This window comes from Mesoplodon densirostris, chromosome 2 (genome assembly GCF_025265405.1).
Source record: "Mesoplodon densirostris isolate mMesDen1 chromosome 2, mMesDen1 primary haplotype, whole genome shotgun sequence".
Classification (NCBI taxonomy): Eukaryota; Metazoa; Chordata; class Mammalia; order Artiodactyla; family Ziphiidae; genus Mesoplodon; species Mesoplodon densirostris.
In genome coordinates, this window is record NC_082662.1 from 83,010,011 (window position 1) to 83,072,036 (window position 62,026).

The 62,026-nt window shown below is 35.9% G+C and overlaps 1 protein-coding gene and 1 non-coding gene across 2 annotated transcripts; both read left to right on the plus strand.

Moving 5' to 3' along the window:
- The first annotated feature begins 1,412 nt into the window (after nucleotides 1-1,412).
- On the plus strand, nucleotides 1,413-47,099 carry BRDT (bromodomain testis associated). Its single transcript, XM_060119717.1, has 18 exons — nucleotides 1,413-1,607; nucleotides 2,362-2,499; nucleotides 4,396-4,510; nucleotides 8,801-8,961; nucleotides 9,642-9,992; nucleotides 12,397-12,525; nucleotides 13,581-13,769; nucleotides 14,387-14,559; nucleotides 14,856-15,145; nucleotides 15,238-15,351; nucleotides 15,819-15,911; nucleotides 15,960-16,004; nucleotides 23,057-23,118; nucleotides 25,393-25,564; nucleotides 31,307-31,401; nucleotides 40,780-40,985; nucleotides 41,504-41,678; nucleotides 47,031-47,099. Exons 1-18 carry the CDS (start codon nucleotides 1,419-1,421, stop codon nucleotides 47,097-47,099), a joined length of 2,766 nt encoding a protein of 921 aa, XP_059975700.1. The 5' UTR covers nucleotides 1,413-1,418.
- On the plus strand, nucleotides 4,615-4,687 carry TRNAE-CUC (transfer RNA glutamic acid (anticodon CUC)). Its single transcript has one exon. It is a non-coding gene; the product is annotated as a tRNA-Glu (tRNA).
- Nucleotides 47,100-62,026: the final 14,927 nt, after the last annotated feature.

The window sequence follows — 62,026 nt, forward strand, 5'->3', positions numbered from 1 at the left end:
TATGCTACAATATGGATGAACCTTGAGGACATTATGCTAAAATAGATAAGCCAGTCACAAAAAGACAAATACAGTATGATTCTACTTATGTGAGATTCCTGGAGTGGTCACATTCATAGAAACAGAAAATGGAATGGTGGTTGCCAGGGGCTGGGGAGAGGGCAGAATGAGGAGTTGTTTAATAGGTATAGTATAGAGTTCTGGTTTTGTGTGATGAAAAAGTTCGGGAGGTTAGTTGCTCAAAAATATGAATATACTTAACACTGCTGAACTGTACACTTAAAATAGTTAAGATGGTCAATTTTATGCTGTATGTAGTTTGCCACAATTTTAAACGAAGGATCCACAAGTGATTAATATGCAGCAAGAGCTGAAAACTAACACTGCTTTAATGAAAAAAAAAAGGTAAATTGGCTAAATGTTAACACTGAAAAATGGACAATTTATTTAATAGTCATACTTTGCTGATTCACTTGGTAGTACCTTTGCTCTTTTATCCTTAAAGTAATAAGGTTGTCTAGGAATGTTAGATATCATCTTTCTGAAATACTCGTGAAGCTTTAAACTATTTTATTTTAGGTATAGAAATATTCACTAAAGAGTAGCATATTAACACTTGTCATTTTTCTTCCTAATATTTCGCTTTTAAAATAAATCACTTTATTTGAATTAGCCAGAAAAATTCCTTTGCCTTTCTCCCTTCACTGATTAATAATTGTAGAGGGCTTCCCTGGTGGCGCAGTGGTTGAGAGTCTGCCTGCCGATGCAGGGGACGCGGGTTCGAGCCCCGGTCCGGGAAGATCCCACATGCCGCGGAGCAGCTGGGCCCGTGAGCCATGGCCGCTGAGCCTGAGCGTCCGGAGCCTGTGCTCCGCAACGGGAGAGGCCACAACAGTGAGAGGCCCGCGTACCGCAAAAAAAAAAAAAAAAAAATGTAGAATAACTGTATACTCAGATAGTTATTCTTTAACCATCTCTTTAACATTCCCTGTTATTTCATTTTCACCAGGAATTTATAGACTTTTCCTGCTGAGACCTCAATTTGTGTCTAAGAAAGGCAGAAAGAAATTACTGTAAAAGATTGGAATAACTTAAATCATCCAAAATGGAGGCATACTAATGAAACAACTTTTAGTACTTACATAGAAAAAGGTTCGTATTTGTTTACAAATAAATTTATCATTTGGCTTTTCTTTTTTCTTTTTTTTTTTTTTCTGTCCTAGTCATGATATGCTTTAAAATATGAAATCTGCTACTCTTGAAGAAAACTTTTCTGTTCCTATAAAAACCATTTTAAAGGTGCTTTGAAAATAACTCAGTTTTTTTGTTTTTTGTTTTCTGGTTTCTTTTTTTTGTTTGTTTTTTAGGGCATGTACCTATAGACAACGTTAGAATATAAGGACTTGAAGCAGTTGAGAATGTCTCTGCCAAGTCGACAAACAGCTATTGTTAACCCTCCACCACCAGCATATATAAATACTAAGAAAAATGGGCAATTGACGAATCAACTGCAGTATCTACAAAAAGTTGTCCTGAAGGCTTTGTGGAAGCATAGTTTTTCCTGGCCTTTTCAGCAGCCTGTGGATGCTGTCAAACTAAAGTTGCCTGTGAGTGTGTCTTATAGTTATGGTAGTTTAAAACAAGTAAAACCCTGTAAATATCCTCTGATAGAAATATTATGAAATATATCTAACTTAATAAAAAAATTATTCAGCACCACTAAAGAATATCCCAACGAGTATTTTTTCCTAAAACAAAAAACTGGTTTTTCTGAGCATTGAAATTCTCATTTTAGCAAGTTGTGGTAAATTTTAAGTATCAACATATGCTTTCTTGTTTATAGCATATGTCCCTTGACCTTTTGGTGTCAGGTTGTCATAAGTGTTCCCTTCTCCAAGAAGTCACTCTTGACACGTCCTGACAGACTTAGGTGTTTCACATACAGAATTCAACTTTAGGTCTTATATTAAGAATTTTTAGCCATCTGATAACAGAATGGTAAAGTAATTTGTAATATAACTAGTAAACTGTAGAGCTGGGATCATACTTTGGATTTGTCAGACTCCATAAATTCTAGTTTCTTTTTCTTCATGCCCTTGTTATTTTCCAGGATGGTTCTACTCTTATATTATTTTGTTATTCTTTCTTTATTGGCTTTTTTTTTTCCTTCTCTCTGAAGAAAAATGCCATGGTAATCAACTTTGTTTCTCATCACAAAAGGTTTTGGTTTCTATATTATCACTTTTAATCAGTTGCTCTCTCTAGTTACAGGTGTATAGCTTCTTAAATTTCTTTGTGAACCAATTGTTGTAGTGAATTCATTCTTACTACTAACATTTAGAATTTCTTCTTACACCATAGGATTATTATACCATTATAAAAAACCCAATGGATTTAAATACAATCCGGAAGCGCTTGGAACATAAATACTATGTGAAAGCCTCGGAATGTATAGAAGACTTCAATACAATGTTTTCAAATTGTTATTTATACAACAAGGTCTGTAAGCCTTATGCTATACTTGCTAATTCTTTTCTCTTACATACAGAGCAAAGAGATATGTATAAACAAGTGTGCTGATTTCAAATTTCAAGTCTTGATTCGGGGTACATTCCATATTTTTAAAGATAGTGTTTTTTACTTTATTTCCTAATTTTCATGTATCAATATTTGTTCATTTTGTCATATTTTTTGCTATATTTTTGTCTGAATAGCTATAATGGCTTATTATGTTTAAAAAAATAAAATACTAATGATTGCTGGTTTCTGTGAATAAAGTGTTATCTCAAAATGTTCTCTACTACACTTCTGCCATTTTGCTTAAAATATGAATGATAAGTCTTATTATACACTAATCTTGGTTAAATTTTTACAGTATGGATCTCTAGTTATAATCTAAGAAGCCAAACAAATGACATACTTGTTTTTTCTTTCAATAAATTTATTTATTTATTTATTTTTGGTTGAGTTGGGTCTTTGTTGCTGGGCGCGGGCTTTCTCTAGTTGAGGTGAGTGGGGTGCGCGGGCTTCTCATTGCCGTGGCTTCTCTTGTTGCGGAGCACGGGCTCTAGAGCGCAGGCTCAGTAGTTGTGGCACACGGGCTTAGGTTGCTCTGCGGCATGAGAGATCTTCCCAGACCAGGATTCGAACCCATGTCCCCTGCATTGGCAGGCGGATTCGTAACCACTGCACCATCAGGGAAGGCCAAATTACATACTTATAAACTTCGTACAAGTTAACTTAAAGATCAGACACATTGTGTTATATCTCAGTAGTAGTTTTGCATTTGTGTTAATGTGTTAGCCTGTATGATAATATATGTGGACATTTTGAACTTAATCTTCACTTCTGTCTTCATCCATAAAATTGGATTTGTGTATTCAATTTTCCTCCATATAGGATTCCTGTTTCCCTAAGTACTGCATCCTTTTCAAGCTGTTCTATGCTGTCTAAAAATTTTAAAACTTATATTCCATTTATTCAAAATCACTAGTGACACTGAAATGTAATAGAAATATTGGTTTAGTTTCCAAGGTAATCATCAGTGCCACCTTATATATAATGGATTTAAGACTATTAGCTAATATGAATTTTTTAAAAATCAGAGCTAATGGTATTCTGAAAGTACCACTGGAAAATTCATTTTAATTTAATAATTGTAAAGAGTCCTCTTACATTTAATTTTTTAAAACAAAATTCAGTAATTTTCCTGAACTACCTAACTTAGAAATAGGTGTCTGCTTTAGGCTTTGCTTTGTAATTTAGTTTTTTCTCAGTAGTCAAGTAAAGCAAGATGAAGACTTCTAAGCAGATAGTTAAGATTTAAAAACAGGGCCTCCCTGGTGGCGCAGTGGTTGAGAGTCCGCCTGCCGATGCTAGGGGATACGGGCGCATCCGGGGCCTGCGCATCCGGGGCCTGCGCATCCGGAGCCTGCGCTCCGCAACGGGAGGGGCCACAGCAGTGAGAGGCCCGCATACCGCAAAAAAAAAAAAAAAAAAAAAAAACTTAGCTCTACAGTGTCACTTTATTGCTTAGTTAATTGAATCACATCAAGTCAAACCATGAGGTACTTTTCACAGCCATGAACAAGTTTTGCTTTAACCTATTTGTAAGGTAGAAATTCTAATTTCTAATACCTTTTTGTATTAGTAGGATTGGTTGGATTTTAACCCTTAGTGCTCAGAATGGCATCCTCAGTCCTTTTTAGAAGTTATAGGGGTAGGATGTTAGAATTTTAAATGTGAGCTGCTATACTTAATTTAGAAGCGATACTGTTTAGTAAATACTGTCTAAGAGTACTATGGCACTGCCTTCACTAAGGTAGCCTGAATTATAGAAATTTGATACAGTGACCATACTGTGTAAACTTATGTTACATTTTATATATTTTCTAGCCTGGAGATGACATTGTTCTTATGGCACAAACTCTAGAAGAGCTGTTCAGGCAGAAATTATCTCAGATGCCACAAGAAGAGCAAGTTGTGGGTGGTAAGGAAAGAATAAAGAAAGGTAAGCAAGAAAAGGTTTATGTTCTCTTTCTTTCTCTTTTTCATATATATTTGAATGTGTGTGTAAGTATAATGACTATAATTAAATAATAAGTCCCTGGGAATTCCCTGGTGGTCCAGTGGTTAAGACTTGGCACTCTCACTGCCAAGGGCCCGGGTTCGATCCCTGGTCAGGGAACTAAGATCCTGCAAGCCATGCAGCATGGCCAAAAAAATTAATAAATAAAAATAAATAAATAAATAAATAATACCTGAAAAGAGGTAGACATCTAGAAGTCCTTTTACATCTAAAATGTCCCTTTAAACAATCTGCTAAACCTTGAGCACAAGGATGGCTATCATACAAGACTGGGAGGACTGTATAGATTATGGCCTTGGAGCAAAGTTTCCTATAGAACAGTGCCATTCACTTAGTAGGCACCAAGTAATTATAGTTGCTATTACTATTTTAGTGGATCATGTATCTGTGCTATACTAATTAAGAGGGCCAAAATTGCCAGCATTTCTCTGTGTCAGAAGATCCCGTAGCTAAGAATGAAGTGTTGCTCTTGGGTCTGAAGATTCTCTTATTCTAGATCTTAACTCAGAACTTTAGGGGGAGATGTTTTATAGCTAATAATCCTAATATTTAAATATGAAGTTATAAAATTAATCTTAAGTATTCAGATGGGTTTATTGTAGAGGTTAATCAAGATTGTCATAGGTCAAATGTTGGTTTATTTTTGGGTCACTGAACCTGTAAACCTTGGTTAAGTTCCTTAATCATTCCATGTTAGTTTCCTCATCTATAATATCTGGAAAATATTTAGCTTTCATGGTTGTAAACTTTTGTAAAGTATATGTTAAGTGGCTGGGACATATGAGACTTGTACCAATTCAGGTGATGGTTGAGGTTGTTTTATTGATAGTATGATGTACTTTTTTGCTGGTTGTTAATAGATCTTTAGGATGGGTCATGACTTATAGCTTGCTTTCCATCCATCCTGTGAGATACTCACTATTTAATAAAGTTTTTATTTTATTATTTTTGGAGAAGATTGATCGTAAGTCTGACAATTTAAGCATAGGTTTCCACAACAGGTTTAAAATAAGCCCTTGTGAGGCAAAAAACACATAGATCAGTATGTTACTTAAATTGTTAAAACAAGGTGATAATTATTGCTGACTTAAAATATTATCTCTAGCAAGGTGAAAATTACTTACCTTTAGAATGTTTTCCTTTAAAACAACACTTTAACAGTTTCTTGATGGTTAAGTTGTAGCTGCTTATTTCAGGTGCTCAGGTTATTGCTAAAAGCATAGGTTTCCCTTAGACAAAAGTTCTTTTACTTTGTTTTTCTGTCAGTACCTACTTGGATGTTTGTCCCTATAAGGCACATACTTTGGGACTACAAAAAAGTATAACCACCCTAACTCTTAGTTTAAATTTACATTTAAGTTAGAAATAAAACTTTTTAAAATAATAAGGCAATGCATTACAATAAGCGTCAGGTGAAATTACTAAGTGGTGTGTGCTATGGTTCAAGAGTGAGAAATTGACTTGCACTGGAAAAGCTGGGAAAGGCTTTAGAGGTGATAGAACTTGAGTTTGGCCTTGACAGATAGGTAGGATTTGGCTTTGGTGTGAAGGTCTAGCTTTCCAAGTAACTTTTAGTAGGAGCTTTCTACTGCCTAAGTCATGTCATGTCTTTTTTTTTTTTCTTTTTTAGTCATGTCATTTTTTATGCACAGTGGTAGGGAAACTGCCATGTGACGGTAGCTAGTCTAAATAATGTGGTTACATGTTGATACTTTATGGCAAAGAAAAAAAAATTTTAATTAGTACTTTGAATTGAATTGGTGTTGATTTACTGATTGAACAAATATTTGGGTACCTCTTATGTACCAGAACACTGTTCTGTATTCTTGGGATATATCAATGAACAAAACAAAAATTTTTGCCATCTCGGAGTTTACATTCTAGTAGTGAAAGAGAGACATACGTGATAGGTTCAAAGTAGGCCTCATTGAGAAGTTAAGATTTGAACAAAGAACATTCCAGGCAGAGGGCTCAGCTAGGGCAAAGGCCTTTTCCCTTCCATCACTTTGGGCCATTGCCTTCATTTATGACCTGGATCTTGCTTCCCTCCTTACCTTCTTAAGGATTTTATTCCTTTGGTTATCCCCTTTGTTTCATGCGTCATTAACCTTTCATTCTCTATCAGGTTAGTTTTATTATACTATAAACATGCTCTAGTATCTCATCTTTAAAACTCACCTTTTCCCTATATCCTTCCAGCCACTGTCCTGTTTTTTGCTCTCCTCTTACAAACTCATGAACTCACTTCAGTATAGGTTCTAGCCTTACTACATCACTAGAAAGGTTCTTGTCAGTAGTCTTTATGTTGCTAAATTTAAGTAATATTTTTCTGTTGTCATTTTACTTGATCCTTATCAGTTGCTTTAGAAGGCTACTGTCTCTTGAAATGCCTTTATTTCTTGGTGCACACTAGTTGTGAGGGTTTACTTCCCATTCTGTAGTCTTCTTGGCCTTATCATCCTCTTCTACTCAATCTCTAAATATTGAGGTATTTTTCAGGGCTTGATATTAGATATTTTCGTAAAGTCCATCTGTGTTCTATTAACTCCCAGATTTATAGAATTTGGAGAGTCAGGGATACTATATGTTGTATGTCAAATACGATAATGACATGGAAAAAATAAGAAAACTAAAGAGTAGTGGAATAGAGAGGGTTGCTTTATATAGGGTGGCTTGAGAATGTGACATTTGAGTAGAGCCTGAAGGGAGTGTTGAAATGAGCCATGAGGCTGTCTCCTGCCAGGCAGAGCAAATAGTCTGCTTATGGCTACCAAACTTGAGGACAGCAGGCCAGTAGTCTGGAGTGAAATAAGTGAGGGGAAGGGTGATAGAAAGTGAGGTTGGAAGCAGCGCAGAGGTAGGGGGAAAAAGTAGAGAGGTCATATGGTTCCTTACAAGCCATTGTGAGGACTTTGGCTTTTACTTGGAGAGAAGATTAGAAACCACTGGACATTGAGCAGAAGTGTCATGATCGTATTTGAATTTTAAAAGATCCCTTTGCTTGCTGTTTTGAGAATAGACTATAGGATGTAAAAAGCAGAAGGGGGCTTCCATGGTGGCGCAGTGTTTGAGAGTCCGCCTGCTGATGCGGGGGACGCGGGTTCGTGCCCCGGTCCGGGAAGATCCCACATGCTGCGGACCAGCTGGGCCCGTGAGCCATGGCCACTGAGCCTGCGCGTCCGGAGCCTGTGCTCCGCAACGGGGGAGGCCACAACAGTGAGAGGCCTGCGTACCGCAGGAAAAAAAAAAAAAAGCAGAAGGAAAGAAGGCCTTGTAGGATGCTACTGCAGTAATTCAGGGTTATTACCACCTATAATAATAGCTGGATTCTGGATAAGAAGATAGAGCAAAAAAGTTTGCTAATGGATTGGAAGTTGGGTTTGAGAGAGAGTGAAGTCACAGATGACTCCAAAGTTTTTGGCCTGGGCAATTAGAAGAATAGAGTTGCCTAGATGGAAGGATGGGCTTTTGAAATACAGTCATCCCTCAGAATCCACAAGGGACTGGCTCCAGGACCCATCCGTGGATACCAAAATCTTCGGATGCTCAAGCTCTTTATATAAAATGGCATAGTACAGTGGTCCCCCGTATCCGTGGGTTGCCTCTGAGTGTTGTATCCAAGGTTGGTTGAATCTGCAGATGTGGAACCTATGGATACTGAGTGCTGACTGTAATAGATTTCAAGGTGATGTGATCCAAATGTCTCCAGTCCTAGCACTGTCTGGGAACATATAGGGCAAAAGAGCATGCACAAATGTTCCTTTGATAAGAGAATTATGTTCACATCTGTTGTTCTGTGTTAGCCAGTGATGGACTATCTGAAACAAATGTCCTAGGATATTTATGCAGAGCATTCTGAAGACCTCACGTAGTACCATATAGTTATCACCAGGGTGTCTGAAATTTTTGCTCGGGTTTACAGCAACCTGAAGCTAAAATCACAGAGCTCTGTTAGTCTGAGTTTAAGCCAGGCGCCTTTTTGAATAAAATTGATAAACCTACCATTAATATAACAGGTTTTGAAGTCTCCAATATTATATCTAAATCAGTCTAACTGTTAGCAAGTATGTGTGGGAGGGTTTCAAAAGGGAATGAGAGTGTAAACTGTGTTTATATTTTTAAAAGCTGAACTAAATGTATTACAATAGAATGCTAAAAGAAAAATAGTTTTATGGTTTACTCAGATACTGACTCTGATTCACACTTTACTAGATACTCAACAGAATGCAGCAGTTTCTGTTAAAGAAAAACAATCCCTCAAAGCACTGGAAAAAATGCTTAAGCAGCAAGCAGTTCCTTCTGTACTTCCCAAAACATCTCTTTCTCCTTCAAACATGGCACAAAGTGCTCCACTGAACACAAAGGGCTCCCAAGTAAGTTTACTGTAGCATTAAAATGTTTCAGTGTAAGTTTGTTGTGATGTCTGTTCCTTTTTTTTTAAAACATCTTTATTGGAGTATAATTGCTTTACAATGGTGTGTTAGTTTATACCTTTTTTTAAGTTGATAAGAAAATTGATCTTCAGCATACCGCAGTCAATCTTTTTGTCTGTGTACATTTTGTGAACAGAGACCTGGGAGGCAAACCAAAGTTTAGAGATTCCTTAGGTAAAATTTGAACTGATTTAGTATCTTTGTAGTATTAATATCAGTTGTCCAACTACTTTTTTTTTCTTTTTTGGGAGATATAACTTTTATTGGCTCACAACTTGGTGGGTTGATAATTTTCTTTTTTAAACTTGTATACCCTAGCTGGTTTCAGGTATTCAGAAACTTTTTTGATATAACCATGACTTTTCCCCCCCATCTTTCATTGGTCTCAAAGGTTTGTACCAGACAGTTCTCCGGGACGTGGGAAGGAAATATCTGAACTATTTATTTTACCTATGAAAGAAAAATTAACCTTTACTAATATTTAATACATGGAAGACTTGGTGCTAAATATCATTTCCTTTTTTTAACTGATAAGGGTCATGATCAAAGTGTGAAAACTGTTGCTCTGAATGTCACCTTATATATAGTTTTCTTTTTGTTTTTAAATTGTTTTGTTTTAGGTTAAAAAGAGTGTGAAGAGGAAACCAGATACAACTCCTACAGCTTCAGTAGTTAAAGCAAGTGGTGAATCTTCCCCAACACTTACAGAAAAAAAATCAAGGAAAATGCCACTTGTAAAAGAAAATGTGCTGACGAATGTTTCGACGGATTCTCAGCAACGATATAAAGTTGTAAAGAATGTTAAAGTAACCGAACAATTAAGGCACTGTAATGAGATTCTTAAAGAAATGCTTGCAAAGAAACACATGTCATATGCATGGCCCTTTTATAATCCTGTTGACATTAATGCTTTGGGACTCCATAACTACTATGATATTGTGAAAAATCCAATGGATCTTGGAACCATCAAGGTAAATGTTGTGTTAATAGGAGGAACTTTTTTTCTTGATTATAAAAGTAATCTTGTCATCATAAATTTAAAATTCAGAAAAGGATAAAAGAAAAAATCACCAGTAGTCATACGACCTGAAGTTAATCATGGGAACATTTTAAAGTGTATCTTTTTATTTTCTTCAGTTCAAACACATTCATGGTTATTTACCACAATGTTTGAGTTACAGTATGTAATACAACTCTGTACCCTGAATTTTCACTTTGTAGATATTTTCTTGTTATATATATTTTTAATTTGCATAATTATAATACAAAAAAGGTTTTTTTGGCAAGGCATTTATGTGGTTTCTACTCCTCTCTGCATTTTTTGGTCTTCTGCCAGATTGGTAAATTTTCTTTATTGCTGATTTGGAAGCTTTAAATTATTGGAAAATTTTAATTATTTATATTCATTTTAAAGGAAACTACTAAAAGAGTAGAACTGTAGCATTTTCAAAATGATGCATTATCTCAGTGTTCCTCCTGAATGACTACTCATTGTACTCCCTGTTCTTTATTATTGTCTAGAAGTTTGGTTCTTTTAAACACAGTTTTGTTTTGTTTATTATCATCAACATTGTTTATTAACATGTTACTAATTTTTGTGCTCACCCTCATTTCTTGCTTCTTACTCTTTCCCCTCTTAGTTTTTCTTTTTGCTGAAGTGCCAACTTCAGTGGTTCTTCCATGAGCATTTATAGGTAGTAAACTTGTAATAGTCTTATCTCTGAAAGTATCTGTATTTTGTCTTTATTCTTGAATGGTTCTTTAACTGACTATGGAATTCTAGAATGACCAGTTATTTTCCCTCAGCACTAGGACAATATCCTTTGGCATTTATTGTTGCTGCTAGGAAGTCTGCTGTCAGTCTACTTGTCATCCCTTTGTAGGCAGTCTGTCTTTCCTCTTGCTCGTTGTGCATTTAATTTTATTCATCTTGATTGGAAATTAGCACTTTCAATCTGAAGCTCATGTTTTAAGTTCTTAAAAATTTTTAAGCATTATCTCTTCAAAATATGCTTTTCTACTTTCCCCTAATACTTACATGAGAGGTCATGAAACAATACCTGAAATAGGTAAACCTGAGCTGAGTCTTAAAGGATAAGTAAGACTTAGTAAGTTATAGCATCGGTCCCCAACCTTTTTGGCACCAGGGACCGGTTTCGTGGAAGACAATTTTTCCACGGACGGGTCGGTGAGGGGATGGTTCAGGCGGTAATGCGAGCGACGAGGAGGAGCAGATGAAGCTTCGCTTGCTCACCCGCCATTCACCTCCTGCTGTGTGGCCCTATTCCTAACAGGACTGGGGGTTGGGGACCCCTGAGCTATAGGACATTCCAGGCAGGGAGAGCAACTTGGAAGGCCCTCAGATCATAAAAGCATCCAGAATACAATATTTAAGCCAACATGAGACACAATATGAAGCAATGAGTAGGGGAAAATGAGACTGGATGGAAACTGGGGCTTGAACATGAAAGACCCTCATTGTAGAGGCCTAGAGCTGGCATTAAACATGAGGATTAGGTCCTCATATTTGATTCCTACAGTAACTTCTGTAGCAGCAATGTGGAGACTGGGTTATTTAGGAGGCTATTATAGAATTCCAGGGATAAGAAGATAGTGACTTTATTTAATTTAGTTCTCTGAAATCGTTCCCAGTTGCCAGTGATCTGAGTGGTAGAAAATTATGTTTCTTGTTTTAGTTATGTGTTTCTTTAATTGCAAATGATGTCTGGCATACTGTATTTATTTATTGGCCTTTTGTATTTATTCATGGATTGTCTGTTAATATACACTTGTTTTGCCCAGCAGTCTATAGGATTTTCTTGACTGCTCATTTTTCTTTTTATAGTGGCTGCCTAACTGGCTACTCTGTATCCTCACTTCTATCCACTTTATATGCAGCTACCTAAAAATGTAACCCATCCTGATATTTCTCTTCTGTTCAATTTTTAATGTCTTTTCATTCCCAGGAGAATTTTAATACAGTATAAACCTTTCATTTAGATGTCCAAGGCTCATTTAAGGAGTTTATTTATTCATTGTTTTCCTACAATCAAACTGGTCTATCCAAGATTGTCTGGAAACACTGTTTTTTTTCCTGCTTTTGTGGTTTTGTTCCTGTACTCTTCTATACTTGAAACACCCTCCTTTGTCTCTACTTGTCAAAATTCACTGGATTTTTTCAAAGTCTAAAAATACAAAACAAGCGTAGCAGAATTTTAATGTTTGTCAAATCTGGATGGTGGGTATCTGGTTTTGGTATTATCTATTATTCCTCTGTATGTTTGAATTATTTCATAATATAAACACTTAACATAGGTGCTCAAATAATTTTTGAACTGTATTATTGATGAATTCTGTAATTTTTCCTTAATTTAGGCGAAAATGGATAACCAAGAATATAAACATGCATATGAATTTGCTGCAGATGTTAGATTAATGTTCATGAATTGCTACCAATACAGTCCTCCAGATCATGAAGTAGTTACAATGGCAAGAATGCTTCAGGTGAGTTTTTACTTGTGCTCTGAAAGTGAGTTTCCTCTGAACATAGTTTAAAAATTTTAGAACCATAACTCAAGAGACAAAGAATACGCCCCCACCCCCACCAAGTAGTAAAGCATAATTTATACTCTTAAAATTGTGGGGGTTGTTTGTTTTCTGAGGCATAGCATCCATTCGTAGTAAATCTGTTAATGAAGCTGCCCTACATATAGAAAGTACTGGGGAAATAGTAGTGAAGAGAGGACAGTAGGTATCTGAGAGAGGGTTGACTGGAGTCAGTGTCCCACTGAAGGGAAGGCTCAAGGACTTTTGAGGCTAAGCCATTGGGAGGTAGTAGAATGATGCACCAGCCACAGGGCAGGAGATCTTAAAAGGACTTCCCCTATATAATCTGAGAGGTCTGTCTTACCTGGAAAAAATGGAGAAAAGTTGCTAAGGTTGGTAGGCAGGGAAGCATGAGTCTTATTATATTTCTGGTAAATCTTTTTTTCCTCCAGTTTTATAGGGGTATAATTGACACTGTATTAGTTTAAGGTATACAACATTATGATATATGTATATATTGTGAAATAAGTACCACAAGGAAAAATAGAATTCTCATCAAAATATGACACTGAGGGGCTTCCCTGGTGGCGCAGTGGTTGAGAGTCTGCCTGCCAATGCAGGGGACACGGGTTCGTGCCCCAGTCTGGGAAGATCCCACATGCCGTGGAGCGGCTGGGCCCGTGAGCCATGGCTGCTGAGCCTGTGCGTCAGGAGCCTGTGCTCCACAATGGGAGAGGCCACAGCAGTGAGAGGCCCGCGTACCGCAAAAAAAAAAAAAAACAAAAAAATGACACTGAGGGAATTCCCTGGCGGTCCAGTGGTTAGGACTCTGTGCTTTCACTGCCGAGGGGCCGAGTTCAGTCCTGCTCGGGTAACTGGGATCCAGCAAGCTGCGAGGTACAGACAGAAAAATTTTTAAAAATGACACTGTAATGTACCTTTTCTTAAAAGGTGTTATTGCTGCATTAAATCAGAAATGCAGAAGACCTTAACAGTCTGATTTTCCATTGTAGGACGTTTTCGAAATGCATTTTGCAAAGATCCCAGATGAACCTGTTGAGAGTATGCCTGTATGTTACATCAAAACAGATACCACAGAAACCCTTGGTAGAGAAAGGAGTAGTGAAGCTTCCTCTGCAGATAACTCTTCTGGTGATTCTGAAGATGAACAAGCTCAGCGTCTTGAAAAGCTTCAGGAGCAGGTAGTTGTTTATATTGATACAAAGTTTTTATATTCTTTCTATGAGCTGCTGCGGCTGCTGATCTATTATAAAATCCTATTTGTAGATTAAAAGCTGTTATATTTAGATCACGTATTAACTGTGACTTTATTTACTTATTGGCACATTTTTAATGTTTAATAGTCTTTTCCTACTCAAAAATCTATACATCTTAAAATTCTGTTATTTATATTCCTAATCACAATGAGTTGATTCTCATTGTAACAATTTATATGACATTACCTGGATAGTTTATGGATGAGATCTTTATTTAACATTTGTTACCTTTTGTGATAAAATGTTAACCTGCTTTGAGCTCAATCCTGAAAAATCAATGATTTAAGACTTAAGACTGCCTGGAAAAATTAATGATTCTTGGTCTGTTTTTAGATGAATATTTAAGTTTATGGGTTGAGTACATGGTAGTCTTTGAAATTTAACATACACCTTTCAAAATAATGAATTTGTGAAATGAAATATCAACCTGAAGGAAATGAATTTCACAAAGGATAATGTTGACTTTTGAGTGCCTTCATTTTTTTTTTACTGTCTTTAATTATTTAGAGCCATGAATGTTTAAAGAATTTTTCCTTTATTAGCTTAAAGCTGTTAATCAACAGCTACAGGTTCTGTCCCAAGTACCTTTCAATAAGCTAAAGAGAAAGAATAAGAAGTCTAAATGGGAAGAGAAAAAAGAAAAGATTGATAACAGAGATGAAAATCCAAGGAAAAAGTTTAAGCAAATAAAATTAAAGGAAAAGTCCAAGTGCAAGTAAGTATCTTTTTTTTTTTTTTGCGGTATACGGGCCTCTCACTGCTGTGGCCTCTCCCGTTGCGGAGCACAGGCTCCGGACGCGCAGGCTCAGCGGCCATGGCTCACGGGCCTAACCGCTCCGCGGCATGTGGGATCTTCCCAGACCGGGGCACGAACCCGTGTCCCCTGCATCGGCAGGCGGACTCTCAACCACTGCGCCACCAGGGAAGCCCTGCAAGTAAGTATCTTTAATGATGCCTTATTAAAATAACATTATCTAAAATACATTTGATTAAATTAAACTTTTGTTACAGTCAGCCAGAGAAGGGGAAACAACAGGTCTTCGCTGGGAAATCTGAAAATAAAGATAATGCTAAACCCATGAACTATCATGAGAAAAGACAGTTAAGCTTGGATATAAACAAACTCCCTGGAGATAAACTTGGGCAAGTCGTTCATATAATACTGTCTGGAGAGCCTTCACTGAGAAAGTCCAACCCTGATGAAATAGATATAGACTTCGAAACACTGAAAGCATCAACACTGAGAGAACTGGAAAAATATGTTGCTGCATGTCTAAGAAAAAGACCACTAAAACCTCAGGGTATGTATTTCTTTTTATTAGTAGAAATCAGTCTGGTATTTGTGTTAGTTTTTGGTTGTACTCACTCTTTTTTTTTCTCCTAAATCACACAGGTAAGATAATAATGAAGTCCAAAGAAGAACTTTATTCACAGAAAAAGCAAGAATTGGAAAAGCGGTTACAGGACATCAATAATCAGTTAAATTCTAGAAAACATCAAACAAAACGTAGGTACCTGTTTTTAAAATGTTCCTGTAACTATTTAATATCTGGCATTTAAATATATATATACATTTATTTATTTATTTTTGGCTGCATTGGGTCTTTGTTGCTGCACACAGGCTTTCTCTAGTTGCGGAGAGCGGGGGCTACTCTTCATTGCGGTGCGTTCGCTTCTCATTGCGGTGGCTTCTCTTGTTGCGGAGCACGGGCTCTAGACGCGTGGGCTTCAGAAGTTGTGGCACACTGGCTCAGTAGTTGTGGCTCGCAGGCATCAGTAGTTGTGACTCGCCGGCTCTAGAGCACAGGCTCGGTAGTTGTGGCACATGGGCTTAGGTGCTTCACAGCATGTGGGATCTTCCTGGACCAGGGCTCAAACCCGTGTCCCCTGCACTGGCAGGTGGATTCCTAACCACTGCACCAGCAAGGAAGTGCATAATGTCTGCCATTTTTAATGTCTTTTCGTATTTTGTAGCTGAGAAAACTCAATCACCCAAGGCCATTGGAAGTGGTTCCCGACTGAGTGAAAGCAGCAGCAGTAGCAGCAGCAGTAGCAGTAGCAGCAGCAGTAGCTCATCAGAGTCTGAAAGTAGTAGCAGTGACTCAGGTTCTTCAGACAGCAGTGATTCCAGTTCTTCAGACAGCAGTGATTCCGAATCAGGTTAGCTGTCCCCTTAAGTATACCTCTGCTTGTGGGAAAATATTTTTCTTGTAATATTGAGACTTATCGTTTGAAGAAATGTTTGTTACTTACCCAGAGTCTATGGTTTGGATGCCACACTTATTATTTAATTGCATGTTGACAATCTGAACTATTTTCCTTAAAAGAGATACTGTGTAAAGTGAAACTTCATATTATACGTATGTGACTTACAGGCTTGTAATGTTGAAAATAATTTACTAGAGGTGGGATAGTCTGATATATAATATCAGATCCTAATACCAAAAAACAGCACAGAATAAAATGCTGATTTTCACTTTTTAATAAAAGATTATTTGAGGACATCTTTCACTTTATTCGCTGATATATCAAATCACTCTAATGTTGCAAAGTGTGCTCTGTTGTGACAATATATTCTGAATTGAATAATCATTTTGAATTAAGAAACCAGTCATCCCGGAAAACATGTAAAGCAGATTTTTTTCACTTCAGTGTTTTCTTCACTGTCGATTATCGTCCATTTATAGAAAAATGTACTTTAAATTCAGATTCTCAGTTATGCTAAAGTACCATGTTACCTTATATAGTTTATCATCAACTATATCAAGCTTAAGGCATTCGTGTTTCCTTTGTACTCTTTCTCTGATGGTTGTGTAGTTGACAGGTAATCCCTGCCCCAGGATGCAGACTTGGCAGGGGCATTCCATCATTGTTCACCAAAAGGCATATTCAAATACAGGGCACTTCCGGGCCTAAAATTTTGCTTTATTTTAAATGAGACATTTCTTGTTTGTCATGAAATTCAGCTCTCTTTAAAACATCCCACACAGAATATTATCACATTAGGAATTCTTACCATTTGTAAGAATATCCCTCTTATTTCAGTCCGGTAGTAAGGGTCTGCTGCATTGCAGTACATTGTTTCACTTTTGGTTCTTTTTAATTTGTGGTGCTGATGTCTGCATTTTCTTTTTACATTTCTGAAGTATATAGTGGTAAACATTTTTGTTAGAATAAACAGAATTTTTACTTTTGTTGAAATTTGTCACACTAGAAAATTTTAAAATTAATTTAGGACTCAGATTATACATTATTTACTTATAGTTGACTTTTTAAGCATAAAAAAGTCCTGAAAAAACTCTAACTTGCATTTAGTATTTTATTTATTTATTTATTTATTTATTTATTTTAAATTAATTTATTTATGGCTGTGTTGGGTCTTAGTTTCTGTGCGAGGGCTTTCTCTAGTTGTGGCAAGCGGGGGCCACTCCTCATCGCGGTGTGCGGGCCTCTCACTATCGCAGCCTCTCTTGTTGCGGAGCACAAGCTCCAGATGCACAGGCTCAGTAAATGTGGCTCACGGGCCTAGTTGCTCCGCGGCATGTGGGATCTTCCCAGACCAGGGCTCGAACCCGTGTCCCTTGCATTGGCAGGCAGATTCTCAACCACTACGCCACCAGGGAAGCCCCGCATTTAGTATTTTAAATTGTGACTAGCATTTGTAATTTCATCTAATAAAGAATGTATGGCCTAATAAGTTAGAGCACTTTGTCTTTTATTTGTAGAATAAAACTCTTATTAAATTATCTAATTATATATTGACTACTGATCAATAAATACCTTGAGTATTAGCAGAAAAGTACTTCAGAGTGCTTCAATGAAGTACCTTAATTTTAATATGAATTATCAGTTTCTGATAGAATCTTCCAATATGTTGCTTGAAGGAAAGAATGTTTTTCATCTATTGTGTTCTTAAAATAGTGTAATATATATTATGTTTTCTTAACTTTCTAGAAGAATAACTCAGCCTCAGAATTCTGATTTTAAAATACTATTTAATTTTTATTTTATGACTATTTTATTTTATTTTATTTTATTCTTGTTTGATGTCATCTTTTCCAAGTAACTGGGGATGTTTTTAAAAACACTGTTAAAATCAAGGTAGCAAATTTTTATATTTCAGTCTACTTTATGGATAATGTATAGGTTTGTGACACTAAGGTCAGTTTGTCTACTAATATGATAGGATAGTATGAGTTATCATTTATCTTTGAAATTTTCATTGTTTTATGAACCAACTACATACTTCATTGGAAAAACACTGTATATGTAGGTTATAAGTTGCAAATGCAATGCTTACCTTAACGGGGAAAGAACAATTATCTCTTTGCTTAATAAAATAAATTAGTAAATGAAGCAATAGGACCTTTTCTCCTGTTAACTTCAGTTGTACCCATTAAAATACTGTAAGGCTCTTGACTTCTAGTGTGTAAGCTAACAGCATTTTTTAACTTTCCTGAGAACAACAAAAACTATAAGTAAAAGGACTGCAAATTGTGAAAAATAATTAATTCAGACTATATCAATAGCTATACCTATTGTAAAAATAAGCAAAGCATCTACCATTCTTAATTATGCACATGAGGTTATCAAGAAGCAGATGACAAATCCCAAGTCTAAGTTTCAGGGTGAAGGGAAATGGGGCTGTGGAGAAAATATAATTTGTGAAAATTAGATATATTAGCAAAAACTTTATGTTACATAAGTAAAAATTAACTGAAAATGTAAATAAGATTTTGTAACTTTAAAATTTATTATGATTTGTCAAGAGCTGAAACTTAAAATAGGAATATCTTGATTATCAGAACTCTGGTTAAATAAGAGTTTTGATTATTCAAAATGGGACATTTCCCCAAAATTTTAATAGTGGAATCTTTTCTGAAAGCTTCTATGAGAAATTCTTTTCTGATAGAAGGATATTGATCTTTAGTAATTTTTTCTTAATCTATTTTTTAATACCTGTCTTCCTGGATTTTTACAGCAACTTGAGACTGTATGCAGTTTTCTTAACCAAGTCACAATCTTTTATAATTTCTGTTATCAAGGACAACTCTCTAAATTAACTTTTTGAAATTTTTTAATAGTATTGACTCTTAAGGTTCTTCTATAGTTTTCTTGTATTATGAGTTGCTCTCTTTACTGCAATATTATTCTGTTTAGGTATGCTGCAATGTTTTAAGGGTGACATCTGTGAAAAACATTTAAATGTTATAAATAGTGTAAGAGCTGTTTACACATTAATTATTATGTTCTATGTAATCTTAAACCTTATTTTATGAATGTTTGAAAAATATGGAGTAATTCTGCTTCATTAAATGGGATTAATTAAATGGCAGGGGAGTAAGTTCCAAGGAAAGATTTATTTTAAAATTTCTTTAGTTATAATTTCAAACAAGATACTAAATCAGTTCCAAGATAGACTTGTAATGAAATCCCAAATCTTTGAAAACTATAAGCAAGAAATCTGTGGGCTAGAAGCAGTACTTAATTGCAAATTTCAATGTGATCGATTTTGCCATTTAAATTATCTTCTTGAGTTACATTGGCATATAAAAATTGTCATGTGCCAAGAAGTCAAGAACAATGATTGGGAATTCCCTGGCAGTCCAGTGGTTAGGCCTCTGCGCTTTCCCTGCCAAGGGCCTGGGTTCGACCCCTGGTTGGGGAACTAAAATCCCACAAGCCATGAGGCGCAGCCGAATAAATAAATGAATAAATAGATAGATAAATAAATAAAATAAAATCCTATCTTAAAAAAAAGAACAATGATTAAACACTGGTATAAATATAAAACCTTTCTAAACTGTTTTTCATAACCCAAAATATCATTAAATGCCAGATCAAAGATATAAATGAGGCTTGACAATAAAATGAATTCCAGATACATATATCCTATGTTAACTAGGCTGTGCTAGAATGTACACACAAGCAATTGAGAGTTTTCTAATGCTCAACAAGGTTGGCTATCTTGAGTGATATAATAGGGAGGAATATTATTAACAGATTTAATAATATTACTGAGAAACCATCAAATGGAGCAGCTCATAGGTAATAGTGCTTTTTTGATTCTATCCTTGTAGGAAATAACTTCAGGAACTGTCTAAATGTTAGCTTAGATACTTGATTAGTGTGGAATAGAATATTTTTCAGGAATGATTATCATTTCAATTCTTACAACAGTTATACACAAAGAAATTGAATGGCTATGGCATCAATTCTTTACCTGGTTAAGACAAAGTGAATTTGTCACTTCATATTTTGGACTTTTTGCTTTTATTGGCTTCAGTGTAATGTTCTGAAAGTGAAATTTATGAAATTCTTTAAGTAACAATTGTTCCTTTTTTTTTTTTAAACTTTCTTAATTGTGGTGACTTAAAAGAAGGAGTAAAATAACCGTTTCTCTTTAGTACTACAACCCACATCTTCTGTAGAAGTGACAATGATGCATTTTTTTTTCATGCAAGGGAAAAAGGACAAACTTTGTTCAAGTTTAGATTTTATTTTACCTTTTAAGGGGGAGAATGGTTTAGTAAATGTAGGAAGTATGAAATGACAGTTTGGAGTACTTTTCATCATTCAAGCTAGAAAGTTTAAGAGAAATGATTAGTACTCATCATTTAAATATTTTAAACTTTCATTAGTTTCTCATCAATTAGAGTGTTTTTAAAGCCCCAGAAGGATAAATTCAAGAACTCAGGCTTGATTAAAAACTTGCATATATTGAGGTCTGTACTTGAGCCACAAGTCTTAGAAGTAGGGATAAACTTTGTCATGTGCATTTAAAATTTTTCTGTTCAAACTGGGTCTTACTGAATAAACAGGCTGTCTAGAATAATGTTTCTCAACCTTGGCAGTACATTAGAATCACCTGTAAAACTTTAAAAAATAGTGTCCAAATCTGAATTGAATGGAGAGTGGGGCCAGGTAAATGTAGTGTTCAAAGTATCCCATGTGTGGACTTACCTGGCAGTCCAGTGGTTAAGACTCCACGCTTCCAATGCCCGAGGCCCACATTCGATCCCTGGTCTGGGAACTATGATCCCATGTGGCATCGCCAAAAAAACCCAACAAAAACAAAACAATGTATCCCATGTGACTAATGTGCTGCAGTGTTTGAGAATCATCAGTCTAGGTGTTTTTTTGTTTGTTTCCACTTTCTAAACTCTAGTTAAAATTACTTTGGCAAAAGGAAGAGGCAGCTTATAATCGGTTTGTTCTTCTATATTATATAAGCACCACACACTTAAAATACCAAAACATTCTTTAAAGGGAGCAGATTGTTTTCATTCAAAGTACTTGATTTTTTTTTTTTTTTTTTTTTTTTGCGGTACGCGGGCCTCTCACCGCTGTGGCCTCTCCCGCTGCGGAGCACAGGCTCCGGACGCGCAGGCCCAGCGGCCATGGCCCACGGGCCCAGCCGCTCCGCGGCACGTGGGATCCTCCCGGACCGGGGCACGAACCCGCATCCCCTGCATCGGCAGGCGGACTCCCAACCACTGCGCCACCAGGGAAGCCCCAAAGTACTTGATTTTTATCAATAGAACATTAGGCGATAAGCTTGGGCAAATCATTCAACTTCTCTGGACATACTTTCTTTCCTATAAAATAAGGTAATAACTTCCAATCACTTTTCTGTACCCTGTCCTATATAACAGAAGTGTGATTTGTTTTTCTAATTTAAAAATCTTCAGTAATTATTTCTGCTGTAATGGCATTACATTCTGGTTTTACATTATGTATGGTATTATATTCATATTCAATTTATCAAATTTTTTAGTCAGTACTGGCTTGCTGATAATATTTGGTGTCTCTGGAGCATTGATCTCAGTGCTTTGATCAGTGATGGTTATTAGCAAACCTTTCAATCAAATATTTGATGCCAGATCTCTCTCTTTTTCTTGATTCTGTGATTAAAATTTTTGCTTAGTTTGAAATGAAAGCTTTCCAATCAAAGTTTTCTATTGAGGTTTTTGGGGAGCTGTGAAAATAAAACACATTATATAATGTGCAAAATATTCATTTGTTTAGTAGTTAACATATTTTATCCAATTGGATCCTCACAAGGTAGGTATACATATTATCACAAATCCCTGGTGAAGTTAGTTGACAAGCGTGTATGTTGTCACTATAGTGCTCAGTTTTATTAACGTTTGTAAGACCTGGTAGGGCTTCTTCATTTATTGAAATGTGGTCTTAAGCTTGATAGTGAAAATGTGTATGTTTGCCTTTTAATTCCAAAGGCCAGGAACTCATAAATAAACAGAAATATGCAGTTTTATTTTACTATGTTCCTGGAAAGTCAGCTACATAAGAGTAGAATGAGAAGCAAAATACTGAGTTTTAGACTACCATTATTCATCTATCTGTAGTCTGTAAGACTTTTTTGAGGCATATACTGTATTTGGTGTTTTTGATTCTTTTTTTTAATTAAAAATCTTTGATGCCTTTTGCTAGTGTTTTTTAGATTTTGAGGTGCTAGTTTTTATAATAGTCCTGAGCTTTAGTTTTATGTCAGAGAACTAAGATAATGCCCTTGAATTTTTCGTCAGAACACTAATGTGGTATGTTGTATTTTTACTGTAGTTAAGAGTTTATATCATTGAATAATTTGTTTAGGTGCATATTTGGATAATTAAGATAGATGTATAGATGTACATATATTATATGATCGTATTAATGAAGTGTGTTTTTTTTGCTGTTGATCAAAGCTGAAATCATAATTTCTCCCCTAAATGTGAGAGCTACCTGGATGTATACCCTCAATCTTTGCGGTGTGTCTTCTTCCATTCCCCTTTCCACCTAACCCCCAACACTTAAAATAATATAGATGATTTTAGTATAATTGGTACTGCTTGTTTAAACCCTTATCTCTGTTGTAACTTGTTTCTTTTTAAACTGTCGCTTATTCAAGCTCTTTACTCTGAAGTAACACATTGTTCTTTTTGCCTAATAATCCAAATTGAAATTTGTGAGGGGATATTTATTCCATTATGTGGAAAAGAAAATATCCCTTTTCAAAGTAAGTATCCCTTTAGAAATTTTGACTGATTCCAAGAGGGCAAAAAAATTTATAAATAAAAGAATTTATTGAGTTAAGAAGTTGACCATTTTCTTAAAACCATCACTTTCATTCTAATGTGAAAAAATTTGTAATTTAGATGATGATAATTTTTTAAGTTGGCAAATATTAAAATGTTTATATATGTTTGCAGAAATGTTTCCTAAATTTACTGGAGTAAAACAGAATGATTCTCCTTCTAAAGAGAAAGTAAAGGTAAGTTAATTCTTCATTTTTGCCTTAGAATTTTAAAATTATGTAGGTTATAGCTCACTGGTATAGTAGTAGCTTTCTTTAAAATTGTTCTTGATTTTATTTACATGAAGAGTTGTCACTCATTTTAATTTGTCACCTAAATGTTCAAAGATTTCTTTGTAAAGAAGATTGAATAGTGAAATGATTTGGTTACATTTTCCTAACAAGATGTGACTTTTTTATGATTTAGTCAAACAGGTAAGTAGAACAAATTATAGAAATTTCAGCTTAGTCTGGAGAGTCTAAATACAGAGAGAAGGTCTTGGTGTCCCCATGTGCGTACAGTAGGGTATGCACAGTAAGGTGGAATTTCTCCAAAAAAGGTAGTAGGGGAATGGTAGTGAGAGTTCTAAAGATAAAGCTTATAATTACCAACTATTCATTTTTAGCACATCTATGTTTGATTAGTAGTTGATGTGCTTTGAAAAGGATAAAAGTAATTTTATCTTTTACTACTAATTCAGTAATTTTATCTTTTACTACTAATCCTCATAAAACTTTGTACCCATCCCAAATATAGAATTACAGGTGTATACCTTTTATTAAATCATAAACTTATTTAACAACATCTAACTCTGGGTTAGGGGAAATACAACATAAATAATACTGTCTTGAAGGGTCTCTTAGTTGTGAGAAGAGATATAATCATACAGTTAAGAGATTGTATGATTAGTGCTATAATCATCTATATTCATAATTTATTGAGAAAATGAAGGAGGAATGTATATATACTACCTGAAGGAGGGAATGCTTAAAATGGGTTTTAAATTATAGGGAAAGGGAAGAAATGGTTAGTATATTGACATGCTGATTAGGGACTTACTTTTTTAAACAGAGCAATAAGAGAGCGAAAAAAAGCACAGGAGGTGTGTTCAGGGAAATATGGTAGTATGTAGGTAGTAGGTAGTATGTAGTAGGGTGTTTGTATGGGATTAGTTGGCTTTGGAGATATAATAGGGAGGGCTTTGCACACCTAGATAAAGTGTTAATATTTAATTTGTTAGGTAGGTATGAGCTCTCAAAGGTTTTTGAGTAGAAGGAAGATCCAGATGATCTGTCTGCCATAGGTATTAGTGGAATCAGAAAATTATGTCAAGTTATGAACAAACTTTGGAATAATTCTCAGTACATAGCACATAGAATGCTATCTTTATGATCTGTTTGTGACCAAGTTTTTTTCAGTGTCACTCACTGAAGAACAAAATGCTCATTTAAGACAACAGAGGAAATATATTTATAGGATCATGAATAAATGCACATATTTGTGTGTTTCAGAAAGTGTTGTTTTGCTGATTTAAACCTCAGCATTTGCCTTTAAGCTTTGGGCTTGGGTCTGTATTATTGTTGGGATAAACATTCCTATGCCCTTTGTTTTATTCAAACTAGCATAGGTATTCATACACTTGCCTTATCAAGACTCACTCACTCTAACCCCTTTATTAGATGGAGAAGGAAGATTGTCTTATTCATCTCTGTACTATCTATAACTCAGAGCTTAGTAGATAAGGTACCTGGGCTTTGGTACTGTAACTTACCTTGCCACTGAATAGATGTGAGATTTTAGGTTAAGTTACCTTCCTTATATCTAAGTCCTATTGTAAGCTGTAAATGGGGATAATAATTATACCAAACTCATAGGATTAGTGTGAGAAATTAAGAACTATATAAAAGGCTTACCCTGGTGCCTTGCACATCGTAAGTGTTAACTAAATATTAGCTATTATAATACACTTTTTCTTAATAAGTAGTTAACAGAGTTCGGAATCAGAATTTGTTGATAGTCTATGGCTCAACCATCATGTTATTCTTTTTTTAAACACCCCCTCCTTTTATATCTGTAATTCACTGAGGAAAAGGGGATAAAGAAAGTGGATTAGTCTCTAGATTTGGTATAAAAGCTCAGTTTTTATTTTCAGTAGATCACAGGGAAGCATTTGAAAATAAGCAACACTGTTTAATAACATATGTATAAGTCTATGTGTACTAGCAACTAAGATCATAGACTTTGACTCTGCTTATAAGCTATATGATGGCCAAGTTATTTAATCGTTCTAAACCTTAGTTTTCTCATTTGTAAGATAGTGATATTTATACCTTATAAATTTGTGTGACTTAATATCATATTCAAAGACAGTATTAAATTATATTCTATCCTCTTGTGTTTCTATTTTCTTAGTTATACTTCTTGTGTGGTTAAGCTCTGAAAGATAGTTTTGTTTAACTTTGTCTTAGCAGATACAATCTTCTGTGCAAGATACAACCTCTGGGAAAACTAGCCTGGTTCATCAGACTACATGTTCAGGTGGAACACCACCAAATCACCACCAGTTAGTATTTAATTATCAAGAATCAGAACGTTTACAGAGTGTGGAAAACATTTCACCTTTACAAATTCTGCCTCTTTCAGGTAAGAAATTAAGAAGTAAATGACTGTGATTGAACAACTGACTTCTAAATGAAAATGCCAAGATTATCTTAAATGTTATGTATCTGGAATACTGAAAATCATAACTAGTAAATTCCAGGTTAGAAATAATCCCTGAAGCATATTGCTTTATACCCCAAGGTACTCATTACATTTGAATGAAAGAAAATTGTATGTGCAGTTCACACACAACTTACTTTCATACAGATTATATACATTGGCATGTGAGCCATACATAAAAACCTGTCACTGCCATAGCTCATAGCAAGCTCTGAGCAGACTTGCGAAATGTTGCTCTAATTTCCATAATGTCTGTATGGGTTGGAAAGGTAGATTAGAATAGGGAAAAGATAGAGATTCTATAGGTAGAGAAATGAAGTTATAAACATTAAAAACAGTTTACAGTTAAGGAAACTTGAGCTAGAAATACTTGCCTAGTGGTGGTTCCTATTTACCAAAAACATCTTCTAAAACTGGAAATTTTTATATTGTTAGGTTCATTTGACTTTATAAATGTCTTATCTGTTAGTCTTATCAGAAGTGAACATATCACCTTTCTCAGCCTGGCCCTCCTGGGGATGTGTGGCACAGGAGCATACTTCTCTGACAGTGATGAGCCCAGCTTAATGGAGTGCCTGAGCTTTGAGACACAAATGTATTCAGGCCTAGACAGAAGCAGATGTGAATATTCCATATCCATGTCTCCTTCTGTCTAGACTGCTCCCTGGCCTTCCAATGGCAGGGGTTTCTCCAAAACAGAAGAAATTTCTAAGCTGTTTTACTGAAGCAGAGATAAGGAGGAACACAGAAGTTTTGATCCTCCTTTTATTGCTTCCAGTAAAAGCTCCCTACTATTCTGTGTTTGAGTATTCCATTTTGCATTTAACTCGAGTTATAGCTCTTGACTCTGGAGAAGGAGTGGAGATCAAGAAAAAAAATATCTGAGGCAACACTGGGGGGCATCCCAGGAAGAAGTATAAACAAAGATCCAAAGTATGAAATATTTATAGCCATTCTTTTCTGGAAAAAATATTTTCAAGGTACTCAGGAGAATAACTGAAGATGTAGTTGTTCTAGGCCATAAATTACCTTAAATACCAGTGCTACATTTGGATCTTTTATTTTGCACACAGAAAGTAGCTTCAAACAAGAGCATAACAAAATCAGATATTACATTAGTAAGAGATTGCTGCTTGCTGTATAAGGGATGGACTAAGATGAAGATGCTCTGATATAATTGGGACCAAGTAAGGAAGCTGAGTGCTATAGTCTAGGAAAGAAATTATGAGGACAAAAAATAAGGCAGTAAGTACACAAAGGATGTGGCTAAATTAGATATTTTTGTGGCAGAATTACTAAACTTTATTATAATAAGTGTCTTACCAGAGTATTATCCAACAGTTGGCTTGAAAATAAGAGACATTGTTCATTTTGGACATGTTTAAGGTGCTGCAGAATATCTAATTGGAAATATATAACTAGAAATAGGTTTCTGGAACTAATAGGGTGTAACAAGAACTACAGTTAGGAATTACCAATATGTAGAAGCTACTTGAAGCCATGAGAATGAAGGAAAATGTACAGAGCAGGAGGAGAAAGGTCAAGGACAAAATTCTGGGTAACCAAACTCCCTCAGTAAAAGTAGAAAAAATTAATTAAGTTAAAAGAAGAGGTAATCAAAGCTAAGAGGAAAAGGAAAAATGGTATAATAGAAGCCCAGGAGATACGTTTTTCGAAGGAAATCATCATCATGAGTATCATGTCCTACTATATACAAAGCCTTAAAGTACCATGAGGAATGAGGAGAGAAGATTAAAATTGGCAATGTGAGATTTTTTTGCTTTTACAAAAGCTTCTTTTATGGCTACTGTAATTGAGATGGAAGCAGATTCTTGTAAATTGAGAAGTAATGGAATCTGAATGTAAACCAGTCTTTCAAGAATTTTATTGAAGAGGATGGGAAGATAGCTGTGGCTTTAACAGGAAGATAGGTATTTTGTTTGTTTTTTTTTTAAGGCTAGGAGAGAAGTTGTTTTGTTTTGAATTTTGAAATCGGCGAGATTTGAACGTGTTTGGAGGTCAATCGGAAAGAACCAGAGTTGGGAAAAGTTGCTGTTTTCATTATAGTAAGTTCCTAGGAGAATGATAGGGATAGCTTTGAAGAAGAATAAAGACACTGAAAAATAATGGAAATAATGCAGTCAAGATGGTCTTTTGTTCCTATTTTAAGAAAACGTCCTATCTATGAAAAGTCAGGCTTTAAATATCTAAATCTTCTGTCGGGATCCGTTTCCTGTATTCCTTCAATTTCTGTTTATACATGATTGTGAGTAACAATATTGTGTAAAGGGAAAGTTTGGATGATGCCGAATGGCTGTTCTACTGCACTTAAGCAGATTTTTCAGAACCAAAGTGGTTTGCATTCGCCAACTGTAGGTGGCACTATGCCCAAGGGAAACTGCAAATATATATAAGCTATAAAATGTGTATAGAATTTTACTTTTCTGGAGTTTAATCTTGGTGGAAATAAATTTTTGGTTAAATCTTTAAACAAAAAAGTAAAAAAAATTTACTGAAGTTTTCTTGTAGTTTGGCAAAAATGTTAGAGTACATAAATATTTAAGAAGTTGAAGTTTTAAGTGTTATCAGTTTTCTTCAAAACCTCTGCCATCATCTCCACATGAACTGGAAGATGTCTAATTTTTTTTCCTTAAAATAAGTTGAAGTTTTTAGTCATGAAGGATTACTAAACTTATCTTTATAACTTATCCTTCCACAGCTCTTAAAAAATCTTCACTCAGTTGTATTAAGAATTTTTTTTTAAAAAAACTTATGCTGTCACATCAATGTGAATTAACATGGCAAATGAGAAGGTAAATCAAGGAGTTTGCCATCTAGTAGGAGAAGTAAACAACTGGTATATAAAGTAAAGATAGGGACTTCCCTGGTGGCGCAGTGGATAAGACTCTGCGCTCCCAATGCAGGGGGCCCAGGTTCGATCCCTGGTCAGGGAACTAGATCCCACATGCATGCCACAACTAAGAGTTCACATGCCACAACTAAGGAGCCCACCTGCCGCAACTAAGACCCGGTGCAACCAAATAAATAAATATGTCTGTGGATATGTGTGTGTGTGTGTGTGTGTATGTGTATATAAAATTTTTTAAAAATTAAAATAAAGTAAAAATAATGTGCCCTAAAAGAACCAAAAATGAAATTGAAGGAGATGAGGAAGACGGAATTACCTGATCTCTTTGAAAGATGTGTATTGATGTATAGTAGGATCAAAAGGCATTTTGGATGGAGGGAACAACACAAATGAGGGTATTTAGGTGACCAGTAATTCAATGTGATTAAAGCTTTGCTTGGATAAATAGGAATACAGGGAAATAAATTTGGGAAGGTAGATCAGGTTCAGATCATAAAGAACCTCGATACCTAGAGACTTTTGGACTTAATTGTAATAGGGTAGTCAGTGGGTAGCCAATGAAGATTTTTTGAACAGAGTGTGCTTCAGTGTAATTACTCTGCCAATATCGTGTAGGTCAGTTGGAGAGATGGGGAACAGAGACCAGAGAAGGAAAAGACCAACTGGGCTGTTGCAGTAGTACAAAAAAACTAAGTGATGGAAAGAAAGAAAAAGGTATAGTCGAAAGAAATCACAAGAGTGGAGTGAGCAGGTCTGCAAAAGATGAATATATGCTGGGTTTTAGTAACAAAGGGGTGTATAAGCTTTGGTGGCTCAGAGGATAGTGGCTGGATACTGGTCCAGGTTGACAGACCTGGAACACAGATGAAGAACAGATGTCTGAGGGAAGATGAGTTTTGTAGTGTTTTGAGGTGCCAGAGGGCATCCATATGAAAATGTTTTTCAGAGAGTCAGTCCCTTGACACACTTCCCTTGGCTTCTGTGACACTCTTCTCTTGATCATCCCATCTCTGAACGTTCTTTACAGACACCTACTTTATCTGCCTACCTTTAATGTTGATAATACTCTGAGTTACATCCTTAAGCCTCTTTTTACTTTACTCCAGGATTTTCTAGCCGTATTCCAAAGCATAGGCTTACTAAGCTAGGACCTCCCCCTCAGCTCTCATAGCAATAGACTTGGAGCAGACCTCCCATTTACCCAGGTATGCCATACATTGATCATTTTCTGCTTATTATGGCATGTAAAAGGTTGGAAGGCAGCAATCTATACATCCTTCCTGGATGATCTTGGAGTCTATGACTTCTAGTCTCATTTTTACAACTCAAGCATCCAAGCCCCAGGCGTGTTTATACAACTCTACTGAATACCTTAAACAGCACATAGGCATGTCAAATACAGCATGTCAAAACTGAATTTCCCCCTTTTAATTCCTACATTTAAATCTTTCCTCTTTAATTCTTGATAATGGTACTGTCACCACTTACTAACTTAGAGTCAACAAACTGAGTCGTTTAGAATATATTTCTCTTGATATATATACTCTTTCTACTTCTTAAATAATATCTGATCCCAAGCAGAGAGGGGATGTAGTTCTGTACTTAGACTTTTTCTCCCTATTTTTCCATTCCCTGTTGAACTGAGAAAACAGGTGCATTGGGCCACGTAGGAACACACAGATTTAAACTTTGTTCTTTGATTCATCCGTCCACTGACTGTTTTGTCTCACCCTCCTGTGCTCACTCCTATCCTTTAGTGTTCCTCCCTTCTTCAACTAGTGTGATTTAGCCAGAGAATCAAAGGAATTGATGGGTGATAGAACTTTAAATGTAAGTTCCTATAACTCTAAGTGGCCAGGATTTTATGAGCTTGAGCCAATTAACAAAAAGATAGCAACTCAAGTTTTCATTTTTCTCCTCTGTCCTTTTGCTACTAGTTAGGACCTACAGACAAGAGCTGGAGAGAACTGAAACAGAAATGACCTAATTAAATTTCATACACCAGGATGCTTTTGGTCACAAATGCAGAAAATTCAGCTCCAAACTGGCTTACACAAGGAATTTTGTTATCATACATATTGTAGTCCAGAAGTAGGTCAGTCATTTAAACATGTTTGACAAAGGCTCAAGCTCTATTTCTGAAATTATTTTCACCTGTAATAAATGAAATATTTGTATGAAAGCTTTACAGTCAACAGGATTGTGTGGTTTGTTCTCTTCACCTCAGAGTCAAACAACATTTTGCATTTCTTACTCCTAGCCACCCCCTGGGTAGTTTAGGTGTCTGGTATCTTCATTCTTCCATTCTTTGTATTTTCTTTGTTCTCAATTTGGCTACCAGGAAGCATCTTTCCTTGGAAGCCCTACAGTGGCTTAGGCCTCCTCTTTTCTAAATGATTCACTGGTGTGGGGATAGGATTACCATAATTAGCTTGGCCAATGAAGACCCATCTCTGGAGCTGAGGTCAGTTTACAAGCTGGAAGACTGCTTATACCATGGGGCAAGGTCTTGGTAGGTGAGCCACAATGTCAACTATACTTTATGCTGACAAGAAAAAAAAAAAAAAAAAGAAGAAGAAGAAGAAAAAGAAAAATAAAGGAGGTAAAATTTCAAGTGAAAATGTTTATTTTACAGTATTACAATTCTCCAACTAAGAATACTCCAAAATTAAGTGTAAAAAAACCAGTTATTTTATTTTCGTAGTTTCTGACCTGGGTGGGGGTGGAAATGTCAAATTCTGGAGAATCAAGATGAAATAACTTGACTATACTATTCTAAAAATGTGTGCATCCAGATAATCCTGAACAACGCTTGAATAGCCTAACTGTGATGCATCAGTCCGGTGATAATGACACAGAGGTGTTAGAATGTCAAGTTCCAGTACAAAAGGTAAGAGTAAAGTTATTTTTTCTCACAAATATTGAAGGGATTTAAAATTGAATATAGAAATGGCACAGAGGTATTTTAAGCCCTAATTTGAATGAATTTTGGATCTCTAAGCCTAATTTTTGCCTACTTATTAAAAAAAAAGTTAAACTGTGAGCAACCCTCTTCCCCACCCTCTACCTTCAGTTCCCATATTTGTGTTTAATTGTAAATTCTATAATGCTGGTATTTGCCAGCTATCCTGATTTTAAAACATGTTATAAAACTATCTTTTAGAATCTGTTGTAGGTGATTTCCTCATGGAGTCTTTGGTGCACTTAATCTCAAACCACACATTGATCAGTCTTTCAACACGTATTCTAGATGTTTGGGATACATTAGATACACCAGGTACTATGCTAGACTTTTGAATCTAGTAACTGTCAGAAATGGACTATGAATGAGATATTCACATATCCCCTCTTTTTTCTCTCCCTCCCTTCCTTCCATTCTTTCTTTTTTCCTTGTAAGTACTTCAGAGGACAAATCTTACTGCTTGGGCACACTTAGGAATATCTGACATTTCACCACGAGGAGCATATTGCTTTGGCCCTTGTTTTTTCTTATTCTTAGAATCTTTGACTTTCTTACATACTGCTCTGCTAATAATTATTATCATCAAAGTTTAATATGGGTGTTTTGTTATTGATAAGAACCATTTAAAAAGTACCTTTCCTGGGAATTCCCTGCTGGTCCAGTGGTTAGGACTCCTTGCTCTCATTGCCGAGGGCATGGGTTCAATCCCCAGTCAGGGAACTAAGATCCTGCAAGCAGTGTGGCCAAGGGGGAAAATAAAAAAACAATAAAAATTTTTTTAAAAAGTGCCTCTCCTGATATCCAGCATAAATTTTTTATTGTTGCTGTTTTTTGTTTAAGCATTGGAAGTGTCATCTGTCCCCTTTAGGATGCAAAGAATAATGCAGCAGAGTTTCTCAAATATTTGGTTTACTGTGTACTAAAATCTTTGTTTCTAATTTAACAAAACTGTAATTTTGACTGACCCAAAATAAAGTTTGAAAACAGTAAGAAAATTTTCAAAGGGGCAAAGAGATTACAGCAAAAATAAGCAGCAAAACATCAAGTATATGTCATACCATTGAAGTTTGTGCTAAAGGTAAAAGTGACATAAGTCTACTCTCTGTTGATTTCTAATGTCTAGCATATATTAGGAACTAAAATGTTGAAAGCTTGAGGAGGAATGGGATTGTGTGGCTTGTTCTCTTCACAACAAACCGTTTCCATTCTTTTTTTTTTCTTGATTTTAAACTGTTTCCATCCTTGACATTATTTCCTACTGTTGCTCACTCACTATCAGCAGTGTTATTACCACTTACTGAAAAAAAAAAAAAAAGGCTACAGAATTTTGGTGCTAGAACAGATCTTTGAGAATTAGTCTTTATGAACAAACTGTGGCCCATACAGTTCAAGCATCTTGCCCAAAGAAGAGCTGATACTAAAATAAAACATTTCAACAAGCTCCCAAACTCTGTTGTTTTACTCAGAGCTCTAGCTTTGCTGTTCATCTCTTACTTACCTCTGCCTCAAGAAAAGGTATCCCTTCTTGCCAAGACTTCTCTATCTCTGTTCTTCATTTTCTTTCATTTGACAGATTTTTGTGGAGCTCTCCTGCCATCTCTATAGTCTCTATTATTCCCTTTGTCTTATTTCTCCACTACCTGTTTACATTTCAAACCAGGCTTTCTCAACTATAGCACTGTTGACATTTTGGGCTGGATAAGTTTTTGTTGGGAGTAGGCCTGTACATTGTAGGCTGCTTAACAGGAACCCTAACCTCTATCTACTAGATGCTAGCAACACCCTTTCCCCTACCACTACGTGAAAACCAAAAACTTCGCTGACATTGCCATAGGTCTTCCCTGGGCAAAGGAAAATCACCCCAGTTGTGAAGCAGTGCCTTAATTTTACCTAGAATCCAGCTGTTCCCCTATTCCTGTAATTTGCCCTATCAGATGAACCAATGATGTCTAAAATTGCTGCATCCCTCCCAAAGTCTTGATAGTGTAAGGAGTCCAGGGTCTTCTACTACTTCTCTCTCTGGTTGAAGACCCACTGTGGTGATTTCAGTTACAGTCTCTCTGCAGATGACTCAAATATATAGTTCTAGACCTGACATCCTGTGAGTTTTAATCATTTTTGATTTCTCAGTCCCCTACAGCCAAGGAATTGCTAAATTCTTCGGGTTTTACTTTCAAGATGTTTCCTTTTCCACTTCTGCCTCAGAGATCAGACCTCATTGCTTTCAGTTTGAGCTCTTTGTAATATTTATATCTGGTCAGACTAACTTGAAACCTTCCTTGTTCTAATCCATTCTGCTTTTAACATTCTTATATTGTTCCTCCTGATGTATTGCTCTGATCATATTACTAATATGTATGAAACTTTCATTAGTTTCTAACTTTGACTCCAGAGTGAAGATTAAACACCTTTACCTTATGACTCCAACCTAGCCTTTCAGTCTTAACTATATGCCTTGTAATTCATTGAAATTGAACTCTTCATTTCTCCCCATATGTGTCTAGTAATATCTTTAATTATTATGTTCTTTCTTCAGTGAGGAATGCTTTCCATCCTCATCTCTGCCTGTCAAAAAAGTCTTCTGATTCTTCTCTGTGATGTCTGAAAAACTGTACTGTACTCCAAACCCAACTATGAACTTTCTTGTTTTAGGATCTGCCAAAATTTTATTGCAGTTAGATAGACATTTCCGGGATCAAGCCAGAGACCAGGGTTTCATCCTCCCTTTATTTCCTATTAAGTATACTACCAGGTATTACCTGTTCTGTTTCAAATCTCTATCTGAAGGCAAGATTCTTTAACTAACTCAGTAGAAAAATGAAGTGTGGAACTAGTATTTAGCCCATTCCATGGGTAAGAACGAAAACAGGTTTTTTTGGCAACATACAGGAAAGACTTCATAAACACAACTGGGTGACCAATGGTGAAGGTCTTTTGTGTACAGTAGGGGTGAGATTACTTCAGGATGGAAATTTAAAAGGCTTATGGAAAAGTCTTATCATAAATTTTCTTTTGCTTTACCTGGGACCCTGGACAAATTTCTCCCTAATATTTCATGGAAATAATATGAAAAGAGGAATCAAGCATAATTATTAAGGAGACAATTATCAAAAAAAATTTAAACAGAGGATGTTCAGGTATTGCACTGTCGTCTTTCCTTACCCCAGATAAGTAGGCTAACTCTTTTTTTTTAATTGAGGTATAACTGATATATAATATTATTAGTTTCAGGTATACAACTTAATATATTGAGAAATGATCACCACAGGAAGTCTATTCTCTCCATCTCCCAACATAGTTAAAATTTTTTTTCTTGTGATGAGAATTTTTAAGATCTACTCTAAGCACATTTCAAATGTACAATGGAGTATTATTTTTTTATTTTTATTTTTTTAAATTTTTAATTAATTTATTCATTTATGGTTGTGTTGGGTCTTCATTTCTGTGTGAGGGCTTTCTCTAGTTGTGGCAAGCGGGGGCCACTCTTCATCACGGTGTGTGCGCCTCTCACTATCGTGGCCTCTCTTGTTGTGGAGCACAGGCTCCAGACGCACAGGCTCAGTAGTTGTGGCTCACGGGCCCAGCTGCTCCGCGGCATGTGGGATCTTCCCAGACCGGGACTCGAACCCGTGTCCCCTGCATTGGCAGGCAGACTCCCAACCACTGCGCCACCAGGGAAGCCCTACAATGGAGTATTATTGACTATAGTCACCATGCTGTACACTGCATCCCCAGGACTTACTTATTTTACAGCTAGAAGGTTGTACCTTTTGACCTTCTTCACTCATTATGCCCACTCCCCACTCCCCCTCCTCTGGCAGCCACCACTTTGTTCTCTGTATCTATAAATTTAGGGGTCTTTGGGGGGAGTGGTGTTTCTTGGGGGTTTTTTAGATTCCACATATAAGTGAGATCATATGGTATTTGTCTTTCTCTGTCTACTTATTTCACTTAGCATAATAAATGCCCTCAAGTTCCATCCACAATTTCCTTGGTTTTTTTTGTGGCTGAATAATATTCCATCATGTATATATGCCACATTTTCTTTTTCTGTTTATCCATTGATGGACACGTGGTGTTACTTCCAAATCTTGGCTATTATGAATAATGCTGCAATGAACGTGGGAGTGCAGATATTCTTCAAGATCCTGATTTCATTTCCTTTGGCTATATACTCAGAAGTAGGATTGCTGCATAATATGGTAGTTCTACTTTTTTTTTTTTTTTTTGGGTATCTCTATGCTGTTTTCCATAATGGCCATACCAATTTAAATCCCCACCAACACTGTACAAGGATTTCCTTTTCTCCATGTCCTTGCCAACAGTTGATAATTGCCATTCTTATAGGTGTGAGGGTGATATCTCATTGTGGTTTTGATTTGCACTTCCCTTGTGATTAATATTCCCTTATGATTAGTGATGCTGAGTACCTTTTCATGGACCTGTTGCCCATCTGTTTGTTCTCTTTGGAAAAATGCCTATTCAGGTCCTCTGCCCATTTTTTTGAGCTTGTTTGTTTTCCTGCTGTTGAGTTTTCTAAGTTCTTTATATATATCTCTTATCAGACATATGATTTTCAAATATTTCCTGCCATTCAGTAGGTTGCCTTTTCATTTTGTTTTTGGTTGCCTTTGCTAAGCAGAAGGTTTTTTAGTTTGATGTAGTTCCGCTTGTTCATTTTTGCTTTTGTTGCCTTTGCTTTTGGTGTCAGATCCAAAAAATTATCACCAAGATGGATGTCGAGCAGCTTACCACCTATGTTTTCTTCTAGGAGTTACAATTATGGTTTCAGGTCTTATATTCAAGTCTTTAATCCATTTTGAGTTGATTTTTACATATGGTATGAGATAGTAGTCTAGTTTAATTGGCTGGTCAGTTTTCCCAATACCATTTGTTAAAGACACTGTCCATTACCCATTTTACATCCTTCACTCCTTTTTGTTTGTTTGTTTTTGTAGGTCATTTTCCTTTATTTTAAATGTAACAGAAAGTTAAATTTTCCAATGAAATAATAATGAGGCTACTGGCTCTCTCCCACAAGACTCTGAGGCCAAGCCACATTATATGAAGGCTAGCCTATCCACACTATTTTCCTTCACTGCTCTTTTAATTTCCTCCTTCCCCATCTTCTTCTGCAGCAGCACAGGGACTACTCACTCACCAGAACACATGCCCAAGTATGAAATGAGTCCTTCACTCCTTTATTGTAAATTAATTGACCATAAGTGCATTTGTTTATTTCTGGGCTCTCTATTCTCTTCCATTGTGCTGTGTGTCTGTTTTTATGCCAGTACCGTACTGTTTTGATTACTGTAAGTTTGTAATATAGCTTGAAATCAGAGAGCATGATACCTCCAGCTTTGTTGTTCTTTCTCAGAATTGCTTTGACTAGTTAGGGTCTTTTGTGGTTCCATACATATTCTAGGATTGTTTGTTCTATTTCTGTGAAAAATGTCATTAGAATTCTGATAGAGATTGCATTGAATCTGTAGATTGCTTTGGGTAATATGGATGTTTGAACAATAGTAATTCTTTCAGTCCATGAACGTGGAATATCTTTCCATTTCTCTGTATCTTCTTCCATTACTTTCATCACTGTTATAGTTTTCAGTGTACAGGTCTTTCACCTTGCTTAAGTTTATTCCTAGGTATTTTATTCTTTTTGATGCAACTGTAAATGTGATTTTTTTTCTTAATTTGTCTTTCTGATAGTTTGTTAGTGTATAGAAACACAGTGGATTTTTTCTTTTCTTTTCTTTTCTTTTTTTTTTTTTTGTGGTACGTGGGCCTCTTACTGTTGTGGCCTCTCCCATTGCGGAGCACAGGCTCCGGACGCGCAGGCTCAGTGGCCATGGCTCACGGGCCCAGCAGCTCCGCGGCATATGGGATCTTCCTGGACCGGGGCACGAACCCACGTCCCCTGCATTGGCAGGTGGACTCTCAACCACTGTGCCACCAGGGAAGCCCCCACACTGGATTTTTGTATATTGATTTTGTATCCCACAACTTTACTGAATTTCTATATTCTAATGTTTTTGATGGAGTCTTTAGGGTTTTCTATATATAATATCATGTCATCTGCAAATAGTGACAGTTTTACTTCTTTCTGATTTGAGTGCTTTTATTTCTTTATCTTGCGTGATTGCTCTGGCTGGGACTTCCAGTACTATGTTGACTAGAAATGGTGAGAGTGAGCATCCTTGTCTTATTCCTGATCTCAGAGGAAGAGCTTTCAGCCTTTCATCACTGAGTATGATATGAGATGTGGGCTTGTCATATATAGCCTTTATATGATAGGATATAGTCCCTCTATACCTACTTTGCTGAGAGTTTTTTTATCATAAATGGCTGTTGAATTCTGTCAAATGCTTTTTCTGCATCTATTAAGATCATATTTTTATCCTTCATTTTGTTAATGTGGTGTATCATGTTGTTTGACTTGCAGGTGTTAAACTATCCTTGCATCCCTGGAATAAATCCTACTTGACCATAGTGTATCATCCTTTTACTGTATTGTTGAATTTGGTTTGCTAATATGTTGTTGGGGATTCTTGCACCTGTGTTCATCAAGGATATTAGTGTGTAATTTTCTTTTCTTGTGATGTCCTTATCTCATTTTGGTATCAGGGTAATGCTGGCCTAGTTAAATAAGTTTGGAAATGTTCCCTCCTCTTCTATTTTTTGGAAGAGTTTGAGAAGGATCGGTATTAATTCTTCGTTAAATGTTTGGTAGAATTTACCACTGAAGCCATCTGGTCCTAGACTTTTTGGAAACTTTTTGATTACTGATTCAGTCTCCTTACTAGTAATTGATTTGTCCACATTTTCAATTTCTCCATGACTCACTTTCGGTAAGTTGTATGTTTTTAGTAATTTATCAGTTTCTTCTAGGTTGTCCAGTTTGTTGCCATGTAATTGTTCATAGTAGTCTCTTACAATCCTTTATATTTCTGTGGTATCAGTTGTAATATCTCCTCTTTCATTTCTTTTTTTTTTTTTTTTTGCTTTTTTTCTTAGATTGATTGATTGATTTTGGCTGAGTTGGGTCTTCATTGCACTCAGGCTTTCTTAGTTGCGGTGAGTGGGGGCTACTCTTCGTTGCAGTGTGTGGGCTTCTTATTGTGGTGGCTTCTCTTGTTGTGGAGCATGGGCTCTAGGCACACAGGCTTCAGTAGTTGTGGCACGCAGGCTCAGTAGTTGCAGCTCGTGGGCTCTAGAGCACAGGCTCAGTAGTTGTGGTGCACCGGCTTAGTTGTTCCATGGCATGTGGGATCTTCCCAGACCAGGGCTCAAACCCGTGTCCCCTGCATTGGCAGGTGGATTCTTAACCACTGCACCACCAGGGAAGTCCCTTCTCTTTCATTTCTGATATTACTGATTTGAGTCCTCTTTTTTTTTTTTTGGTGAGTCTAGCTGAAGGTTTGTCTGTTTTGCTTATCTTTTCAGAACACCAGTTCTTATTTTCATTGATCTTTTCTGTGGTCTTTTTATAGTCTCTATTTCATTTATTTCTACTCTGATCTTTATTGTTTCCTTCCTTCTTCTAATTCTGGACTTCATTTGTTCTTCTTCTAGTTCCTTGAGGTGTAAATTAGGTTTACGTGAGATACTTATTGTTTTTTGATGTAGGCATTTATCACTATGAACTTCCCTCTTAGGACTGCTTTTGCTGTATCCCATACCTTTTGGTATGTTGTATTTCCATTTTCATTTGTCTCAAGGTGTTTTTTTTAACTTCTTTTGATTTCTTCTTTGATGCATTGGTTGTTCAGTAGCATGTTGTTTAATCTCCATATTTTTGAACTTACCAGTTTTCTTCTTGTAATTGATTTCTAGTTTCATATCATTGTGGTCAGGAAAGATACTTGATATGATTTCAGTCTTCTTAAATTTATAAGACTTGCTTTGTGGTATAACATTAACTATCCTGGAGAATATAACAACTATTAGAAGGGCCATCTAGACATGTAATAACCAGTGTCCAGTATGGTAGCCACTAGCCACATATAGTTACTGAGCCCTTGAAATGTCTAGTGCAACTGAGAAACTCAGTTTTAGAACTTACAATTAACTTAAATTTAAAAACTTATACTCAGTTCAGTTATTGGAGAACATAAGGATGTTTGGAACAGTTTGATTATGCATATCTACTTTTTCAACTGTAGTTTTATGAAGCCTAATTACAGATCAATGATTTCTAATCAAAGTTAAGCATTTGAATTGAGATGTGCTATAAATGTAAAACACCAATTTAGAAGACATTACAAAAATATAGGGAATTCCTTGGTGGTCCAGTGGTTAGGACTCCACGCTTTCACTGCCAAGGGCCTGGGTTCAATCCCTGGGCAGGGAACTAAGATCCCACAAGCCGCACAGCACAGCCATACATAAGTAAGTAAGTAAATAAATAAATAAATAAAATTATCTTCAGTCTTTTATATTGACTGCATGTCGAAATAATAATGCTTTGGGTATATTTGGTGAAATAAAATATATTATTAAAAGTTTTAGTTTAAAAAAAAATTGTGGTACTGGAAGATTTTAAACTATATATATTTCTATTGGGCAGCACTGATCTAGACCTTGGCATATCACAGTTAAGAACAGTGATCACAGTCAGTTAATTTTTTTCTTCATACCGAAGAAAGGAAAACATAGCTATGTCAGAGGGTTCTCAACAAACACTGTGCTGTTCTTCTGGCATCGTCTTACTTTCCCTCTGATTAATCACTTGTATATTTGCTTTATTTTTCTCATAAGATCATAAATGTCTTTTTTTTTTAAGTTTTGTAACTTAATTTTTTTTATTGAGGTGTAGTTGATTTACAATGTTAATTATTCTGCACAGCAAAGTGATTTGGTTATATATATATATATATATATATATATATATATATATATATACACTTTTTAAAATTCTTTTCCATTATGGTTTATCATAGGATATTGAATATAGTTCTCTTTGCTATACAGTAGGACCTTGTTGTTCATAAATATCTTGATTACAGTGACCAGGGGATTTTTATATTCTTAACAGATTGTCATACCCTTAACATATATGTTTCATATTAAATTGAAATAATTGTCAAGCATGCTATTTTAATTTGGTCTTAGATGAATAGTTGAATTTAGTTAATCTGTTATCCTATTTTTTCTACTTTAGTAACCTTTAACTTAAGTTTACAAAGTTACCTGAAGCCTTCAGAATCTTTATTTTTAATCTATTACCATATCAAAAAATATTGCTTTTCTTCCAAAATTTAGTTGACATCTGTAGACATATACTGAATCAAATATTTGTTTTAGGATATAAAGATCAAGAATGCAGATTCTTGGAAAAGTTTAGGCAAACCAGTCAAAACATCAGGGGTAGTGAAATCATCAGATGAGCTCTTCAACCAATTTAGAAAAGCAGCGATAGAAAAGGAAGTGAGAGCTCGAACACAGGAACTAATACAGAAACATCTGGAACAGAATACAAAGGAACCAAAACTATTTCAAGAAAATCAAAGGTCTGTAATTTACTAGATTAATGGAGGCTTTGAGAGATACAGATATGTATTTAAAATAAATTTCTTTTTTGTAAGTGGCTATAATTCAGCTATTTAGTAGACCACAAAGCAAACTATATATAGAAAAAGTCAATTTTTATTGATTTTTTAAAAAATCAGTAAGTAATAGTATCTATTTTGAAGGGGATACAAATAATCAAGTGATTGAAAAAGCTATTAAAGATACCAATATTGCTAAATTATAAAGACATCATTATTTTCCAGAAATGTCTTAATATTTCCATTCTATGTGTAAGAAGATGATGGTAAACCTTGGACATAGTTTTCTAAAACCTTCTCTTCATTAACATAGATTGCCCGATGTAAAATTTGACATCAAAAATACTAAAAATAATGTCATGACATACAAAAAAGGGTATCTAGAACATTGCTTTATATTTGTCATTTAACAACGTATCTTCATAATAAAAACTTTTAAGGAGCTTGAAACCTACTTTGAACTTCACTGTTTCTTCAAGGGACCATGGCTTCACTCTAGAATCTTCTCCAAATAAAATGCAAAACAAGTGTCTTGGAGAAGAGCAGAAAGAACATCAGCAGTCACTGGAAGCTCAAGATGGAGGCAACCTCTGGCTTCTCAAAGACCGTAATTTAGCAAGGGAGAAAGAGCAAGAGCGGAGGAGAAGAGAAGTAGTAAGTGAATTTTAGTTTACTAAATCTAACGAACAAAGGAAAGATTTAACAGAGCAGTGTCTTTACATGTTCAAAGGTGTATTCTGGGTGGTTCTTCAGTGACAGTTACCTCTTTGGTGAGGATCAGGTTCTAAAATCAGAGAGTAAAATTAAAATTTCATAGTCAAAAGACACAAGCATAGTGTAATAATAGAGTCTCAATCCTGGAGGCTACTAGACTTTGAGTTCAAATCCTGGTTCTTCCATTAACTAGATGTTGGAGCGTGGGCTATTTATTTAACCTCCCTGTGCCTCAGTTTCCATTTGTAAAGTATGGATAATAAAGGTAAAAGGTGAAATGAATTTACATGTATTAAGCACATCTGAAAATGCCTGGCACAGAGGTAAAATTACTTACTGTTATTACTCTTGAAAAATCCATAAACTGCCTATGAATTGTGGCTAAAAGATATGCCATCTGTCCCTAGTCAGTGTTTATTTAGTTGAACACTAGATGAAGAAGTTGTATGTCAATTATATCTTAACAAAACTGGAAACCAAAAAAAAAAAAGACTTGTGTTTAAGGAGTCCTTAATATTTAAAAACTGATGTTATAAAAAGTAGAATTAATTCCTTCTTTTTTATTGAGGTGGATTATTCTTTTATCTGTGGACTATTTACAAGTGTGTTATTTAGTTTCCAAATATTTGGAAATTTTATGGCTAGTGAAAATAATAGAAAATTAGTGATTTCTAATTGAACTCCATTGTGGTCAGAGAACATACAATGTCTTGAATTCTTCTGAATTCACTAAGACTTGTTTTATGGCCCAGATTATGATCTACCTTGGTAAATACTCTGTGTACACTTGAGAAGAATGTGTATTCTGCTGCTACTGGGTAGAGTATTTATTAAACAGGGCAAGTTGATTGGTAATGGTTTTCAAGTCTACTAAATTCTTGCTGATTTTCTGCCTGTTTGCACTATCAAATACTGAGAAAGGGCATTGGCACCTACGATGGTATAATTATAGGTTTGTCTTTTTACCCTTGTAATTCTATCAGTTTTATTTCATGTTATTTTGAAGCTGTGATTAGGTGCATAGACATTTAGAATTGTTACGTCCTCATGATTAATTGACCCCCTTTTCTTTTTTTTTTTTTGCGGTATGTGGGCCTCTCACTGTTGTGCCCTCTCCCGTTGCGGAGCACAGGCTCCGGACGCGCAGGCTCAGCGGCCATGGCTCACGGGCCTAGCTGCTCCGTGGCATGTGGCATCTTCCCGGACCAGGGCACGAACCCATGTCCCCTGCATCGGCAGGCGGACTCTCAACCACTGCGCCACCAGGGAAGCCCTGGCCCCCTTTTCATTACAAAATGATCTTTTTTACTCCTGGTAATATTATTTCCTGTGAAATATAACCACTTCTCCTTTTTTATGACTAGTGTTGGCATGGCGAAAAAATTTTTTCCATCCTTTTACTTTTAACTTATCTGTGCTTTATATTTAAATTGATTTTCTTGCAGGCAATATATAGTGTAGTCTTGATATAAAAAAAAATCCAATCTCTGTTTTTTATAGGAGTGTTTAACCAATTACATTCAATATGATTATTGATATGGTTACATTTGAGTCCATCATCTTGCTATTTTTTGATGTGTGTCCTCTGTTCTTGTTATTTTTTTCCCTGCATTCTTTTAGATTAATAGTATTTTTTATGATTCCATTTTATTTCCTTTATTGGCTTATTATCAGTAACTCTTTATTTGTTACTTTAGTGGTTGCTTTAGCGTTTACAATATATACTTTAGCTTGTCACAGTCTTCTCTTAAGTTATATCACACCACTTCACATTTAGTGTAATAGCCTTGCAATAGTGTACTTCCATTTGCCCCCTCCTAGCCATTAGGCCATTGTTTAAGCAGTCAAATTGTCTCTAAAAGTTTTAAATGACATTAAAAAAAAAAAAAACCTTGTATTTACCTACGTAGTTACCATTTCTAGTGCTCTTTATTGATTTGTCTAGATCCAGATTTCCAAATGGTATGATTTTCCTTTTCCCTAAAAGGACTTCCTTCTAACATTTCTTGTGGTGTGGGTCAGCTGGTGATGAAATCTTTCAGCTGTTGTGTACATGAAAATATCTTTATTTGGCCTTTGTTTTTCATTAATAGACTTTATTTTTAAAGTGTTTTAGAGTCACAGCAAAATTGAAAGTATAAAGAGTTCCCACATATCCTCCCCTTTCCCCCACCAATTCACAACCTCCCCCACCATTAACATCCCACATTAGTGCAGTACATTTGTTACACAATCTGTGAACCAACATTGCCACACCATTATCAATCTTATTTTATCAAGGAAAGTCCATAGTTTACATCAGGGTTCACTCTTTGTGTTGTGCTTCTTATGGGTTTTGACAAATGTATAATGACATACACCAACCATTATGGTACCATCAGAATACTCTCCCTTTCCTGAAAGTCTGCTGTGCTCCTCCTGTTCACCCCTCCCTCCTGAACCCCTGCCAACCACTGATCTTTTTACTACCATAGTTTAGCCACTTCCAGAATGTTGTATAGTTGGAATCATACAGTATATATACCTTTTTCAGATTGGCTTCTTTAACTTAGTTATGTACATTTAAGTTTCCTCTATGTCTTTGTAGGTTGCTAGCTCATATCTTTTTAGTGCTGAGTAATATCCCATTGTATAAATGTACCACAGTTTATCCATTGACAGACATCTTGGTTGCTTCCAAGTTAATCACTGGGTTTTCATTAATTGTTTTCTTTATGTTTCTTGTGCTTTGTTGAACTTATTGGAGTGATGTGTTTATAGTTTTGATCAAGCTTGGAAAAATTTGGGGCATTATTTCTTCATATTTTTTCTGTTTCCCCCTTTTCTCCTTTTTTTCTTTTTATGTATTTATGGCTGTGTTGGGTCTTCATGTCTGTGCGAGGGCTTTCTCTAGTTGTGGCAAGCGGGGGCCACTCTTCATCGCGGTGCGCGGGCATCTCACTGTCGCAGCCTCTCTTATTGCGGAGCACAGGCTCCAGACGTGCAGGCTCAGTAATTGTGGCTCACGGGCCCAGTTGCTCTGCGGCATGTGGGATCTTCCCAGACCAGGGCTCGAACCTGTGTCCCCTGCATTGGCAGGCAGATTCTCAACCACTGCACCACCAGGGAAGCCCCTCCCTTTTCTCCTTTTAGTGACTCCAGTTACTTTTGTATTAGGCCACTTGAAGTTGTCCCATCTCAGACATTATAGTTGTCATATCTAGAAGTTGATTTGGGTCTTTTTAATGTTTTTAGTATCTCTATTAAACTTTTGAACAAATGGAATACAGTTATCATAACTGTTTAATGGGTTCTCTGCTAATTCTGACATTTATGTCACTTCGATTGATTGATCGATCTCCTTTACAGATAGTGTTTTTCTGCTTCTTTGCTTACCTGGTAACCATTGATGCCAGATGTAAATTTTACCTTATTGGGTGCTGGATATTTTTGTAATCCTGGAAAACTCATGTGAATTCATAGGACATACAGAACATTAGTTCCAGAAGAAAAAATCCACTGGCTTTGGCTGTGGTATTGATTATGATACAAGTAAATTTCCTAGGAAATAATATACAAAAGTTTTGTCAGCCTCTTATCTATAGTATGAAGGCAGAAACAAATTGCATTTAGCAGTGTTGTAACATATGGTAGAATTTACTTTAGACCAACATGGTCTTATAGAGCTTTCTACAATTATAGGAATGTGCTTTATACAATCAAATATAATAGCTGCTAGTCACATATGGCATTGAGCACTTGAAATGTGGCTAATGCAACTAAGGAACTAAATTTTTCATTTTATTTAATTTTAATTAATTTAAACAGCAAATTTTTTATATTGTTTTATTTTTTTGTTTGTTTTTTAGGAGTTCTTTATTAAAGTTTAATTAGTATTTTAATAGAAGTATTTGTCTAGTGACCTAGGAATTTTTCCTTTTGGTACTCACAAGGGCCTGACTTCAGTCACCCACAAGTGATATCTCAGCAACCTCCCTGCCACCTACCAACCCAACTAGGTAACCTGATATAATTTCTAAACCCCAAGCATTTTTCTGGAACCCACTGAAATGTGACTAAAAATGCCACCTCTAGCAGCTTGACATTTGAAAACCTGACTTTGGAGCTACCTACTATCATTCTTGACAACCCAAACTCTTATGCTGCTGCTACTTGACAGATCCGTATTGTAAACAGCTGCAAAAATTTGACATCTAGCATAAGCTCCCTACCAGAGTTCTCTCAACCACTGCGCCACCAGGGAAGCCCAAAATAGAGCTTTTAAGGAACTATTTGGGCTAGATATTTGGTATCCTAAGAGCTGGCATTCGGAAAATCACCTGGGCTAAGATCTAAGAATTTACACTTTTGTCTCTAAGGCATGTTTAAAGAAATTTTCATAGTTTTTAAGAGTCACACATAGCTTCTTAATATCTTTTTGGTAGCTAAGTCATAATTCCAAGTCTTCTTCCATATAGCCAGAGAACACTGATTCCCATCCAGGAAGTCAACCAACTGGTTGCAAACTGGTGCTTTTACCTACTACTCTGGGCTGCTACTCTTCATTGATTTAAAACAAAACAAAACAAAACAAAACATTTTTTGAACTTTCCTAGTTGGTGTCATTTCAGATGTGGCAAATACTATCTAACTTGTATCACAAGGACTTTTAGAGAAGGCTTCAGAGTATAGTAAGAAACATTTGTTTCTTTTGTCTTAATTAGCTTTTCCTATACTTTAGCTTATTTTATTTAGCTTTTTAGCATTTAATAAACAACATTGTACTGAGTGTTATACATGCAATCTGGTTACTCTTCATAAATATCTGTATATAAAATAAACTTGGTTAGATCATTTGCCTTAGGTTACACAGTAATTGGCAAAATCATGGAAAGCCCTTGGCTTTAAACATAGTATAGTTCTCTCACATAGGTAAGATACTAGTTCATTCAGAAAATAATTTTATGTGTCCAGCACTGTGTTAGCTGGAGAGATACATGAAACCATGTAATCTCAGTTCATGTTTATATATTAACACTGAGAACTTTCTTACTTGGAGAGATAGGTTAAACTTGTTCTTTGTGTTCTTGTAAGTTTTAAACTTATTTTTATTTATTACATGAACAGTATTTTAACAAAAATCAGATAGTATTTGAACAGATATTAAAAGTTATGTACAAACTCATTATGTTAAATAAATTGCATTCATTTTGTATGTTCCAAATGTTGCATTATCATTTTTTCATATAGATGTAACATAATGAAGGTATAAACTTTTTAAGTAACATTTACGTTTTCTCTTCTTTTCTACAGATGGCTGGTAACATTGATATGACTCTTCAAAGTGACATTATGACAATGTTTGAAAACGACTTTGATTAAAACTAGGTTTTTAAATTAACCATCAACTTAAATGAATAATACAAAAGATTAAAATGCAAATGGTAAAATGATTGCTTTCAGACACCAAGATACCAATCTTATACTGTATTTTGACTGCCCTAAGATTAAACAATTTTCACTTAACGTTTTTTAATAGCTATATGTTCATTTTTTAATGATATAATTTACAGGAAATTTTACAGTTCTGGATCCCTAAAAATTGAATAAATTCCCAAATGTTATTCATTTTACAAATAGTCTACTATATGTTATAGGCCCTGTCTAAGCAATGAAAATCCAAAAGAGATGGTGTCTTCCTGTTTAAAAAATGAAGACTATACAAGGGAATCAAAAATATAGTTCTTGTTGAGTTTCTAATTTTGCTTTTTAGATGGAGTTGTCATTTAATGGAGTTCAAACCTTATTTTATGGAGTGATGGGCCCTTTTGTAATGCATATGTTTCAGTATTTTATTTATTTTTTTAAATTGAAGTATAATTAACCTACAACACTGTTAGTTCCAGGTGTACAACATAGTGATTCAATACGTCTATACATTACAAAATGATCACCATGAATTTTTAACTTTTAATACAAATATTTGTCTGCCTTCAAAAATATTTAGAACCTCTAACAAACAATACTTGGTTTCTTTGAGTGTCAGGTTACATAAGATTCTCTATTGGTTCTATATTCAAAATTTATATTACCTACGGTTTGAAAGATGTTGAATTTGAGGCAAAATAGCAGTAGATATTAATTATGTATGCAAGTTTTTATAAGAATCTATACATTTCTTAACATGCATATGTGATAGCAATGGAAATCTAAATTTTTACTTTACTAAGTATTTAAGTCTGTAAAATATTTTTGTTTCATCATTCTCAAGTTGGAATTATGTATAAAGCATGTATATCAGCTTCATGTATTTTAAAATTTTGGACTCTTGAAGTGTAACATTCAGGCATTATTCCAATATCATCTAAAGTGAAAATTCAAAGTGTATGTGTATTATAGAAAGAGAAAGTTTTCTTGGCTTCATTTATTTTTATAATCAATATGATAATTTTTTGAAATATCTTTAAACTATTGACCATTTTAAAAACATGATTAACTAGTAGCTAAAATGATGATACCTTCATGAAACATAGGCAGAATTAAAGTGAAAATCATACCTATACCTATTAAACTATATTTTTAACCAAGAAATTAGTATGCATATACTAAACAGCATGCATTGTTTTTCCTAAAAGATCATATTGATATATATTCTAATCTATATTTATATATATAGTCTTAGATACTTCAGAAATGCATAGTGGTTACCTCTAGGTGATGGGATTACAGGATTTTTTTTTTGCTTTTTTTCCATTTTCTGTAGACTTTTCAGTATTTTCTGGTTCATTTAAATATTGATTATGTAATGCTTTTATGATCTGTGGGAAATTTTCCATTTTGAAGAGAATAAAAATAGTAAATAAGAATTTACTTCTGTCAAATACACATCAAATCTTTCAACAACTGCCTTTCAATAACTAATAAAACTGCTCAATGAATGATCTTTGTCTATATCTAAAAAGAAAGTTCAGCTTCATTAACATATCCTTTTACATTAAATGGCTTACTTGAGGTTTTCCTGTAAACATTTGCAGCAGTCCTTATAGAGAGCTATGTTATGGTGATCAGTGTTTAGTTTAACCAATTTAACGCTTGAACCTTTGCTCAGTCTGTAAGGGGCCTGGCACATTGCAGATACTCAACAAAATTTTGGTAGGTTGGTTGAAGGCAGTTCTGCAGAGAAAATATTGATGTATGACTGATCCTTCCTATGTTACGCATTATTTTTTAGTACAAAATTGTTTGGCTTCTCTTAACTTCTTGCATGGAGTTTACTTGTGTTAACAACATTCTCTATATAATCATCTTTTTTTGCTTTTTTTTCCTTTTTGTTCTTGAGTTGTTCTGGAAGTGTGGTCCATGGACCAGCTGCATCAGCATCATCTGGGAACATGCATATTCTCAGACTTCAGACTTACTAAATCAGAACCTCTTGGTGTGGGGTCCAGAAACCTATAGTTGACCCTCCAGGTGATTCTAATATACACTAAAGTTTGAGAATCACTGCTCTAACTGAACCTTGGCTCTCTCCTGCAGGCTGTCATTTAGTACTTGTTTTTCCACTAATGGTTTTCTTATCTTGGGAGTGCTACTTGCAGACCATTCTCTCCTTCCCTAAATATCTCAGCTTTAAGTTTTTCATGATCATCAGACTATACCACCCATAGTCATTTAGCATCCCTGGTTCACTCCTCCTCGTTCCCCAGAGATTTTAATCTCTGTTTCACTGTCACTCTCTAATTGATGCTTCTCAGTCCCTTGACTTCTCTGCTAATGACCTTAATATCTAATCAACTTTAGACACTCCTTTGTCATTGCCAACAACTATAACTCTTCCTTAATCTCAGTTTCAAGCATCCTAGTCTCTCACTATTTACTCCTGTCTTTTTCTAGCTTAATCTGGAAAGGCACTGACTCCAGCAATCATTAGACCTCACTAGGACCTACGATCCTTTAACCCTAGTGCCTTTTCACAGTACCTCTCCCCTCACACCCTCACATCTCTCCTCATCCAGTCTGTAGTACATTATCATTTATAATCGCTCCCTTGCATACACTCTCAACTCCATTGTTTCTTTCTTTATTGAATTCACTTGGCAAAACTCCAGTCTTTATTAATCTGACTGCCTACTTGGCACCCATGAAATTGGTTAGAGAAAGACATACACCTCTAGCAAGAATAACAAAAAGAAAAAGACACAAATCACTACAGATCCTATAATCATTAAAAAGATAAAAGGGGGGCTTCCCTGGTGGCACAGTGGTTGAGGGTCTGCCTGCTGATGCGGGGGACGCGGGTTCATGCCCCGGTCTGGGAAGATCCCATATGCCGCGGAGCAGCTGGGCCCGTGAGCCATGGCCACTGGGCCTGCGTGTCCAGAGCCTGTGCTCTGCAACGGGAGAGGCCACAACAGGGAGAGGCCACAACAGTGAAAGGCCCGCGTACTGCAAAAAAAAAAAAAAAAAAAAAAAAAAGATAAAAGGGAAATACTACAAAAAATAACTTTACATTCATAAATTGGAAGAAATGGACCAATTCCTCAAAAAACATAAACCATCAAAACTCAATCAACGTGAAATAATCTAAATAGCCCTGTACCATTAAAATTTTTTTTAATTCATAATTTAATGGCTTCTGAAAAAGATCTCCAAGTCCATATGATTTCACTGAAAAATTATACCAAACATTTAAAGAAGGATTAATACCAGTGTAAAACAATCTCTTGCAAGAAAAAAATCTATTCTAGAAAATGTCTCTTCCAGAAATTGGCCTATTCTGTAATTTTTGTCAACAGGACAAATTTTATCAACAGGAACAGGGAATACTTCCCAACTCATAAGGCCAATAATACCCTGATACTAAAATCAAAGACAGTACCAAAAAAAACAAAACAAAAAAGCTGCAGACCATTATTGCTAATGAACTTAGAAACAACGTTATCTTCAACAAAATACTAGCAGACCAAATCCCATAATGTATGAAAAGAATTCTACTCCAAGTGTGATTTATTTGAGCTATGCAAAAAAAACCCAAGTTATACAAATTGGAAATGAATAAAACTGTTTTTGGTGTTTTTTAAAATTTTCTTTAGCTATAATTTCCCAAAATGTTAAATAATAGAAGCAATAGAAGTCATTTATATTTCCAATTTTAAAGTAAGTGGCTGCAGGATTTCACCATAGGCTATTTTGGGTGGGTAACTATAATGTTTAAACAGTTTCTAAATTAATCTTGCTTTAAGGAACAGCTGCTGAATTTTTGCACATGATTTTCTACACAGAAAATCCAAGAAATCTAAAAAAAAACTACAGCTAATAAGTGATTTAAGTAGGGCCACAGGATACAAAATCAACATACAAAAATCTGATCTCTGCAGGCTAATGAGCATGTGAAAACTTAAACACAGTAACGTTTATAATCACTCGAAAGAATATGGAATATTTAGGTATACACTTAACAAAACGTGTATATAGGATCTGTATACTGAAAAGTACAAAATGCTTATGGAAAAAATCAAAATAGAAAGACCTAAATAAATGAAGAGCCATACTGTGTTCATTAATTGGAAGACAACATAGTAAAGATGTCAGTTCTCCTCAAAATCACATCCTATCAAAACCCCAGAAGTTTTTCATAGACATAAACAAGCTTATTCTAAAATGTATGTGGAATGGGAAAAGCACTAGAATAATTAAATAATAATGACAAAAAAGAATAACATGAGGAATCACTCTGTGTGACATTAAGGCTTACTAAAAAGCTATAGTGGGGACTTCCCTGGTGGTCCAGTGGGTATGACTCCAAGCTCCCAATGCAGGGGACCCAGGTTCGATCCCTGGTAGGGGGACTAGATTCCGTATGCATGCTGCAGCTAAGAGTCTGCATGCCGCAACTAAGAAACCCACATGCAGCAACAAAGATCCTGCTTGCTACAACTAAGTCCCTGTACAGCCAAAATAAAATAAATACTTTAAAAAACTACAGTAATCAAGAAATGTATTAGTGAAGAGGTAGACCCAGAGATCAGTGGACTAGAACAGAATAGGGAACCCAGAAGTAGAACCATAAAAATATGCTCAATTGATTTTTGACAAAAGTGCAATTCAGTGGAGGAAGGGTGGAAGGATAGTCTTTGTGGGGTTTTTTTTTAGTTTATTTTTGACTGTGTTGGGTCTTCATTGCTGTGCAAGGGCTTTCTCTAGTTGCGGCGAGCGGGGGCTACTGTTCGTTGTGGTGTGTATGCTTCTCATTGTGGTGGCTTCTGTTGTGGAGCACAGGCTCTAGGCGCACAGGCTTCAGTAGTTGTGGCACATGGGCTCAGTAGTTGTGGCTCATGGGCTCTAGAGCACAGGCTCAGTAGTTGTGGTGCACGGGCTTAGTTGCTCTGTGGCATGTGGGATCTTCCCGGACCAGAGATTGAACCTGTGTCCCCTGCATTAGCAGGTGGATTCTTAACCACTGTGCCACCAGGGAAGTCCTGGAAGGATAGTCTTTACAACAGATGGTACTGGGACAACTGGATATCCATAGCCAAAAAAAGAAAAAGAATCTCAACCTAAGTCTCACATCTTATGCAAAAATTAACTCAAAAATGCATCTTGGACTTTTAAATGTAAAATGTAAAACCATAGAATTTTAGGAAAAAAAACAAGAAAAATCTTTAGGCTCTGTGTGTTAAGCAAAAAGATTTTAGACTTGATACCAAAAGCATGATCCATAAATGAGAAATTGATAAATTGGATCTCTTCAAATTAAAACTTTTGTTCTATGAAAAGATAAACTACAGATTAGGAGAAAGTATTTGCAAACCACATACCTGACAAAGAAATATCATACACAATAAAGAATTCTCAAAACAACTGTAAAAAAATTAATTAAGAAATGGGCAAAAGACATGAACAAAATTTCCTCAAAGAGAATATACCTATGGCATATACACATGAAAGCATGTTCACCATCATTAGCCATCAGTGACATGTAAATTTGAACTGCAATGAGATATCACTGTACATCTATCAGAAAGGTTAAAATAAATAAAAATAGTGACAACACAAAATGCTGGCAAGGATGGAGAAAAACTGGGTCACTCATATATTGCTGCTGGGAACATAACGGTAGAGCCACTCTAGAAACCAGTTTTCAGTTTCTTACAAACAAAACATACAAAGCCATGTGACACAGCAATTGTACTCTTGGGCATTTATCTAAGATAAATGATAACTTATGATCACACAAAAACCTGTACACAAATGTTCCTAGCAGCTTTTTTCATAATATTCAAAAACTGGAAAACATCCAGATGTCATATAATAGGTAAATGGTTAAACAATTTGTAATATATACATACTGTGGAATACTACTCAGCAGTAAAGAGGAATGAACTATTGATATATACAATAACTTGAATTTATAGGGAATTATTATGCTGAGTAGGAAAAAATCCCCAAAGATCATATACTATATGATTTCACTTATATAACATTTTTGAAATGACAAAATTTTGGAAACAGAGGACAGATTAGCAGTCACCAAAGGTTAGGAGTGAGGTGTAAGTATGGTTATTACAGGGCAACATGAGGGATACTTGTGGTAATGGAACTGTTCTGTATTCTTGATTTTGGTGGTGGGTACACAAAGCCACATATATGATACAATTAGAAAGCGTAAAGTACACTGGATAAAGTATACACAGGTTCTATTATTTCTCTTATAACTTTGTGATTGTGTCACTTGAAATGTCAACTTAAAAAAGGTAATACTCAAAACTAAAAAATAAGTACTAAACTTATAGTGGTAATCATTTCACAATATATACAGATATCAAATCATTATGTTGTACACTTAAAACTAATACAATGTTATAAGGCAATTATATCTCAATTTTTAAAAATTAGGGAATCGGGCTTCCACTTAGGATCTAGAAAACTGGAAGAAGCATTTCTCCCATCATTACAATGAATTAAAAAGCCAGAAAATCTTTAAATTCACAACTTAAATTGATCTGAGGGCTGACATTGCAGGGTAACCCAAAATCTAAGGAAACACAAATGCATCAAAGGAGAGACATGACATAAGCACTGGTTTACCTGAGGTAGGTACCACCAAATGCTATATAATCTGGCAACAACAACAATAAGAAATTATCTAAAAGTTCTAACAAATTGCTAAAGGCTGGTGTGGGCTAGCTTGAGAATATAGAACCCTTGGGAGCACAAGAGAAATCTGCCATCACTTTCAGGCTCTTCTCCACAGACCTCATCAGTAATTAAAAGAAAGATTTGGGGGTGGGGGTGGGGCAGCATGAGTGTTCTGAGAAAGCCATCCTCTTGATGCAGGCCTAGAAGGGAAGAGCAGCAGATACAGGAAAAGCACAAAGGCCCCCCAGATCCTTCTCCCCCATCTTCCCTAAAAAATATAAGCCTTAAGCTTCCGGAGGAAGAACAGCAAAATCTATCAACTTTAGGGCATAAATGAAGACCCACTGCAACTGGGGGAAGGAAATAGAAATAAAACTTCTAATCCTGGGAGAGGGTCAGGAAATACATTGTGGGTCCAGACCATTAGAGATACCGTGTCACTGGGGGCAGGGAAGGATCATTGAGAAGGTCCCACTCTGATATCCAAGGACATACTGCCTGCTGATGAGGCTGAATTAGGACAGCAGAGAATGCTCCTCTCTGCCCTGCCCTTCTTACCACCAGGGTAAAATGCAGTCAATGACAAGTAAAAGCAGTCTACTGCAATCAGAGGTGCAAGAGCATGGAAAGAGACTGTAACTAACACTAAGCATAAAGAAGGACTTAAAGATGAGCATGTAGCAACTATTGAGAAAAATTCACTGGCAAACCAGGATCCACCCTCATGATTCACACCAGAGAAATTTGAGAATCTGTGGTGTACAGAGGATAACCGTAGCAACAATAAAATCCAAATCCAGCTCAACTTCTGACTAGATTGACTCAATCTCCAGACTAAAGGCCTAGCAAAAGAAAAAATGTGTCAATTTCCAGGCATAAAAAGTATATACTTTTGGGCTTCCCTGGTGGTGCAGTGGTTGAGAATCTGCCTGCCAATGCAGGGGACACGGGTTTGAGCCCTGGTCTGGGAGGATCCCACATGCCGCGGAGCAACTAGGCCCATGAGCCACAACTACTGAGCCAGCGCGTCTGGAGCCTGTGCTCCGCAACAAGAGAGGACGCGATAGTCAGAGGCCCGTGCACTGCAATGAAGAGTGGCCCCCGCTTGCCACAACTAGAGAAAGCCCTCGCACAGAAACGAAGACCCAACACAGCAAAAATAAATTACTAAACTCCTACCTCCAACATCTTCCCAATAAATAAATAAATAAATAAATAAATAAATAAATAAAATAGATAACCAACAAAGACCTACAGTATAGCACAGGGAACTCTCTCAATATTCTGGAAAAAAAAAAAGAGTATATACTTTTGTCTCTATTGTCTTACACAAAATGTCTTTTAAGAAAAAAACTATGAGGCATACAAAGGAGCAAGGAAAAAAAAATCACACTGTCAAGAGACAAAGCAATCAACAAAAATGGACTTAAAGATTACACACAGTTGCAACTATCAGAGAATTTTTAATTACTATGATTAATGTATTAAAAGCTGGAAAGGAAAAATGCACAATGTGTGATCAGATGGATAATTTCAACAGAGAGATAGTAACTATAGGAAAAAATAAAATGGAAGTGCTAGAAAATGAAAAACATGGTAACAAATCAAGAATGACTTTGATGGCCTCGTCAATAGAATCAACACAGCCAAGGAAAGAATCAGTGAAACTAAGTATAGATCAAAAGAAATTACCCACACAAAAAAAGCAAAGAACACAAAAAGTGGGGTGTGGTGGGACCAACAGAACAGAACATCCAAAAGCTGTAAGGCAGCATTATAATCTAACATATGTCTAATTGGAATTTCAGAAAGAGAAAAGAGAGAGAGAATGGGACTGGAGAAATATTTGAAGGGACACTAGCTAAGAATTCTCCAAAATTAATTTGTATTGGAGAAAAAAAAAACTCCAGTTTTTCCCTCTCCTGAGTAGGGAAAAACCCTCAGTTCTTCCTCCTGTGTGTTTCCTTTGTTATTCACACAGAATGCTTCACTTCTGGTCACCAAATGTGTGGGGGATTTCCCCCAACCAAACAATTCTCTGTGACATCATCTAGGTGTCCTACAATTTAACTCAATTCTGAAAGTATCTACCTGGAGATAGTATCAGATCCCACAGGTTAAGTGCTCAGTCCCACAAGACTGATGAACTTTTCAGACACCCATCACAAGTAGTAGATCCCCAGATTATCCACAACTTCTGTCTGACTTAGACAAATCAGAGGTTCCCATGACATTTTCCCCCTTAGATTCAATTATTTGCTAGAGCAGCTTACAGAACTGAAGGACACACTTATGTTTATCAGTGTATTAAAGGATGTAGTAAAGAATACAGATGAAGAGCCAGATGAAGAGAGAACATAGGGCATGAGGTCTGGCAAGGTCCCAAGCACAGGAGCTTCTGTCCGTGTGGAGTTGGGAGTGTGTCACCCTCCTGTATGTGAATATGTTCACCAACCTGGAAGCTCCCCAAACCCCATACTACTGGGATTTTTCAGATGTTTCATCACAGAGGCATGATCAATTATTAGCTCCATTTCCAGCCCCTCTCCCCTCTGGAGGAGGGAGGTGGAGCTGAAGATTCCAAGCTTCTAAACACATCTTGGTCTTTCTGGTGACCAGCCCCCATCTGGAGCCATTCAGGAGCTCACCCAGAGTGAACTCATTAGAACAAAAGATCCTCCTGGGGCTCTTATCACCAGGAATTTACAAGGGTTTTAAGAGCCCTGTATCAGATATGGGTCAGAGACCAAATATTAGAATAACAGATGCTCCTAGTTCTCTTATCACTTAGAAAATTACAATGGTTTCAGGATCTATCTGTCAGGAAGCAGAGCAGAGACCAATATATATTTTCTGTTATCTAACATAGTGACAGATCCAAAACCACAAATTCAAGAAGCTCAGAAAATGGTAAGCAAGATAAATACAAAAAAAAAAAAATCCCACACACTTAGATATATCATATTTAAACTGCTGAAACCAAAGACAAACATGACACAATAAATACAGAGGAACAAAGAAAAGAATATGGCAAATTTCTCATAGGAAACTGTAAAAGTCATAAGACAGTGGAATGGCATCTTTAAAGTTCTAAAATGAAAATCTTGTCAACCTAGAATTCTATATCCACTGGAAACATTTTCAAAATTGAAAGAGAAATAAATACTTCTTCAAACAAACAAAAACAAAGTATTTATTGCCAGCAGACCTGTATTACAAGAAATGTTAAAGGAAGTTCTTCTGGTAGAAGGGATGTGATTCCAGTGAGAAACTTGTATCTATAAAATGAATAAAGAACACTAGATATGGCATAAATGGAGGTAATTATAAAACTCATTTTTTATTATTTATAAATGCTCCAAAACATAAATGGCTAAAGGGGAATTCCCTGGCAGTCCAGTGATTAGGACTCTGCACTCTCAATGCCAAGGGCCTGGGTTCAATCCCTGGTCGGGATTGAGATCCCACAAGCCACGCGGTGTGGCCAAAGGGGGGGAAAAAAAAAGATAACTGGCTGAAGCAAAAACAGTAGCATTGATAGATTTAAAAAGAGAAATAGGCAAATCCACCATTACAGACAGATTTCACCATTCTTCTTTCAGCAATTGATAGAATGAGTCGGCAGAAAGTAAAGATCTAATAGTCCTGAACAACACTGCTAACCATCTTTACCTAATTGACATTAATGCCACACTCTAGCTAACAACAGCAGAATACACCTTTCAAATGCAGCTGCAACATTCACCAAATAGACAGTATTTAGGGACATAAAGCAAACCTTGACAAATTGAAAAGAATAGGTAGTTTATAAGATTCCATAACAGATTTAAAGTAGAAATTAATAATAAAAATATATCTGCAAAATATTTGGAAATTAAGCACTTCTAAATAACCCATGGTAAAAGAGGAAATCACAATAAAAATTAGAAAATATTTTGAATTGTATGAAAACGAAAATGCAACACATTAAAATTTGTGGGATGCAGTGAAGTGATAATATTTAGAGGAAAATTTTTAGCACTCAGTGTTTATATTAAAACAGAAGGAAGATGTCACATCAGTCATTTAAGCTTCTACCTTAAGAAACTAGAAAAAGCAAATTAAATCTAAATCAAGCAGTAGAAAAAGCAAATTAAATCTAAATCAAGCAGAAGACAGGACATACTAAAGAACAGAAATCATTTAAACTTAAATGAAATTACGTTTCATTAAAACAAAATTAAAAATAGAGAAAAAAAAATCAATAAAACCAAAACCTGTTTCTTTTTTTAAAAAGACAATAAAATTGATAAGCCCTCTAGACAGACCTACCAAGAAAAAAGAGAAGACACAAATTACAAATGTCAAGTGTGAAAGGGAGAATATTACAGATCCACAGACGTTCAAGAGATAATAAGGGCATGTTATGAAAAATTCTATGGCCATAGATTCAACAACTTATATGAAATGAATAAAATTCTTAAAAAATACAAACTGCTAAAGAGGAAACAGATCACCTGAATAATCCTACAAATATTATGTAAATTGAATTGTATTTTAGAACCATTTAAAAAAAAAGCAAAAGCAAAAACAAAAAAAAAAAAACCCCAGGCATACATGGCTTTTTTGGAGAATTCTACCTAACATTTAAGAAACAAATTATACCAATTCTATATAAATTATTCCATAATATATAAGAAGAACAAATATAAATGCAAAAATCATCAACCAAATATTAGCAAGTTGATTTCAGCAATATATTAAAAATACACGGGCTTCCCTGGTGACGCAGTGGTTGAGAGTCTGCCTGCCGATGCAGGGGACACGGGGTCGTGCCCCGGTCCGGGAAGATCCCACATGCCGCGGAGCGGCTAGGCCCGTGAGCCATGGCTGCTGAGCCTGCGCGTCTGGAGCCTGTGCTCCACAACGGGAGAGGCCACAGCAGTGAGAGACCCGGTACCGCAAAAAAAATTAAAAATAAATAAATAAATAAATACACTACTTCATGATCAATTGGGGTTTATTCTGGGAATGAAAGGCTGGTTCAACATTCAAAAAATTTATATGTAATTAACCATATCAGTAGGTTAAAAAGGAAAAAATGTGATTATCTCAAGAGAAGCAGAAAGCCCTTTTAGAAAATTCAACCCCCATTTGTGAAAAAAAAAAAAAAAAAACCTCTCAGAAGCTAGAAATAAAAAGGAACTTCCTCAATAAGATAAATGACATCTAAAAAAATCTTCAGGGAATTCCCTGGTGGTCCAGTGGTTAGGACTCCTTGTTTTCACTGCCGAGCACGCAGGCTCAATCCCTGGTCAGGGAACTAAGATCCTGCAAGCTGTGTGGCTCAGAAGAAAAGAATCTTCAGCTAATATTATGCTTAATAGTAAAAGACTAAATGATTTTCCCCTATGATTGGGAACAAGGTAAAGATGCCCATTCTAACTCCTACTCAGTGTTGAACTGGAGGTCCTAGTCAGTGCTATAAGGGAAGCAAAAGAAATAAAGGGCAAACATATTGGAAAGGAAGAAATAAAACTGCCTCTATTCACAGATACCACGATGGTCTACACAGAAAATCCCAAAGAACTTTTCAAAAAGCTACCAGCACTAAAAAGTGAGTTTAGCAAGGTCTCAGGATTTGAGACATAAAACAAAAAAAATCATGTAAGCACTAGAATCAGCAAGCAACTGGAAACTGAAAAATAGCATTTACAATAATATTTTTAAAAGAAATACTTAGGTATAAATCTTACAAAATACATGCAACATCCGTATGTTTAAAAGTATGAAAAACTGGGCCTCCCTGGTGGCGCAGTGGTTGAGAGTCCGCCTGCCGATGCAGGGGATACGGGTTCGTGCCCCGGTCTGGGAGGATCCCATATGCCGCGGAGCGGCTGGGCCCGTGAGCCATGGCCGCTGGGCCTGCGCATCCGGAGCCTGTGCTCCGCAACGGGAGAGGCCACAACAGTGAGAGGCCCGCATACCTCAAAAAGAAAAAAAAAAAAAAAAAAAAGTATGAAAAACTGATAAATCAAAGAAGATCTAAATAAATAGATAGATATGTTCATGGATTGAACAACTCAATATTGTTAAAATATCAGTTCTCTCAAAATTGATTAATAGATTCAATTCATTCCAATCAACAATTTTTGCCAAAATTGACAAGCTAATACTAAAATCTGTATGGAAAATTAACCAGAATAGCCAAAACAATTTTGATAAAGAAGAACAAATTTGAAGGACTCATACCACCTGAGTTCTAGACTGACTATACTTTCAACAGTCATGACAAGTGTGTACTAGAACTTCCCTGCTGGCACAGTGGTTAAGACTCCGAACTCAGACTTCCCTGTGGTGCAGCTCAGTGGTTAAGAATCCGCCTGCCAATGCAGAGGACACGGGTTCGATCACTGGTCCAGGAAGATCCCACAAGCCGCTGAGCAGCTAAGCCTGTGTAACAGAACTACTGAAGCTGGCGCACCTGGAGCCTGAGCTCCCCAACAAGAGAAGCCACCGCAATGAGAAGCACGTGCACCACTACAAAGAGTAGCCCCTGCTCTCAGCAACTAGAGAAAGCCCCCACACAGCAAGGAAGACCCAACCCAGCCAAAAAAAAAAAAAACCTTTAAAAAAAAAAAAAAAGACTCCACACTCCCAATGCAGGGGGCACATGTTGGGGAACTAAGATCCGCATGCTGCACAGTGCAGCCGAAAAAAAAAAAAAAAGTGTGTATTGAAGAAAAGATAGACGTATAGATCAATGAAACAGACTAGAGGGTCCAAAAATAGTCCCACATGTCAAGCGACTTTCAGTGAAGGTGCAAAGGCAGTTCAATAGAGGAAGAATATTCTTTTCAACAAATGATACCAAAATAATTGGATATCCACATGGAAAACATAAATGTCAACCCATACTTTGCATCTTATGCAAAAATTAACTCGAAGACCTAAATATAAAACATGAAATGATAAAACTTCTAGAAGAAAACATATGGGGGAAAAAAACCTTGTTGACCTGAAGTTAGGTAAAGATTTCTTACATGCAAGACCAAAAGTACCACATATAAAAGAAAAGTGATAAATTGGATAACATCAAAATTAAGGAATTCTGCTCTTCAGAAGTCCCTAAAAATGAAAAGAAAAGACAGACTGGGAAAATATTTGCAAACCACATGGTGTGTGATAAAGGATTCATATACAAAATATATAAAGAACTTTCAAACTCAATAGTAAGAAAACAAGCAACCCAATTTTTAAAAAAATCTGTAAAAGATTTGGACAGCTGCTTTGTCAAAGAAGAATATATTCAAGCGGCACACAAGTACATAAAGATGCCCAACATTATTATCATTAGAGAAATGCAAATTTAAATTTCAATGAGATACCACACTACACAACTCTTAGAATGGCTAAAATCGGGATTTTTTTTTTTTATAAACTAAGTGCTTTCAAGAATATGACCTAACCATAACTCTCACACATTGCTAGTGTGAATTAAAATTACAGCCATTTTGGAAAGCAGTTTGGCAATTTCCTATAAAGCTAAATGCACACTTAACGACCTGACCCAGCAATCCCACTTCTAAGTGTTGACCCAAGTGAAATGAAAACTTAAGTTCGAACCAAAAACTTTACATGAGTCACTTTATTCATAACTACCAAAAACTGGAAAAAACTGAAATGTCCCTCAACTGGGGACCGTTCCATAAACAATTATGGTACATCCATCCAACAAAACACTTATAAGCAATAAAAAAGAAACAATATTATGTAACAGTGTAGTTGAATCTCAGATGCATTATGCTAAGCGACAGAAGCCAGAAACAAGAGGTTGCATACTACATGATTCTATTTATACAGTATTCTTGTAAAGGAAAAACTCAGAGGAACAGAAAAAAGACCAGGGATTTCCGGAGGCTTGACTTTAGAACCAAACACCTGGCTGGGCAGATAACGACTCTGAATCTAGTTGGAGAATATCAACACCTTCAGATGACTGTTTGGAATGAATAAAGAAATAATGTCTGTCAGGTAGTATGAAAATCGTTTACTGCTCCTCCTCCACGCGCCCTATAATTCCATGATCCAGAAAAAGGCCTAATTGAGGACAATGGGAGGATTTGAACACTGGTCAAAATGAGTGGCTCTTCCGTCCACAGTACCTAGGATGATTTGGGAAAGTCTCACCT

Excerpts from the sequence above, each read along its gene's own strand:
- BRDT (XM_060119717.1), top strand. The coding sequence starts at position 1,419 with ATGTCTCTGCCAAGTCGACAAACAGCTATTGTTAACCCTCCACCACCA. Across the intron at positions 8,962-9,641 it reads TGAACACAAAGGGCTCCCAA|GTTAAAAAGAGTGTGAAGAG; the intron begins GTAAGTTTACTG and ends GTTTTGTTTTAG. Across the intron at positions 9,993-12,396 it reads TGGATCTTGGAACCATCAAG|GCGAAAATGGATAACCAAGA; the intron begins GTAAATGTTGTG and ends TCCTTAATTTAG.